General features: G+C 32.1%; 4 protein-coding genes across 6 annotated transcripts; 1 reads left to right on the top strand and 3 right to left on the bottom strand.

Moving 5' to 3' along the window:
• Positions 1-11,773: 11,773 nt before the first annotated feature.
• Positions 11,774-68,037, bottom strand: LOC141525893 (uncharacterized). Of its 3 annotated transcripts, XM_074240585.1 has the most exons (4): positions 68,001-68,037; positions 67,408-67,818; positions 64,150-64,238; positions 11,774-14,074 (listed from the first exon to the last, which is right to left on the bottom strand). In XM_074240585.1, the coding sequence occupies exon 4, from the start codon at positions 14,026-14,028 to the stop codon at positions 12,559-12,561; it is 1,470 nt and encodes a 489-aa protein (XP_074096686.1). In that variant the 5' UTR covers positions 14,029-14,074; positions 64,150-64,238; positions 67,408-67,818; positions 68,001-68,037; the 3' UTR covers positions 11,774-12,558. The 3 variants fall into 3 exon arrangements, with proteins under 3 accessions (XP_074096686.1, XP_074096684.1, XP_074096685.1); XM_074240583.1 differs by lacking the exons at positions 64,150-64,238; positions 67,408-67,818; positions 68,001-68,037 and adding an exon at positions 18,539-18,660; XM_074240584.1 differs by lacking the exons at positions 64,150-64,238; positions 67,408-67,818; positions 68,001-68,037 and adding an exon at positions 18,428-18,651.
• Positions 18,902-56,595, top strand: LOC141525929 (uncharacterized). Its single transcript, XM_074240632.1, has 2 exons — positions 18,902-19,044; positions 52,159-56,595. The coding sequence occupies exons 1-2, from the start codon at positions 19,039-19,041 to the stop codon at positions 55,558-55,560; spliced, it is 3,408 nt and encodes a 1,135-aa protein (XP_074096733.1). The 5' UTR covers positions 18,902-19,038; the 3' UTR covers positions 55,561-56,595.
• On the bottom strand, positions 28,688-30,068 carry LOC141525936 (uncharacterized). Its single transcript, XM_074240640.1, has 2 exons — positions 30,053-30,068; positions 28,688-29,425 (listed from the first exon to the last, which is right to left on the bottom strand). Exon 2 carries the CDS (start codon positions 29,413-29,415, stop codon positions 28,756-28,758), a length of 660 nt encoding a protein of 219 aa, XP_074096741.1. The 5' UTR covers positions 29,416-29,425; positions 30,053-30,068; the 3' UTR covers positions 28,688-28,755.
• A 1,020-nt stretch (positions 68,038-69,057) lies between the features above and the next one.
• LOC141525946 (uncharacterized) lies at positions 69,058-71,113 on the bottom strand. The gene is made up of 2 exons (XM_074240651.1): positions 70,865-71,113; positions 69,058-70,684 (listed from the first exon to the last, which is right to left on the bottom strand). Exon 2 carries the CDS (start codon positions 70,443-70,445, stop codon positions 69,738-69,740), a length of 708 nt encoding a protein of 235 aa, XP_074096752.1. The 5' UTR covers positions 70,446-70,684; positions 70,865-71,113; the 3' UTR covers positions 69,058-69,737.
• Between the last annotated feature and the right edge of the window lie 976 nt (positions 71,114-72,089).

The raw sequence follows: 72,089 nt of genomic DNA, 5'->3' as shown, positions 1-72,089 counted from the left end.
TGACTGTATATTTTTTTGTAGATCCAAATATTATAATAGCATTTTTTTTCCTCACCTCAGAATTATGGCGCCACCAATCCATAGCAGAGTTTTTGTTTCTTATTATTTTGCTTTTTACATTTTATTATAATCAATTTCATTGTGAAAAATGAGATTATGAGGAATGCACTTTTGGGTTTTCCAAACTTTTTTGGTTTTTTACAAAACGTAAAAAAGTGAAAAACTGTTGCTTAACTAAAACAGAAAAATATTCATTAGAAATTAGTGCTCTCAGTACTCTCTGTACACTTTCACTTATTACAAGGGTCAAGAGATAGTGGAGAAGAAGATGTCAAATATACGAGAATACAGGTTCAATTACCGTTGACGTCATAACAAAATCATTTTCTCACACGTCTAAATATTATTTTTACAGTATCTGTGACATTTCTGAAGTTCGGCAAGACGGAAAGAATTCCTAATTAGTATGAATAACGAAAACCAGAGGTTCGCAGAAGTTTGGTTAACCAAAATTAAGAGTAACTAGGGAAATCTGTGGCATGTCAGAAGTTTAGGAAACCTTCAGAATGCCTGACTCGTATGGGTAACGTGAACCAGAGGTTTACCGAAATTCTACATACAATTGGAAAGCCTGAGTGATATGAAGTAACGGAATAGTTTTCCGAATCCGTGTGTAACTGGGTAAATCTACAGCATTGCCGAATTTTGGCAAGCTTTGGAATGCCTGATTGGTATGAGTAACGGAAACCATTTGATAGCCGAATTTCTACTCATATAATTGAAAAGTATAAGTATGTAGATAGCGGCGACCAAAGGTTTGCTGAAGTTCGATTTGCCAAATTTAGATCTATCTAAGAGATTCTCTAACATTACCAAAGTCTGGCCTACCCGCTCGTATAAAGTAACTTCAATGGAAGACATTGAATGAGAATCCAGGTTCAGTTCTGATTACACTACTAAAGAAATTTATTAACTGTTAATAAATTAATTTATTATAAAATTCACTTTAGTTTATTAAATTCTAACAAATATTTTTTAACACTTACTAAACATTCATTTAGAAGAAAACAACATTTATCGACAATTGATGTATTGTGCTCAACAAATTTCTTTACTGTTAAATTAATATACTTACATTTTTGCAGTGACGTTGCCGCCGCCACCTCCACCACCATTACCGACACCGTACCCATTCCCATCAACACCGCCTCCTCCTCCACTGCCTCCTCCTCCACCGCCTCCTCCGACGTATCTGCCACCGCCACTTCCCCCGCCGCCACCGCCTCCCCCGCCGCCACCACCTCCCCCGCCGCCACCACCTCCCCGCCCCCACCACCTCCCCCGTCGCCACCACCTCCCCCGTCGCCACCCCCTCCCCCCCCCCCCCACCCCCCCGCCGCCGCCACCTCCCCCGCCGCCCCCTCCCCCGTCGCCACCACCCCCTCCTCCTCCCCCTACTTATCTTCCTCCTCCTACATCTCCACCACCACCTCCGCCGCCTCCTCCACCACCCCCACCGCCTCCTCCTCCCCGGCCACCACCACCGCGTCCTAGATCACCATCGCCTCCACCGTCGACAAAAAGACCTATAATATCCACTCCAGCTCCAAAATACTTACCGCCATATACACCCAGAGTTTCAATGCCAGTTCCTCTGCCTCGTCCCGTGTCAATACAGCCTATTCAACCACGTACAACTTCTCCACCTCGTATTCCACAACCAACGTATCAACCAACTCGACCTCCAGCTGTGCAATTACCCGTAGACCGAAGCTACTTACCTCCATCAGGCTGACTTATTTACCGGTTTTCTCAAGCTTAAATAGTAGATAATTAAATTGTACACTAAAATGTATTGTGTGATAGTCAACATTTTTGTCAAAGTGTTTTTGTAAAAGATAGATTTTCGGCAGGAATCCAAGAATCTTGAGATAATATAAATGTTTCAACATAAATTAAATAGTCTTTAGATGATTGATTTTAAATAATTAGATAATTGTTTAAAAACAGCATCATTTCCGTTATGCATTGATTAAGTTATAATAAATCGTTAATGCAAGAAACAAATCAGTGGAGACATCATATTGTCAATTATAGTCATTTAAGGTAGTACCCTCGTAATAGTCGTAGTCATAAGTTTATGCTAGAGTGTACAGTACGTATACCTGAGAGTTGTGTTTGGCATGCCTAAAACTTTTTGTTGTTTATGTACTTATTTTAGCCTATCACCAACGAAAAACTGTTCGTTTAAAAGGTCTAACAACACTGCATGAGCGTTTACTATAAAAGATATTTTATAGTAAATGTTTAGTGGTAATACTATAATGTTTTGGACTAGCTGTAGACTAATCTCTGTTTGGATACATGCTTTTATTTGTTTACTTACATTAAGGTTAATTTAAAAACATCGAATATTTTGCACGACTCACGATGCAAAGCATCAGAGAGTGCTTTACGATCGAAAAATTTTTTTCGCCTCATTTCGGCAACTATTTTTAACTTCCCGCTAAAAAATCTCAGATTTTCAAAAATCGGGAAGTTATTGTTTTCACCCCGTTTTGCAAAAATCGAGTTTTCATCAGATCTCGACGTTTAAAGGTCACAGGAAGCTTCCCTGACTACCCCCGCGATGTTGTCACTGTGTGTGTGTGTGTGTGTGTGTGTGTGTGTGTGTGTGTGTGTGTGTGTGTGTGTGTGTGTGTGTGTGTGTGTGTGTGTGTGTGTGTGTGTGTGTGTGTGTGTGTGTGTGTGTGTGTGTGTGTGTGTGTGTGTGTGTGTGTGTGTGTGTGTGTGTGTGTGTGTGTGAGAGACTATGTAACTCGTTTATAACTTTTGAACGACTGAACCGATCAAAACGAACTAAACAGTGTTCTAAAGAGTTCCCTTGAACTTAGATTTCCTGAGAATTTGAACCGATTCGGACCGATAGATTTTAAGAATTCTTGAAAAATCTAAAAAAAATAAGAAAAAAATCATTTTTGAAAGTGGTTTTTTTGGAATATCATTTAAACGATTCTGTCGATCAATTTTAAAAACTAATCCGCCCTTAAGCGTGAGAAACCACGCCGATCGTCGCCAATCCGGTCAAAATCGGTTCATTCGTTCGAGAGATATCGTGAACGAAAGAAAATCGAAAAAAGTGTTTTTTTGGCATAACTTCGTCATTTCTTCTCGGATCGTTTTTGATGATGTAGAGTAATTTTAGAGCTTAAAAAATTGCGTCAATCGCTGCCAAAAACGGGGAAATCGGTTGATTGGTTCGAGAGATATACTCGATAAAATATTTGGAAACAAGTGTTTTTTTAACATAACTCCGACATTTTTTGGAATAACTTTTAAGAGACTGCACTGATCGATCTTAAAAACTACTCAGCTATTAGCATGAAAAAATTACATCGATCGCCGTCAAGCCGGTCAAAATTGGTCAATTCGTTCAAGAAATATCATGAACAAAACCAAAAAAGGTGTTTTTTTGGAATTACTCCAAATTTCCTAGTTTTATCAATTTAAACTTGAAGATTCACCATGAAACTAAAAAAATTGCGTCAAATTCTGCCAACCGCATGAAAATCGGGTCATTTATTGAAAAGTTACGTATGAAACTTCAGAAACACTGTAACTTGAAAAAAAATGCATTAATTTAGTTAAATGTTTTTAATTCTTTGAAAGAACTGAAGGTCACCAAATGCGAATGGCTAGATAATTCAGTGTCGTTGATTTACAATTAATAAAATAAAACAAAAATCAGAAGGCTGTATATATATATATATATATATATATATATATATATATATATATATATATATATATATATATATATATATATATACACTACTGGAAAAAATTAAGGGATCAAAAAAAAAATTCCAAATTTTTCGGTAGTTTTCAACAGGCCGTAACTTTGAGAGAAATGGTCGTACAGGAAATAAAAAAAACGAAATTGTAGCTCCAAGTGTCTAGTTTTTGGATTAGAACTTCAAAATTTTGTAGCCTCCGCGGTTTCTGAGTAATCGTAGAAAAACCAGCAACAAAAAAATTCTCAAAATTTTTTTAGTTTTTTTTTTTGGTCTACGGGCGTGGAAAAAATTTTTTTAGCTTAACCACCATAAGGATCGGATACTTTGTTCATTTAGCTTTAATTTCTATTTTTAAACACCCTGATACGTCCACTCCTCGCTGAGATATCGGTCTTCAAATGGAAAAGGATCTTTTTGTCTTTGATTATCGATATCTCAGCAACCAATGATCGCACAGAAAGTTAAAGATGGGTTTCAAGAACTTGAATGAATTCCCCTTAACGACTGTCTATTGTTTTTTGGAAAAAAAATTTTTTCTTTCCGTCACATGAATTTGAAAATGCAACAAAAAAAGGGCTTTTAGTGGTTTTTTCGAAAATCAAGCGCTGGATCGAAAATATTGAGGAAACCACTAATGTTAAGTGTGCCTTTTACAGTTCAATATGTCCACAAAAACCCTACAAAGAATCAAATTAATCCAGCCAGCCGTTTTTTTGTTTGACTTGATCGAATTTTTGAAAAAATTAAAGGATCACGTTTTTTACTCTGAAAAGCTCATAATTTTTAAAAATGAGAAAAAAAATGGTTTTTTCGAGCTTTTTCCACATTTTTGTTCCACAAAGTGCTTAAATTGAAAAAAAAAAAAAAATTAAAAAAAAAATTTTTTTTGAAATTTTTTCTCTTGAAAAGTTTAAGAAAACAATTACCGCCGGCATTAGCGTTATCCAAAGCGTACCACGTGGAGGTCGCGCGGTCGGATTTACGACTAAGGGTGGCTCGTCAGTTCCACCGTATTTAATGACTCCAAACTCATTCTCTGAAGGTTTTTGTTGGTTCAATACCGGGTATTACCACCCCTGTTTTCAATAACGGCTCTCAAACGTTCAGCCATGTTTATGCAGACGGTAATTTGAGGCTGCGGAATGGTATTCCAAATGTGCTGAAGCGCGCGCTCCAAAGCAGCTAAGTTCTGCAAATTTGGATACTCTCTGCGCAACCGACGGCCCATTACGTCCCAAACGTGCTCTATGGGGTTGAGATCTGGACTCATTGCTGGGTGTCGCAACAATGTGATGTCATGCCGCTCAAAGAAGCGCCGGGTAATGTTGGCTGTGTGTGGACGTGCATTATCTTGCATCAATATGAACGACCTCAGATGTTGTCGTCTGCGCAGAACAATGGGCCTTAAAATTTGGTCGATGTAACGTCTAGCTGTCAAATTTTCGCGTACAATTACCAAAGGTGTTCTCCAATTTCGTGAAACGCCGCCCCACACCATAACTGATCCACCGCCGTAGGCAACGACTGGACGGACAAAGTTCTGGCGAAAACGTTCTCCACGACGGCGCCAAACGATAGGACGTCAATCGTTGCCATACAGATTAAAACGAGACTCATCAGTGAATAAAACATTTGTCCATTCCCTCAAGTTCCAATTTCGATGATCGTAAGCATACGCTAAACGAGCTCGACGATGTCTTGCTGTCAACAGGGGTACACGATTAGGATGTCGTGCGTGTAACCCAGTTTCACGAAGACGGTTGATGATTGTTCGAGAGCAAATGTTTCGCACTTGATGCCGTCGTCGCTGTTGCTGTTGTTGTTGCTGTTGTCTGCGATTGGGGAAGTTTCGAGCGACAATATTCGCATTGACGAAAGGTTGTCGTCGAACTTCTCTAACAATTGTTCGATCATCGCGGGCATTAGTGACTCGATGGCGACCTTGTCCGGGGCGACGATGATATTGATTCGTCTCTTGGTATCTGGTATAAGCTCGAGATACGACAGATTGACTTACACCCATCCGGATAGCAACTGCATGTTGAGTGTAACCTTCGTCGATAAGAGTCACTAACCGAGCGACTTCCACCTCCGATAAATGTCGTCTAACCATGATTAAGAATCAAAAGTCAGAAATTTTCAATTTTGACCAAAAAATTAAAAAAATTTTTTTAGCGCAGAGGGATTAGTTTTGAAAAAACTGTTGAATGAAGCGATTTGCTAAGGATTCACAAAAAGAAAAGAAAAAAACTCCGAAAAGCGTATGAAAAAATCGAAATTCGATTGGGGGTATTAACTTTTTTATTAATTTAAAAGGAGATCAGTAGAATCAAGGAATGCAGCGGTGGAAAGGTGATAAAAATCATTGGGCCATGGTTTTTGAGTTTCCTTAACTTGTTAAAAAAAAAATTTTTCCAAAAAAAATTTTTTTTTTTAATTTTTTTCGAAAAAAATTTTTTTTTTTGAAAATTGTTTTTTTTGAATTTTTTTTTTTTTTTTGAAAATTTAAGCACTTTTTGGAACAAAAATGTGGAAAAAGCTCGAAAAAACCATTTTTTTTCTCATTTTTAAAAATTATGAGCTTTTCAGAGCAAAAAACGTGATCCTTTAATTTTTTCAAAAATTCGATCAAGTGAAACAAAAAAACGGCTGGCTGGATTAATTTGATTATTTGTAGGGTTTTTGTGGACATATTGAACTGTAAAAGGCACACTTAACATTAGTGGTTTTCTCAATATTTTCGATCCAGCGTTTGATTTTCCAAAAAATCACTAAAAGCCCTTTTTTTGTTGCATTTTCAAATTCATGTGACGGAAAGAAAAAATTTTTTTTCGAAAAAACAATGGACATTCGTTAAGGGGAATTCATTCAAGTTCTTTAAACCCACCTTTTACTTTCTGTGCGATCATTGGTTGCTGAGATATCGATAATCAAAGACAAAAAGATCCTTTTCCATTTGAAGACCGATATCTCAGCGAGGAGTGGACGTATCAGGGTGTTTAAAAAAAGAAATTAAAGCCAAATGAACAAAGTATCCGATCCTTATGGTAGTTAAGCTAAAAAAATTTTTCCACGCCCGTAGACCAAAAAAAAAAACTAAAAAAATTTTGAGAATTTTTTTGTTGCTGGTTTTTCTACGATTACTCAGAAACCGCGGAGGCTACAAAATTTTGAAGTTCTAATCCAAAAACTAGACACTTGGAGCTACAATTTACTTTTTTTTTATTTCCTGTCCGACCATTTCTCTCAAAGTTACGGCCTGTTGAAAACTACCGAAAAATTTGGAATTTTTTTTTGATCCCTTAATTTTTTCCAGTAGTGTAGTTGGTGATAACTTGGGCTTTCACTCGATATTGGGCTTTGTGGAAAGCTTCAATGCCAATTACGCGTGTCGTTTTTGTAAAATGGACAAGGATCTACGATCTATGGCATCTCTTGAAGACCCAGTTTATATAAGGACCAAATCTATGTACGCTAAAGATTTACTTTTGAGTGACTTCTCTGCAACCGGTATCAAACACGAAAGCATTTTTCACCGCTTAAACGATTTTCACGTTACGAAAAATTTCGCAGCAGATATTATGCACGATGTTTTTGAGGGAGTTTGTATGTTCGACATGGCCGCTTTATTAAAACATTATGTTACAGTGGAAAAATTTTTTTCTCTAGAACAATTAAGTCACCGGATACATATTCATAGCTGGAGTGCAATTGAATCGAATATTCCTTTACCAATAGCTGACAATGACTTCAGAAATGAACATTTACGTGTGTCAGCTGCAGAGATGCTGACATTTGTCAGGTATGTTGGCCTGTTGGTAGGAGATTTAGTACCGGAAGATGATCCAGCTTGGCAAATTTATTCTATTCTGCGGCAAATTATAAGCATAATTTTATCGCCATCTGTACAAAGAGGATGTCACTTGATACTAAGAGTTCTGATTCACGAACACCACACATTAGTTCGCAGTGTATTGAAGAGACAACTTAAGCCAAAAGACCATATTGTTTATAAAAATGAAATTTTAATTCAAATTTTCTGTTTTGACTCTGTAAATTATTTCATGAAAATATATTACTTGTTTTTATCAGAAATTTGTAGTTTTTTATTATTAATACATTCTTATCTTATAATAAATTGTCATAATAGTAATTTCGTTAGTAAAAATATTGACATTAATAAGAATTTGTAAGTTTTTAATGGGTATTCAATATTTAAATTTACTGTAATAAAATAAATATAGAAATCAAGCCGTTTAATAATAGTAGATGTTTAATAATTTTTAGAATTTTTTTAACATATAAATTATGGCAAAAAATGAGAAAAAAAAATGGAATTGTAGAAATTAAAAAAAATTGGTCGTACAATTTTTTAAAATAATTTTTCCGAAAAAATTCATTTATTAAATATAATTAAAAAATTATCAAGTGGCTACTAACTTTATATTATTCAAGGTAATTATAATTACATCCTAATCACTACATTTTATAGAAATTAAATTTTTCAGTAATTTTATTACTGCTAAAATACCAGGTTCTTTACGGGAGGGAAAAATATTCTAGGTGGAAAAAAACTTTTTTTTCAGTGCAAGAACATCGTGGTAACAAATTCTTTTGTCCATTTTGATTTTTCTAGAACCTTGTCTCTCAGTAGTTTTTTTACCTCCTGAGTCATTTGCGTAGATTCTTTTCTTGCAAACCACCTTTAATTTTCTTTTGAGAACGGTATTGTTATTGGTTTCTTTACAAATAGAATGCTTTTGTCTTTCAACATATCCAAGACATACTTCGAAGCTTCTAACTGAAGCCACCGACTGACAAACCCCTTTAATTGGCCTCTCTCGAACGGACAGTCATAATCTTCTGGAACGATCTTTCTTGCTGTAGCTAATTCTCTTTGTTGACTTTCTTGTGTCTTTCAAATTGGAACTGGATTTTCGAAAGGAAGACGACAAAGTCGATGACTGTTTGCCTGATGGTTAACCAACTCTTATGGCCACGAGAGTATCCTGAGCTTGATGGCAGGCAACTAGATTTAGGCTTCGATTAATGATACTCCCCTCCTTGGAGTTTCGCTGACCAAAGAAAGAAATTTTCTCAAATTCACCTCGCTGGCACGTTATTCCTTGGGCTTTAATTTCCGGAGTCGGTGAAGGTATTGACGGCGTGTTTCTTTGACCACCAGAACTAATACTAATTCATCTAGGTTCTGAGGTGGTTTCTCAACAATATGTAAAAGACTCGATGCCCTCCATGCCGAAGTATTATTTACCGTGACTTCTTCCGGTTCTTCCAGGTCCTCTGATCCTTCTGATTCTGATTCACTAGAATCCTCCGGCATTCTCCTGTCCTCAATTTTATTCAGCAAGACCTGGAACATATTCTCCATTCGTTCCTCTAAAATTGAGTAATTCGATCTTTTTGATGCTTGTCCATCTGACGCTGATGCCTTCCTCTTTCCTTCTCGGACTCTACCTCCGTCTTCCGCTAACTCTTTTTCCTCACTTCTCAGTAACTCTGCTGCCTGCTTACGGGAAATGAAATGTTCTTTCAAAGGCTTTAAAGCGTGGAGAAATAGTTCTGCCTGGACAGCCGACCGCTTGATTTTATTAACCACTGCTGGTGGGCTCATGATTAAGGCTCGACAAAAGGCCATATTCGACATCACAACTTTATAATCACGGTAGACTTTTTCTGGCAAATCTCGTATAGCTGGATTGAATTCTTTTGCTATTGCTATTGTAGGTAACGCAAACCGGACTTTATTGAGGACCTGTCTCGGTCCCAAAAACCTCTTCTGACAAATTCACAACCTTCCAGTTTCTCCATCCATCTGGTGGCTACTCTTCCACCACCAACTTGCAGCTGCTTCATCAAAACAATCTTTTATATCTGCGATTGCTTTACTTGGAGACAGTAGGGACAGTTCTTGAGCCATTGCGGTTGCTTTCTTATAACACTGTCTCCTTTCCGCGGCTGCATCGAGCCATGACGGCCTTCTGAGCCTATGGCTCAACTCGTTGTGCCAGCGGTTGCATCTCCTCCACTCTAATAATAGTTCCTTTTATGTAAACGGCTGCTCCTCACGAGCCTTTACGCCTGCAACTGATGACCTGCTGACATGTCTGTAACAAAACATTACTCATAACCAAACTTACCTCTTATAATTCACCTTTTCGTTTGCAAGTATAGGTTAGATTATACACTTTTCGCAAACGTTACAACATTTGAACTTGTATACACTACTCGAAAAGTAATAGCGTACTGAGGACTCACGAGCCTTGGAGGCGCGTGCTACCCAGCACCAGCTGATTGGGAAAAGAAGGGGTTAAAACCCCTACCTTCCAATCATTAAGGGAGCTAATATTAAGCAACTTTGGACAAGTATGTACGAAAGATAAAGTCGGTAATCTCCAACAGATCAAGCCAAAGGCACAGAGCTGCAATATTTACATACTAGCAAGACATACATAACTGGACAATAACTCTTTGCTCAATGTTCGTTAGTAGAAAAAACTATTAAAAAATATTTTCAAAAAATTCTGCTGACTCCTGATCATAGAGGTTTTTGCAAATGTAAGACGGATTTACCCTACAATCAACAGAACAGCTGGAAAATGTCAACTTTACTCGTAGCAACGAATTGGATTTTATCGCTAATTTTCAAGATGAAACTCTAATATGAATCCAACAAGGTTATTTTATCTTGATTATTTGTCAGCTCACGATGGTATCATTGCTTTTAATACTATAGTTAAAAAATTTTGGAAGGATACTCAATAATTTCAAGGAAACAGAGGAAATTTGGATATAAACTATCGAATGATTAAATACTTTCATAATCCAAAAAAAATACCTTTTACATTGTAATGACTGATAATTCATTTCATAAACTCGATAAAATCGTGCGAAGTTATTTTTAAATAATCCAAAAATTACATTATGTCTAAGAATATTCATGAGAAATAAAACGGGTATTGACAAGGGACTTAAACAAAAATAAGAAATTCATTCACTTTTATTATTTTTGCCTGGATAAATTAATTATATTGTACATCTATCTATTTATGAATTGTTAATTACTGATTTCTTAAATTCCCTTGTGGAAATAATTCGCTGAAAAAACTCTTGAAAAGTTTTTATAACTCTGAATAAGACTTTTCGAAAGTCTTCACATCCCTAACTAAGTAAAGGAAAGACTTAATAAGTCTTCAAAACTCTGCAATACTCTTCAAAAGTCAAATTTTCCCTGCAATTTCGGAATTTCTCAAAGAGTTATTAAGACTTGATAAGACTTGTTCAGTTTTACAGGAAAAGAAGAAAATATTTCTTTTCAAAAAAATTACTTATCAGAATTAAATAAAACTATAAAAAAGAATTAATGCATGTTTTAAAAAAATTTTTTTTAAATAATATTTTCATCACGAAAATACTTTGATGGGCATCGAATCACTCATAGTTGAGCAAGTCAAAACATCAACAGCAAATGAAGTGCACTTGATGTTGGAAACAGATACTACTCAAAGAGTAAATCCAATCGGTATTTAATTTGGACTATCAAATATTAAAGTCAACTTTCTAGGTAGGAAAGAATTTTCTATCCACACGCTATCTGCTGGAATTAATTGATACCTAACATATTTTAGTTTACGAATTTACAGTTAGAATCTTTGAGTGTTCTTAGTTTCTAATAGGTGGCATGTGGTTAGAAAATTCTTTCCTACCTAGAAAGTTGACTTTAATATTTGATAGTCCAAATTAAATACCGATTGGATTTACTCATTGAGTAATATCTGTTTCCAACAGCAAGTGCACTTCATTTGCTGTTGATGTTTTGACTTGCTCAACTATGAGTGATTTGATGCCCATCAAAGTATTTTCGTGATGAAAATATTATTTAAAAAAAATTTTTTTAAAACATGCATTAATTTTTTTTTATAGTTTTATTTAATTCTGATAAGTAATTTTTTTGAAAAGAAATATTTTCTTCTTTTCCTGTAAAACTGAACTAGTCTTATCAAGTCTTAATAACTCTTTGAGAAATTCTGAAAATGCAGGGAAAATTTGACTTTTGAAGAGTATTGCAGAGTTTTGAAGACTTATTAAGTCTTTCCTTCACTTAGTTAGGGATGTGAAGAATTTCGAAAAGTCTTATTCAGAGTTATAAAGACTTGTCAAGAGTTTTTTCAGAGAATTATTTCCACAAGGGTTTACAGGGCTATACAAATTTAAGTCAAAAAAAGCGTTTGTTATTAATTAAATTAAATAATTTTCATATAAGTTATTGTTATATTTTATTCGAACAATTAATATTATTTTTAAGGATTATTCTTTAAATTACTTCCATTCACTCAACATTAAAGTTATTGTTAGAACCCTAGATAGTCTAGAGACTGTCAGTAATAATAGTTCTAGTTTTGAGTAACCACTTTTATAATTAAATTTTGTTACACTTGTTGTGTAAAAGGAAGAAAGAATAACTTCTTCTTAACCAAAATTTTTGGAAAAATTCAAGTTATTATTTTCGAGATTCGATTAATTTTACCACACATTTGTTGTTCTTCAAAATTGAAAACTCTCCATTAATTATTTTAATAAGTTAACGTTATTAACAGTTGAAAATTTCAATCATAGCATAGTTTTATAAAAAAAAGAATTTTTCGCAATTTAAAAAAAAAATTTTTTTTTAAATTTACATTTATATAGTAAATTTTTTTTTTATTTTGTTTATAACTCGGAGTATTGACCATTGTCTTAATTTTCATAACTGATCAATAATTGCAAATTTGTTTTTTTTTAAATGTGCTGTTGGTTTTGCTGATAGGTTTTGATGCGTAATAGATGGGTTATAGCGCGGAATCTCAGTAATCGTCGATGATCTTCGCCCTTTCCGTTCATATTTGTGAAAAGTGCAGAAAAAAGTGCCGAGTCCCAATCCACATGTTTTTAAGTAAATAAAGGTTGGTCGCTTTATAAGAGAATCAAGTTCCGATTCATGGATTTCAGTTACAGTTATTATATTTTCACATCGTTCTTTAAGGTAAGGTTGATATAGCATTAAGCGTTCAGCCCAACTTTTATCTTCTACATCTTCTCCATTGCATTCTAAAACATCAAATATGAACACACACATACCTCGTACAAATACTATTAACGAAGATTTTTCTCCTTTTTTTGACATAAGCTGAACAGCTTCTTCAGATTCATAATAGTGAATACTTTTCGTATTTCTCTTATACATATGATATTTAAGTATATGTAACGCCTTTAAATTATTATTAAGATTAAATGGGAGAGGATATTTTCTATAAATTACTCGTTCAATATCAACTTTTAAAATTTCGAATAGTTGCATATAATCTTTGTCAGTGATCATTTGTCGCAATCGCATTTCGTAAACGAGTTGCTCATGTCGCAAGCGACTAAATTTAGTGATGTAAGGAATTAAGTAATCTCGTAGAATTGAACAACATGACTTTGCATAATCATCATTTTGTATATACATAAATAGAACAGACACCAATGCACATGGAGAAATTTCGAAAATTAGTTTAAATAAAAAATTCATTGCAACAGTAGAATGACTCATAACTGTACGCATGTCTTTAGACACTTTCTTTCTACGGTTTATGAAAAAAAACTTATTACCAAATTCATGGTATGAATTAAACAGTTGATTGATCAAAGGGACAGCTATTTTTTTTAGCAACAAATAATCAATATTTCCATTTTTCATAATAGAGTCAGAATTTTCATAAGCTACATTTGGTGATCGATAAACATAACTAATAAGTCGAAGAGTTCCAATAATAAGCTGTTTATAGCTGATTGAATTAGCCATAAGAAGTGAAGAATCATCAGTATTTTCTTCCGCCAAATTATCTTCTTCATGAAACACATGTGATTCACTTAAGTTTGACGCAGTTTGGTTATTGAGATTGTCTTTTTTATCTGTTGCGTCTAAGAGAATTTTTTTACCTAAATTTATTGATGTCTCGCCTTGAATATGACTATCATTTTCGATATTCGATATTTTAGAAGTGATTTTCTTCAATTCATCTAAATCATCATAATTATCTGATTCTTTAGTTAAATCATTTTTTCGTTTTCTCTTTCCCTTTTTTAATCTCTGAGCAACAGTTTTAAGTTTCATGGATAAAATATCGATTGATTTATGAATAGTAGGTAATATGTGAGAATTAAATCGTTCTTGATCAAAAAATGATTCCATGTTGATAACATATATTGCGCAGCTATTAGATGTCTTGAATCACAACCTATAAAAATATCGAGAAATTTATCGTTATTAAAGTGAGAGAACATGAAAAAAAATTGGAAAACGTTTGACCCTGCAGGCAATCTTTGGAACTTCCCACTATGTACACGACACTCGAAAAATTGTTTATTCTGAAGTTTTAAGCTTTTCGAGCTCAAAATTCTAGTGGTTGTTGAGAACATACTTTTTTGAAAATTTTTCATTGCCATATCTACCGAACAAATTAATCGTTTTGAATAGAACTTGCAACATTTACCTCAGTTTTTCAAGGACAAAAAGAATAATTATTATCTGCCAAAAGATTCAACGTAAAGTTTTGAAGTTGTATTAAAAAAAAAAAATTAGGAAAACGGTTGACCCTACAGGTCATCCCTGCAACTTCCCGCTGGTTCCATATTTAAGCGCTCAAAATTGCACTCATTACGTTTTTGAGCTCAGGGAAGCTTCCTAGGACCTCAAAACGTTGAAAATCATTGATTTTCCTAGCGGGAAGTTGAAAAACATTTTTTGTAAGTTTTATTTTTGAGAGTTCTCAAAGTCTACTGGTCCAAATTGATTCAAATAGCATTGAAAATCAAAGTTTGTTGAAACCCTTTCAAACGGTGTCAAGTAAGACATAATGACATTCTTGTAGAAGTAATTATAATTGCTTCTTAGTATCTCAAAACATGAAGTTTTGAGAAAAACTCAATTTTTGACAACCGGGATAAAACCAATAACTTTCCGATTTTCTGAAAGTAACCAAGTATCTTAGTGGAAAGTTAAAAAATAAAAACAAGTTTTGTAAAAAAATGTTTGTGTTCAATGAATGAATGGACTACTTAAAATGCGATTTGTTGTAACTGAAAGAGCTTGGCTAATCCTAATTTCTTAGAAATTGGATTGGATATCAAAAATCTGGAAAATAAAATTTAATTGAAAATTTTTTTTTACATAATCTGCATTGAAACTCCGAGTTTAAATGACTGTTGAGCCACCCGAAACTAATCAATTTCAGACGAATGTAACTGTTGCCGGACAGAAGCCGATCGCCTTTGGCTCGGAAGATAATTTTACTGGTGAGTGGAAATTTTCTAGTTTTTTTCTCTCGGTGTGTGATATACTAGTAAGCTTTCTGCTGAAAAAATGAACAATTTTCGGAAAATCGAGAAGTGATTCGGTTACGATACGGTTTTCATAAATCGAGTTCTCATGAGAATTCCATAATTTGAGGTCTTTAGACTATACCTATAAGGATATCTTTCCGTTGGAGTGTGTCGTTGTGGGTGTGTGTGTTTTTGTGTGTATGTCTGTGTATTAAGCTCTTATAACGTTCGACCGGCTTGGACGATTTAAACTCGGCTTGTGGCATTCCGAAGGGTTTTATCAAACTCAGTTCTCTTAAGAACCCAAAACAAGTCAGCCCGAAAAATTTTGAAAAATCTTAAAAGTAAAATTTTCATAATTTTTTTTTTTTTAATAACTTTTAAGCCACCCAGAGAAGAAAAATAAGACTGATTACTATTAGAACAGTACTAAGTAGTGTTTTAGAAAAAAATAAGGTTAAAATGTTCGAGAAAGTACAAGTTATGTTGAAACTACAGGCTACGGCCTGAACATTACTAAGTCATGCGTTGACACTAACCAATCGTGTGTCACATAACCCATTCTACTGTCTGTGAACATTTCTTCAAAATACTAATGAGTACTGTACGAAACAGTTACCATTAATATTTATCTTTCTTCACTAGAAAATTATATATGCGCGCGTCTGAATATATTATTGAATTGCATACATTTTCATGCTTAAGATGTATTCAGCCAATCACGTTACGAATAATTTGATGTTACTAACATTTCATTTCAATTTTATTATGGAATACGCTTTAAAAATCGTTTCAATAATTAAGTCAAGTGTTAACCATAAAAAGTAACGTCGATTGCTGCTTGAATCATTTTATAAGTAAGTAATAATCTGTTTTTGCTTAAAAATTATGCTAAATGTTACATATTGCATAACCAGTAAATAGTTGTTGAAAAAACAGCTCAAAAAGATAAAAAAATTTTTTAAATTATAAATTTAAGCTCGAACAGACTAAATTTAGTATCAGGAAACTTTTTGAGCGTTTTAAACTTGGCTGTGACAAGAAGCTTCGGTGAAGGTCTGCACACTGATAAAAGAATGTTTTCATTCCAGAAAAATATTCTTGCTTCAAGAAAATTGATCGGAAAAAACTAGTTGTCTTATTGTGAGAAATTCTTGATTTCATGTATCCATGAGTTTTCATGAGATCTCGAGGTTTTAAGGCCACAGAAAACCTGACTACTCCCGCGATGGTGTCCATGTGACTTGTGTGTGTATATGTGTGTGTGTGTGTGTAAACCTCTCGTAACTTTTGAACGACTTGACCGATTTCATCGCGGTTGGTGGCATTCAAAAGGACTTCGCTAAACTTAGATTACCTGTGAGTTGAAACCAATTCGGACCGGTAGATGTCGAGAAAATGCAAAAAAAGGAAAAGAAAAAGTTTTTTTTTTTAATTTTTTTAAAATATCTCCTAATTGGCTGAACCGATCAGCCAATCAACCGATCAACTCAAAAATCATATTTTTGAGTTCTTCGAGTTCAAAAACGTAATAAGCGAAATTTTGAGCGCTTAATTACGAAAGTAGCGGGAAGTTGCAGGGATGGCCTTCGGGGTCAACCGTTCCCGTAATTGTTTTTTTTTTGTTTACCAGTGCCATAAATTTACCGTAAAAGTGAAATAATCCACAAATTTGCAATAAGCTTAACTTCAATCTTGAATAACTTTCGGAGGATTGAATTTTTCAAAAAATGATAAGAAACTTGTTTTATTCAGCGTTAAATTTCCTCCAAGATCATTGATTGTTCATTGGATGGAGTTGGTTCAATTAAGAGAAATGAAAATCCAAACTTTCTAGAAATTTTTTTTCCGTGTTAATTAAATAAAAATTCAAAAAATTCAGTTCGCGACCTCTAAATATTGATATGAAGGGCTCAAATTTTGACTGAATTTTTATTTTGGTATCTTCTAACGAAATTTCAAGAACTTTTGGAAAAAAAAAATTAGTTAATTTTTTTGGCACACCCTAATATATATATATATATATATATATATATATATATATATATATATATATATATATATATATATATATATATATATAATTGGAATTTTGAGTTCTGCTTTTAACAGGACTTGTGCTTGGGCATTTCCTAACATATTTTAAGCGTAAGAGATTTATTTGATTTTCAGAGAATTTTTTAACAGGAGTTTTGTTTGGGCATTTCCCCTGAAATTTCAAAATTTAGCCAGAAGTGCCCAATTAAATCTGCTATTAAAAATTCTATGAAAATCAAATAAATTCTCTCCCCCCAAAATATCTCAGGAAATGCCCAAACACAGCGCCTATTAAAAGCGGAACTAAAAATTCCAATTTCAATAGGTCCATCACGGAAGTTACATTTTGGCATACCTTAATATATATGTAATATAACGCACGCCTTGTAGACACGATAACTCCCACAATTCTCAATAAATCTTCATGAAACTTGGTAGACTTATTCTACAGGTAATTATCTTGAAATAGTTCAAAAAAGAACTAAATTAATCAAATAGTTTAGAAACGTCAACTATTTGGAATTTTCGAAAATGTAAAAAATCACGTGTTTGATGACTTTACTAGGAAACAACTTTTTCTTAAAAAGTAATAGTTCGTTTTTCTCCATTTCATTTTAAAATTCATAAAATTTTGTTTTATTAAACCTATAGTAAATTTTGTTTTCGACAATTACAACAATAACTTAAAAAGCTGTATTTCATCTAAATCAGTTTCGGACAAGCATACAATACAACGGGACTTGTGAACACGATAACTCCCATAGTTCCTAATGAATCTTCATGAAACTTGGTAGACTTATTCTGTAGACGATTAGCTTGAATTATCTCAAGTGGGTTTTCGTTGTCGAAGGAAAACCAAAAAAAGTGTTGTTTTAGAATTACTTTGAAATTCCTTGTTTGATCAATTTAAACTCAAAGATCCTCTATGAAGCTTCAAAAATTGCGTCGTATCCTTTCGACTGAGTGAAAATCTGTTCATTCATTCAAAAGTTATTGTGGTTGGAAGATTCAAAAAATTGTGTTTTATTAAGCCTCTGTTAGACTTTTGAGCCCGGAGAGCTCAAAATGACACAAAGATTATATTTTTGAGCGCGATAAGCTCAAAAACGTAATTAGTGCAATTTTGAGCGCTTAACTATGGAATTAGCGGGAATTTGCGAGGGTGGCCTTTAGGGTCAACCGTATTCCTATTTTTTTTAAGTACATTAAATATTAAAAATATTAGCCTAAACCTTGTTGATTTAAATGAAGTGCATTCTTTTTGCAATATTATTCTTTCAATTGTACCTAGTGGAAACCAGTAAAGATTCTGTGTTTTTGAGTAACAAAAAATCGAACTATACCTTAAAGATTTCTTGTTCTTACACTGATGAAAATGCAATTCAATTTATGATGAAAGATTTAAAAATTTTTAGATTGCTTTCAAGATAACTGTGTGTATCTATAAAGCTTTAACTTTTTTTTTGCGCAAAGACACTGATAAAAAATACACTTTAGAGTAATTAGACATTTGTCAAACTCTATATACTCAGCACGATGAACAAAAGTTGTATTAACCGTAGATAGTATGAGTCCTTTTCTTTATTGTCACTATCATGTCAAACTGATAACATGACAAAACAGTATTAGATCTATCGAATGGAATGTATAGGCTGATAAAAAATAAGGACACGTATCCTATAATAAGTCAAGTTCACTATTAAAACAGCACGGTGAATCAACTAAAAATAATTGTAATACGATCTAACGTGTAAATTAATTCATGTAGGGTTATACTAGAAGTGAAGATCATAATTATTAGCAGTATTAGTAACGAAATTCAATCAGCGGAAGTTACTACTTGATGGATGTAAGTTTAAAATTTAAACGATAAATAATGAATACTTAGAATTCATGTCTATGATACGTTTTAAAGAAAAAATTTGAGCGTTTAAGTATAGTATGAGCGGAAAGTTGCAGGGATAGCTTTTAGGATCAACCGTTTTCCTAATTTTTAGCAGATTTCATACAAATCTAACTATTGTAGCCATATTCACTTTTAAAAAATTTAACCATTTTTTTACTCAATTTGTCGAGCTGAGTCAGAAAATGTAGTTCGTTCAGAAGTTTACATTGGTTTTACCCCGTTTTGCGAAAATCGAGTTTTCATCAGATCTTAACATTTTGAGGTATTAGGAAGCTGTCCTGACTATTCTCGCGATGGTGTCCGTGTGTGTGTATGTGTGTCTGTGTGTCTGCGCACGCGCGCGCGCGCACGCGTGTGTGTGTGTGTGTGTGTGTGTGTAAACCTCTTATAACTTTTGAACGGTTGAACCGATTTCATCGCGGACCGATAGATTTTGAGAAATTTGGAGAAATCTCAAAAAAAATTTTTTCAGAAGTGGTTTTTTTGGAATAACTTTTGAACGGCTCAACCGATCGATTTCAAAAACTAATCAGCTCTCAACTTTGAAAAACCACGTAGATCGCCGCCAATCCAGTCAAAATCGGTTAATTCGTTCGAGAGACATCGTGAACGAAAGAAAACCGGAAAAAGGTTTTTTTTCGGAATTACTTCGAAATTTATAGTTTGATCGATCATAACTTAGAAATTCTTTATGAGGCTTAAAAAACTGCGTAGAATGCCGCCAACCGCGTAAAAATCGGTTCATTCATTCAAAAGTTATTGCGGTTTAAAAATCCGAAAAATAGTGTTCTATGAAACTTCTATCAGACTTTTAAACTCAAAGAGCGTAAAAGCATAGAAAAGGTATCTTTTTGAGCTTGAAGAGCTCAAAAAAACGGCCATGTATTAACGGAATTAGCGGGAAGTGGCAGAGATGGCCTTTAGGGTCAACCGTTTTCCTAATTTTGTTCACAGTTTTCATATTGTTATTGGTATACTCTAAATATGTATCAATTAAAATTATATACGAAATAATCAGCAAAAGTTTGAATTTCCCCGGGAAAAAATGAATTTGCCTAATCATATATATTTATATATAATTAGACCTGAAAATTGGCCAGATCTAATCATATATAATTATATACCATTAGTTCTATAAAAATAAAAAGAATTAAGTGTGCGTGGGGATCGAACCGAGGACCTGACGCTTATGAGATTAACATGCTACTTTTTTTTTTTTTTTTTAAAGAAGTTTATTTTCATTCAAATCTTACATCTAGTTACATTAATAGAAAATTAACTTAAAAAAATATTATAAGTATTGGGTGTGGTTGAAGGTTGTCCCGGTGTTGGCCCTCTCTTCATGCGGATTCTTTATGCTCTAGGCATTTTTGTGTTAACGAAAGCAGTACAGAGTTTGTTATTATAGTATTTATCTACTATGTAGTATCAGTTAATAAAAATTTAAGCAGTGGAAAATTACAATTTTTCGATAATAAAAACCACGCAAATATCTCTAATAAAGTTTTGTCCTTACCTACTAATTGATAAGCTATATACAATATTTACAAACAAGAATGAGTCTGATTATCAGACCAAGGCTTCGTGGTTGGCTTTCCGGCGATGCTGGAGTATGTCTATGTAAGGTGAGTTAGCGTTTAGCCACCAGTATTTCTCAAAGTTGAAACGGTGAAAGTCCATTGAGTCCCGTGAGGGAATGGCTGTCGAGTGAGTGAAGTTGGGCTTCATTTTGCTGGGAGTATCCAGCTGTATACTGATACGCTTGTCAGCTTTATTTCTGGTCCAGTGATAGATTATGGGGATGTTGTTACCATCTTGGATCATACCTTTGGCGTCGAAGTATATGAATGCTTGAGGAGGAATACATCCTGATTTATTACCACGTTCAATGGCATTATTGTCTACTACAGCAAGGTTCTGGATCAGGTTGTTGTTGATCTTCTTAAGATTGGAGAATTAATCACGGACGAGCTTGATGATGAAGTTATCAATCCGGAGAATGTTGGCCACTTCGTATAGAACTTCATTACTGATATATTTATGGTATCTTGATTCGCTTGATCTATAGAGTCCAGTGCAAGCTCTTAGACAGCGTCTCTAAAAGGCTCGGAGTTTTTTTGTCGTGGTCGGATTGGAGTTCCACCAGATGGGGGCAGCGTAAGTAAGTATGGGTCTCACAAGAAGTTGGTAGCAGATTATTTTGGCTTTCCTGGTGAGATGTTTGCAATGAAAGATTCTGCTGTTGGCTCTGAAAGCTCTTAAAGCTTTCTCGAGTTGAATGTCGAGGTGTGATTTATATTTGAGGGTGTAGTCAAGATGGACACCGAGATACCTTACGCAGTCTTTTCTGGGTACTAAAACTGGGGTATTGGTGTCTGGTTGAGTCATTGTGATTTGCAAATCTTTCAGGCCTTTTTTTATTGATGAGGCAAGATGTAACCGAATGCGGCGAAACAGAATGACTTCGCATTTGGCTGGATTTACCCGGAGGTTCCATAGGGCATAATGACGAGTTAGATCATCGGCCGCAGTTTGGAGCTCATTTTGGAGTGTGGACACTGAAGGGCCAGACAGATAGATAATTGAGTCATCAGCGAAGGCTATTGATCTCAGAGTGTAAGGGATCATCTCAGTTGTTTGGTTCATCGGAGATGAGTTGACGATTGATGCTGTTCAGATGTTGAATAGTATTGGTGAGTTGACCGTTCCTTGCTGGAGCCATTCTAGCATCTGAAAGACTGGAGATGATATGTTTATACCGTCCCAGGTTACAAATGATTTGTCACTAATCATCGCTAGGATCATGCAAATCAGCCATTTATCAAATTTGTAGTTTATGCATTTATATAATAGTCCGTTTGTCCAGCCAGAGTAGAAGGCTTTCTCAAGATCAATTAGCAGAGCTGCTGTATGCTGGATGAGTTTTAGGGGATGAGAGACATCTGACATAAGTTTATTGATGGCGTGTGTCGTCGAGTGTTGATGTCGGAAACCGAACTGATTATCGGGGATCACCTCGTTGTCAGTGCAAGCTTTTACGATGCGTTTATTTAGTATTATTTCAAATACTTGGCTGATACTGAGCGTTAGGCTAATCGGACGGTAACTAGCTGGGTCTTAAGGGTTTTTTCCTTTTTTATAGATCGGTAACACTTTTGCTCGCTTCCAGCTGATGGGGAAGTAATATCTATTTAGAGCATTATTGAAAAGAATTGTGTAGCTATTGATGATTGATGCTGGTAGGTGTTTGAGCACTATAGGTGGTATGTCGTCGAGACCGCTGGAAACTTTGTTGGGAAGTTTTTTTAGGACATTTGTTACTTCCGCTGGTACGCAGAAAAGGTTATCGCCAGATGCTTGCGGGTTATCAGGATTTGTAGAAGGATTTTCGTCGTCAAAGATGGTATTAGAGCAGTTGTTTGCTTTAAATTCATGAACTTCTTGTCTGATGGTTTCCGCTGTGGCGTCTACCGTTTCTGTAGTCTCTGTTCCGATGTTCAAGCACCTGGGAAAGTTAATGCATTCAAAGTGGGCCCCAATTATGTTTAATTTGTCATGAGGAGTTGAAAAAGATAAAAGATCGCCATTTGAAGTGGCGTTTTTTATATCACAATTGCTCTGATCAATTAATGGGTCGTCTTTTTTTAACTTGATGTCTGGGATATTTGTTGTTTTAGCTGGTCTCAGCATTCTATTGATTTTGGGAAAGAAAGAATGAGCTTTACGGTGGTCGATTTGCTTAAGTAGATTTGCCCAATAGCTGGTAGCCGATTTAATGAATTCTTGATGTATTTGGTTTTTTAATTCTTCGATTGCTTTCTTAGTTTCAGCAGTTTTCTGTGAGTTTGAGTTTATCACAGTAAGCTTGTGATAGGTCATGAGTAGTTTGTTTTTATCTTTTTGCAGCTTTTTTATTTTAGAATTGACGTAGTTGTCAATGTCCGTGAGATAGTTTTCGATTTCGTTGATCGTGAGTGTCTGGTTAGAAGGTACTGTTGATGTGTAGCGAGAGTTTAAGTCTTTGGTGAATTTTTGCCATTTTGTCGATTTGTATCTGTATCGGTGTTTCTCATTTTTGCCAAACAGCGAGTTAACCCGATTATTATCGATGGTGATTTGAAGCAAGATAGCATCATGATCACGGTCGTAATGCAGACATTTCAACTTCTTGTTGTTGATTGTGGATACGTTTATACGCGCGTCTACAATGCCGATATCTAAATAGGAGTTAGCTGGCTTGAAGGTGGGATACGCAGGTGGGTAAATTACGGCCTTATATTTTACTGCATTTTAATCGATCCAGCGTTTGAACAGCAGGCCACGTTGGTTGTTAGTTGAGTCACCCCAGTCTTTGTTGCAGATGTTGAGATCGCCAGCTATTACGTAATAGATATTCGGATCGGTAGCTCCAATTCCTTCTAATAACGCGTTCAGCTCATCTAGGAATAAGCTTTTGTTATCATTTGTAGCATAGGCACTGATGACAAATAGATGAGAACAATTCTTGAGTTGAAGTTTTATGATGGTGAATTCCAGGATAGCGTTTGAGGAGGAGCTTGGGAAGAAGATTTTTTCATAATCAAGGTTTCGTTTCACTATAATAGCAGTTCCTCGGCCTTGGATTGCTCCAGGTCTGTCGGTTCTGAAGATGTTGTAGTTTTTAAACTCGAGAGAGTGCTTAGGATTTAACTTGGTTTCGCTCAGTAGGACGATGTCGTGTTCATGTGAGTCTAATAGAGTTTGTAGCTCAAATCTCTTCCTGTTGTAAATTATAGAGTTAACATTAATAGCTATAATTTTGAGAGAGTTAAGGTGCGTACTTGATGTACTACTTATCTTGTTTGTTGGGCTGGAGGGAGCCATTACTCCCAGCATGCGTAGATTTCGGCGATGTGAGCAGAATTCTCTGCTACCTGCTTGAAGAGTTGGCTGAGGTGGGTCTGGACCATGTTCAAAATATCATTTTTGAATGATTCTAGCCAATTTTGGAGTTGAAAAGTGTCCGGAGGCTGCTGATCCATTTGGGCGTGTTCACTTGGTTGATGATTGCGTCGTGGGAGCTGAGGGAAGCTCAGGTGGTAATTAGCGGCGATGTCAGCGAATGAATTTTGCGTGTTGACTAATCTTGCTGAGTAGTTTCTTTGATTGTTTTTATTAGTATTAGAGTGACTGTTGTGGATTAAAGTAGCATTCTTGTAGTATAAACAGCCTTTGTAGTTGGCTGGGTGACCTTTTTGTTTGCAATTAGTGCACGTCATATTTTCATTGGGCATTACTTTGGTAATCGTGCAGGCATTGGGGAGATGGTTCTCTCCGCATTTGACACAACGAGGCGTACAGTTGCAGTTTTTACTAGAGTAGCCGAATCTTTGGCATTTATAACATTGGTAGAAACCTCTTTTGCGGGATATTTGTCATTTGATATTTTACGCTAGTAGGCGTTTCGTATTAGTCAGTTCGATGGTTCGACTGTCGCTAAAAACTTGTACAATAAAGAAGTAATTATTTTCATCCTTCTTATCGTAGACAATTTTTGTTACTTTTGTTATTTTTGCATGCTGGAGATTAAGTGCTAGAAGTTCATCTTTAACATACTTTTCGTAGTAACCGCCCGATATGCCTTTCAGCACCAGGTTTTTTGGTCTGAGGTGTTTGGGGGTGTACGAGTACGATTGGCAGTCTGGGATGGTTGCTATTGCAACTTTCATTTGTTCAAACACTTCTATTGTTTGCGTTGATATTGTTATGTTGTCTTTTTCAGTTTGTTTGAGTACGAAGTCATTTTTATTTATTCCATTAGCTGTTGCTGTTTCGACTATTTTTTTGATAGTTGTGCCTCCTACGAAGATAGGAGGTGGCCTGATGTTTTTAGGTGTTGTGCGTTCACTGGCTGCAGTTGCAGGGAGCTGATTCGAAGGTGGTTGTGTTGATTTTGGTGAGGTCGCCGTAGGACTGCGTCTGCCTGACTTCTGAGACATGTTGTCATCAAGAACTTTCATTTCATGGACATCATTTGGCAGTTCAGAAAACTGGTTGCTTGTGCTGGCGTCTGGGGCGATGAGGGAGCCTGGTAAATTTTTTGTTTTGATTGTTTTACTGGGTGTAATCCAGTCCGAAGCGTCTCGCGTGCCTACCAATGCATTGCTGTGAGCCGACTGAGGTCTTGACTTTGACAGGTTAGGTGACACGTCTCGTATAGGTTTAGGTTTAAGTATGTTTCGAACCATCTTATCAAGAGTAGAGGAATTTACCTGCTTGGAGGAACTCTTCGTTACTGCGTTGGGTTTTTTAGCGAGAGACGCTAGCTCGTCTGTGCTCTGCTCATTTTTTCTTTTGCCCATGCTAGGGGCCATTTTGAGGTTAGCCGCTCCGGGCACCTAGTTTATTTTGATTCGGCGTCGAATAAAACAGTTATTGGGATTTTCTTATGTGCTAGATTATGTGAGAGAAATAATCCTCGTCTTTATAGTAGTAATATTATATGAAGTATTGTGATAATAAAATGAATGACACTAATGTTGACAGGATGCATATGCACTCTGCCGCAGCTTTAGTGAGACTAGACTAGCACGCTACCTGTTTACCTACGAGACTTACTTGAAGAGCAAAGTTTGTAATAACTACAAGTAATATAAATCGTATACGTAATCGATTTTTGTAAGTTAAGTTAATTAATACAGTTCCATTATTTCATCCACAAAATACTACAGTTTAAAAGATTATTAATCAGTGGAGTAGCAGACTCTGAGATAAAAACAGAGAATGTTTTATAGTAATCACAAAATATTCACTGGAATAAAAAAAGTTATATACAATTGTGTATGATTTATAACTAGTTATATATGATTTCTGTATAGTTACACTGATAGAAGGATTTGTTTATATTTAATGAGCTTTATTAACTGTTAATAAGTGATTTTTTAACATCATGGTATTTAAGAAATATTTATAACCAGTTAATAAATTGTTTATTAAATACGATTTATTAAATGTCAATAAGTATTTGTTAACAATTTATGCATACAAATTACAAATTACAAATAGAAACCATGTATGCACCTATAGAGGTGTGACAATAACACCTGTACATAGGCCTGGTAAAATTAGTTTATTATAATTACATACTTATCTATAATTAATAATTAATAATATCATTTAATATGAAAATCGTATAAAGAAAATATTTTAAATATAAGTGTCAGCAATCCACTCAGTTATTTTCTTTTTGTTTGATTTATTTTCAATATTTAATAATTTTAGACTCAGTGGTAACATGTTGTAGTACATAGTTGCTATATATTTCGAATCTTTATAAGATATATTTTTATTAATCTTTGGTAACTGTAACATTTTATTTCTAGTCCTATCTTTGTATTCTTTAAATAGCTCTCTACATTCATGATAATGATAACATAATGACTCAGAGATAAATTTCTTTTTAATATACAGTACGGGTGCTCTCTCTTTTTTATCACATAAATAATTAATTAATTTATCTTGTATTTTTATTAAGGATTTTGTAACATTCTTATAACTACCTCCCCAAGCAATAATTCCATAGTTGACTATACTATTGAATAATGCATAATAAATTGTTTTTAGAGCTTTCTTGTTCATTATATTTTTAAACTTTGAGAATATAAATAAAAAATATCTAGTTTTTTTTATAACTTCTTTGATATGTGTAACCTATCTCATGTGGCTATCAAAATATATACCTAAGTATTTACAATTATCAGTTCTGTTAATAGTTTTGTCATAGATTTTTAATTCAAAACTTTCTGGGATACTATTTTTATAAGAGCCATAAGTTATATAATTTGTTTTTTCAACATTTAGGGTTAAAAAATTTTTACACAACCAGTTCCCTATCATAGTTAATTGTACATTCATTTGTGATTGAGCTTCTGCCCAAGATTTACCTACACCCTTGACTATTGTATCATCTGCATAAGCTGCTAAACAGTTTTCTGGTATTTCCTTAAAAATATCATTTACATATAAAAGAAAAAGCAGTGGTCCCAAGATTGTACCTTGAGGCACCCCTATTCTGACTTTACAAGATTTACTTTTTACCCCGTTAACTAACTACTTGATATCTGTTACTAAGGTAGTCACGAATTAGGTCAACAGCGACTCCTCTGATTCCATATCTATATAATTTATCCAGTAATAAAACATGATCTACTGTATCAAAAGCTTTCGCTAAGTCGAGAAAAGCTATCACTGTTGGATTATTTTTATCAATATTAGAGTATATAAAACTAGAAATTGCTACAATTGCATCCTTAGTGCCTTTTTTTAAGAAACGATACTGGTTTCTCGAAATAATTTTTGAGTCTGTTATAAAGTTATAAATTCGTTGATGAATAATTTTTTCAAAAATTTTTGCTATATTAGGTATTAATGAAATTGGTCGATAGTTATTAATTTTATGTTTATCTTCTGATTTATGAACTGGTATTATTTCCGCACATTTTAGTCCATTTAGCCATTTTCCAGTCGTAATACTGTTGTTAAAAATAAATTCTAATGGTTTACTAATAGATTTACTAACAATTTTTAAGATTTTAGTGTTAATTCCATCAACTCCCCCAGCTTTATCTTTTAGATTTTTGATTACTTTTTCAATTTCTTGTTTATCAGTTGGTTTAACAAACATTGACTTGACATTATTTTCTATATTATTTACTAAATTGTTATCTGTTTTTTTTATTTTAGCCACTAAATCTATACCCACATTACTAAAGTAATTAACAAAAACATCAGCGATTTCCTCAGAGTTTGTGTTCTTTACATCACGTTCGATTAAGTAGTCTATATCTTTAGGTGCCTTTACATTTTTACCTAATTTATGATTTACATAATTCCATAAGTCCTTACTACAATTAGATTTACTATTTATTGAATTACTCTCATAATTACACTTAGCAATTTTTATGACTTTGTCCAATTTTTTGCAGTAAGTATTGTATTTTTTTTTTTTTAGATCTTTGTTGTCTATATTTTTTTTCAATTTATTATATTGCTTCTCTTTGGTACGACATGACTTCATAATGCCAATCGTTATCCAATTTTTACGCTGTTTTAATTTACGCTTGTTGGGTTTTGCTTTTACGTGAGCGTTTTTTATTAAGTTTTGTAGTTTAGTTATGAGACTGTCAGTAGCAATGCTTGGATCCTGTATATTTAATATTTCGTCCCAAACTACATTTTTACTATTATTTTCCAATAATTTATAACTTAGATAGCTCTTAGGTTCTTTGTTATTTACTAGTTTATACGTATTTAATGACAAAAACAAAATATAATGATCACCCTTGTGGAAATAATTCTCTGAAAAAACTCTTGAAAAGTCTTTATAACTCTGAATAAGACTTTTCGAAAGTCTTCACATCCCTAACTAAGTAAAGGAAAGACTTAATAAGTCTTCAAAACTCTGCAATACTCTTCAAAAGTCAAATTTTCCCTGCAATTTCGGAATTTCTCAAAGAGTTATTAAGACTTGATAAGACTTGTTCAGTTTTACAGGAAAAGAAGAAAATATTTCTTTTCAAAAAAATTACTTATCAGAATTAAATAAAACTATAAAAAAGAATTAATGCATGTTTTAAAAAAATTTTTTTTAAATAATATTTTCATCTTTTATGATTGTTATTTCAAATAATTGTCATTTTTTATTTGGGCACTTGTATTTGCAGCAATATTTTTTTTAACCAGTTGAGCATAATTTTTATCTGTTTCTTTATTCTTGGATTTAACTACAATCGCTGGAACTTTTTCAAACACTATTTCTTTCTTGTCTTCTTTTAAAATTTCCGTGTACGATTTACACTTGTTTACTTCTGCTTTATTTATTTCCAGTAATTCGGCCAATAGATTATTTTTAGATTTTAGTTCTTGATTTAATTCACGCAGCAGTTCAATTTCAACCTTGGCATTCAGAAGCTGTTTATCCTCATTGTTTCTCACTGTTTTATTAAGTATATCTTGAGAGTTTGGTGAATCAAGCATTACACTGCTGCTCAAGCATATTTTAAGATCTTCTTTTTCGTGTTGCTTTATATATGCTATTATTTTTCTTGAGTTTTCATCCAATGTAGCGTGGTCAATTGGGGTTATGTTTACATCACCATGATCCGGACACACAATTAATCGCTTACCCACGCAGAAACCTTTTTTAAATCTATTGAAGTCACTTTCATGGTACACACATTCACATATAATGCAAATTACAATTTTAGGAATTTTCATATTAGAATGACACTTAAAAGTTTCATCACTCTTATTACCAAGCTGCGCACTCGTCGCCATCTTGACATGACTGTAATATTAATAAATGTTTATTTATTAATAAATAACTGTAATTAATAAATATTTATTTAAAATCAAAAGCAAAAATAGCAATTTTCTTTCGACATTTTTTATGACCCGATAGCTAAAATAAATGATAATAATTCAAATCACTAAATAAATTAACGTTTTTAATATTTAAAAATATAAAAGATAATTATCAGCTGTAATAGAATTCGGTATGTTACAATCAACGTTATTATAATGTAATATAATTAATGCAAATTATTCATAAAGATCATTTTTGTTTATAAGCAATCTTCATATCATATGACATTACAAGTAAGACAAATTCACTCAACAAAATATTTGTTAACTATTATTAAATACTTATTAACTATTAATAAATAAACTTTCCCCTCAAATAAATATCTATTGAATGTTAAAAAATGTTTATTATAATTTAATAGATCAAACAATTGTCATCAAAAACCGGTGATGTTAGCCGAGTGGTCTAAGGCGCAAAACCTATAGAACACTCGGATTGTCTCAGCAGCCAGGCGTGGGTTCGAATCCCAAGCTGGTCTTAGAAACCATTTTGGTTGACCCTTGCCGTGTAGATTTAAGATTTTCATAACCCAAAAAGTCCCCAACGTACCATTCCCAACAGTTAAAGTCGGCAAAGGACCACCGCAGTTAAAACCGACTCTAAATAAAAAAAAAAAAAAAAAAAAAATTGTCATCAAACAAATTAAATTTCTAATAGTTAATAAATCGTTCTACCAGTTTACATGTCATTATATATAATTATTAAAAAATGCTGCATCTAATTATATATTATTATATCTTAATGAATGTAAGTTTAAAATTTACATTTGATGAGACATAATGATGTACATAGATTTACGTTTAATTATATATATGGTCCTATATCAATTAAATCTGATCAGATGTAATAATAATAATATGTAGATTTATACATAATCATATATAGCCCTAGATAACTCAGGTCTAATCAGATCTAATCGTGTATAGACTTATATAAAATATACATATAATATATTAGTCTATATATGATTATATAAAAATTTATGTATCAACATATGGTCATGTATAAATATTAGGGTGGGTCAAAAAAATCGAATAATTTATTTTTGATTTTATACTCTGAAAAATAGGTTCGTAGACACCTAAAAAGGATTCTCTCCAAGTATAAGCTCTTAATTATAACGGGAAGGTCCTCCGCTTTGCGGGTTTCTATTTTTTTCGAATAATCAGATAAAAAAATTTATATCTCGCTTCCAACTGCTTGGAAAAATATTCCGTGGCATAGATTTTGTGAGAAATTGAATGCTTTACAAAAAAGGTCTCTTATGACTTTTTCAAAAACTCAACCGATTAAAAGATATTCATAGTTGAAGTTTGGCTATTTTAAGGAAAATATTCGTTTTTATTATGAATTTTATAAGTCGATGAAAAAAATTATTTCGGATTGCGGAACTCATGATTTTGTAGGAAATTTACTGCTCTACAAAAATGGTCTCTTATGATTTTTTGATTAAGTGAAGCCGTTACGAGATATTCATCGTCAAACATTAACGAATATCAATATTTCCAGTTTTTGATCAATAATTCGATAAATTTTAATTTAAACTATGAGTTTCAGGAAAATTTACATAAATTTGAGTTTCGATCGATAAAGAAATGTTATAATAAGTTAGATAAAGAATTATTGGAATTATCATTGATTTTCCTTGGAGAAATGCCTCAAGAAAAGATTTCTTTCAAACGTCCTGGTGCTGTTCATCATGCTAGATGGATGGCTAAGGCCATTTATAGTTTGAAAATGTATCTATTCAGAGATGAATTCAAACTCTCTCAGAAAGAATTGCATGGTCTTCGTCATTTCTGTATTTTTATAGTCACATTGTATTTAAAAGCTTGGTTTTCATCAACTTCTGCAACAACTGCTGCTTATCATGACTTGCAGTTTATGAAAAATTTATTGGAGTACAAACATATGAATCCTTTGATTTCTTCAGCTACGTGTGAAAAAATGATTTCGCACTTATGGTATTTGAGCGATGAACTTGCCATTTTATCACTGTTTGACGATGGCGTTCCATTAGAAGTAAAAAAAGTATTGTTGAAGCTGTTAATACTCGTGAAGGTACAGATTCTAAAGCTAAAAGATTTGTAATTGCTAAAAAGATTTGAATTCATTGGCGCAGAGAACTCTGAGTGACTTTGTGTCTAAAAAGTCATTAAATCTTTTCAAAATCTTCGATCTACCGTATGACTTTCTTGATGTCGATGTTGAATTATGGCCTACTAATGAGAGTTATCTCGAAAATAAAGAATACTTTCAACAACTAAAAGTTGTCAATGATTCAGCAGAGCGAGCTGTTGCATTAGTCAGTGAATATAATCAATGCTTGACAAAAAATGAAGAACAATTCCAGTACTTATTGCAAGTTGTCAAAGAACATCAAAAAACATTCCCAAATTGTAATAAAAGAAATTATTTATAGTAATAGCGTACTATTATGTTAAAAATATGGACAATTATATTGCAATTGATAATTCAATAAAAAATTTATCTATAAAAAAGTTAAATACTGGTTGTTTCTCACTTGATTCAATACTTTTCATATTAAATTTGACAAATAAATATGTCATTCACTTCAAATTAAACTAATCATTGGCTATATGTCGAAAAAAATGCTCTAATTTCTTGTTTTAATGCAATCAAACAAGCTCAAGACTGAAAACAATATTAAAAAAATTGTTTATAACATTTCTTTATCGATCGAAACTCAAATTTATGTAAATTTTCCTGAAACTCATAGTTTAAATTAAAATTTATCGAATTATTGATCAAAAACTGGAAATATTGATATTCGTTAATGTTTGACGATGAATATCTCGTAACGGCTTCACTTAATCAAAAATCATAAGAGACCATTTTTGTAGAGCAGTAAATTTCCTACAAAATCATGAGTTCCGCAATCCGAAATAATTTTTTTCATCGACTTATAAAATTCATAATAAAAACGAATATTTTCCTTAAAATAGCCAAACTTCAACTATGAATATCTTTTAATCGGTTGAGTTTTTGAAAAAGTCATAAGAGACCTTTTTTGTAAAGCATTCAATTTCTCACAAAATCTATGCCACGGAATATTTTTCCAAGCAGTTGGAAGCGAGATATAAATTTTTTTATCTGATTATTCGAAAAAAATAGAAACCCGCAAAGCGGAGGACCTTCCCGTTATAATTAAGAGCTTATACTTGGAGAGAATTCTTTTTAGGTGTCTACGAACCTATTTTTCAGAGTATAAAGTCAAAAATAAATTATTCGATTTTTTTGACCCACCCTAATAAATATATATGATTAGGCAAATTCATTTTTTCCCGGGTTCATTATTTTCACCACTATATAATGCTATAACTCATGAATTAAAGATACTATCATCCGGACAACCCGCGTTATATCGTACACACACACACACACACACACACACACACACACACACACACACACACACACACACACACACACACACACACACACACACACACACACACACACATATATATATATATATATATATATATATATATATAGGGCATTCCATGCCAACTCAACTTACCGATGAACTTTGCACCACCGATTTCGCTGAAACTTGGGCATTTATTTCTACCCTTGAAAATAGGTTTCTGTGATTTATTACAAATTTTTTATTTAGGCGGTCACAAGATATAAATTTTTGGAAATTTCGGAGGCTTTTTCTTTCATAACTTGACAAGGAATTGTCCGATTTAGGTCTCTTTTTTCAAAATTTTTGTTTTTTCACGAACTTTATGAAAAATCTATGAAAAAAAAATTAGGAATACGGTAGACCCTGAAGGCCATCCGTGCAACTTCCCGCTAATTCCATGCCTAGGTGCATGAAACTGCGTGAATGATGTTTTTGAGCTCTTCGAGCTCAAAAATACAATTTATGTGTTATTTTGAGCTCTTCGAGCTTAAATGTCTGATAGAAGTATCATAGAACAATATTCTTTAAATTTTCAAACCGCACTAACTTTTCAATAAATCAACCGATTTTCACGCGGTTGGCAGAATTTGACGCAATTTTTTTAGTTTCATGATGAATCTTCAAGTTTGAATTGATAAAACTAGGAAATTTGGAGTAATTCCAAAAAAACACTGTTTTCGGTTTTCTTTTGTTCATGATATTTCTTGAACAAATTGACCAATTTTGACCGGCTTGACGGCGATCGACGTAATTTTTTCATGCTAATAGCTGATTAGTTTTTGAAATCGATCAGTGCAGCCGTTTAAAAGTTATTCCAAAAAATGTCGGAGTTATGTTAAAGAAACACTTGTTTCCAAATATTTCATCAAGAATATCTCTCGAACCAATCAACCGATTTCCCCGTTTTTGGCGGTGATCGACGCAATTTTTAAAGCTCTAAAATTATTCTACATCATCAAAAACGATCCGAAAAGAAATGAAGAAGTTATGTCAAAAAAACACTTTTTGCGATTTTCTTTCGTTGACGATATCTCTCGAACGAATGAACTGATTTTGGCCGGATTAGCGACAATCGGCGTGGTTTTTCAAGCTTAAGGGCGGATTAGTTTTTGAAGTTGATCGATAGAGCCGTTTAAAGGATATTCCAAAAAAACCACTTTCAAAAAAAATTTTTTTCTTATTTTTTTTGAGATTTTTCAAGATTTCTTAAAATCCATCGGTCCGAATCGGTCCAAATTTTCAGAAAATCTAAGTTTGAGGGAACTCTTTAGAACGCCGTTTAAATCGGTTCAGTCGTTCAAAAGTTATAAGCGAGTCACACACACACACACACACACACACACACACACACACATATATATATATATATATATATATATATATATATATATATATATATATATATATATATATATATATATATATATATATATATATATATATATATATATATATATATATATATATATATATATATATATATCTATATATATAGACATAGTGACAACATCGCGGGGGTAGCCAGGGAAGCTTACTGTGACCTTCAAACGTCGAGATCTGATGAAAACTCGATTTCTGCAAAACGGGGTAAAAACAATAACTTCCCGATTTTTGAAAATCTGAGATTTTTAGCGGGAAGTTAAAAATATTCATGATAGATTAGGTTGCTTTTTTTTTAATTTTCAAGTTAAAACCCGAATTTTAAGACTGTTTGTATCCTTCGATTTTTTTTTTAAATTCTCATAAATATCACTTCTTAAGAGACAAATTTTAAGTCTAGTCTCGTAATGGGATAATGATGCTTTAGTATTTTTTTAGAATTTTAAAGATTAATAATTTTGTTATTATTGATTTTTTTTTTTTAGTTGTATATTATTGAGGTCTTTACTTGATAAAATTTGAACAAAAATCATATACTAAGACAATAAACGATACAAATTTTATTTTCCAACGTAAATTTTATCAATACGTCTGAAAAGATTTATTTACTTCTTTTGGCGTTTGAATATTTTACAAGAATACGTTTGAATTAAGGAAGAAAACTGCACTGGAAATATTGTCGACTGATCATCATTCCAGTGAAAACCTGGCACTGCATTTTGAACAACGAATTTGTACCCGACTAGAAATTTTAATGTAAGACCTATTGGGTCCTCATTGGGCTGCCTAATAGGGACCCCAAATAGGGATGTCACGCAAAGTCCTATGTGGCCCTCATTGGACAATCCCTCTCAGGTCCCAATGGGGGAAACCCCATCAGAACCCAATCTAAATTTTTAAAGAAAAAATATTATGATCTTTGAAAAAATTAAAAATAATATCGGACTAGATACTCATGTTATGTTAATCATTAGACTATTTAATTTGAATTGAAACGAAATCACTGGTCGGAAAAATCCTTGTCGAGAGTTGGGCTCGAAGTTACGTCCTTAGGGTCCTTAGTCGTTCACGTTACCGCTGGTCCAAGCAGGAATGCTGATTAATTCAATCGGTTAACTGACACATTATTCATGCTATGTTCAAGCTTTTACAAATTGTTTTTTTTATTTATTCACTTTTCTGGCGTGAAAATACAATTTTTGTATAAATTAAATAGAAAATTTTAAAATAAAAAAAAAACTTGACTGAAAAATCCAAAAAAATTGAAAGAATCAAAAATAAAATTCCTTAAAACTGTCCGATTTGATTTGGGATCCTCTTTATGCTAATATAAAGAACTTTTATTTTCAAGATTAAAATTTTGTTGAAATGCATATTATTTAAAAAATTTTTTTATATGGATAAAAATTTAATTATGAAAAATACCGATAATGAAAATTTGTTTTCAATTAAAATTTCTTTTCATACTGAGAAAAAAAATTTGGAGTATGAATTTTGTTTCAGTAACATTAAAATGTATTTCAGTCTAAAAACTCAGTATTTGGATTTAATCAGCACAGAAAGAAAAATTTCTTGACTAGAGAACAAAATTCTTGGCTCAAGAAAATTTTTGGGTACCGGAAAGAAGACCGAAGCTTGTTGCTCGAAGTAAAATTTTTCTCGAAATTCTATTCTTGGTGGAAGTAATTTTTATTAATTCAAATCATCATAAATACTTGATACAAAAATTTTTATCGTTGATCAAGATTTTTAGATACCTTAGGGGAACAGCGCCACCTAATTTAGCTGAGAAAAAATCTTCCCATTTGACATGTTAATCAATAAAAATATTAATGAAAATTTACTTCTATCAAGAACTAAATTTTTTTGTAGCAAGAGGCAGAATTTTCTTAAAACAAGATTTTCTTGACTTAAATAAATTCTTTGGATCTAGATATGTATTTCTTGAAGCAAGGGAATTAATTTTGTTGGAATAAGTGAAAATTCTTGTGTCAAAAAAAAATTTTTTTTTCAATGTTGGATGAATTTTTCTCTAATTCTTTTCTATTCTCAACAAATAATTTTTATTTTTATTTCTAATTAATTTATGACAAATATATTCTAATAATATAAACTCACACATCTTTGGGCGATTAATTTTTTATATAAATAAACGACTGCCTAAATTTAAAGATTATTTCTTCATGTATCTATTCACAGTTTGGGTTAACCTAATTGGGTTCTACTACGAGCCCAGTTAGGAAAGCCCATTGATGCAATATTTACATTACGTTGAGAAAATCATCTTCGGTCCCATACAGGTCTCACTTGGGAGAACTTAGCAATTTTATTTTTATTTTTCGTTAGGTTATCCCTCTTAAGTTCCACTCAGGACCTTATTGGGAAAAACTTAATAAAAATTCTTGATTTTACGTTGGGATTTCCCAACTGAGGGCTAATTAGGCCCTTATAGGGATTTCCCCATTGGGCATGCCTCTTCGGGACCCAATCAGATCCAGATGTATACCCTGGGTAATCCCAAAGTAATTTCTAGTCGGGAGACTGAGCTTCGTAATACTAACTTTTACCGGCACATGCGCAGAAGTACTGAATTCTTCATTTTAATTAAAATACTAGAATACATTTTTTTTTTTAATTACAACTTTCAAAACATAAAATTAATAAATCATTTGATCTAAAATAATTTTATTAGTCACTTACCGATCACAAATACCATGGAAAAAATAATTTTTCCTCTTTTATTTTCACTCGAAGCATTTAATTTTCACGTTAGGATTGCCCACTGAGGCCCCACACAGATCCCAATCAGGAAAAAACTAACCAAAACAATTCTTTTTATCTTGGGCTTTCCCATTGAGGTCCAATGCAGAGCCCAATTGGGAATAACTGACCAAAACTTTTACTTTTTATCTTCGGTTTATCCATTGAGGCCCAATGCAGATCCCAATTGGGAAAAACTGGTTAAAATTTTTTACTGTTGTTTTGGGAATTCCCAATTACGTCCCACACAGAGCCTGAATGGGAAAAACTAATTACAAATTAATGAATTATTTCTGAGGATTTCCCAATTGGGAACTGATTGGGCCCTCATAGAAATTTCCCTATTGGGAATGCCTCCTTGGAACCCAATAGGGTCCAGATATATATTCTGGGTATTCCCGAAGTAATTTCTAATCGGGTAGTTTTCAGTAAAATTATAAACTACAAGAAATTCATCAGTTCTAAGAGACTAACAGATTTCATGAATCTTGCTTACGATTTCGCAATGAAAGCATGAAGCCAAAGTTCCGTAATTCTTCCGCAAAAATTATTGATAAATTCTGATGTTATCACTGTTAAAGTTTCAAGAGTTGTCCGTGGTTTTAAAATCCAACAATGATGCGTCAGTTCATTAATATTATTATCTTCAAAAACATCGTACAGATCAATTTTTGGACAATTTTTACATTTCCGGGAAAAAATGATCAGACCTGACCATGCCTGTTCATATATGATTAGGCCTAAAATTAGACATGATCATGCCTGTTCATATCTGAATACGCTCAGGCTTGGTCATACCTGTCCATGTTTGATCATGTCTGATTTCGCCTAGAAAAAGATTAAAACTTAAATGTTTTTTCCAGTCTGGAAAAAAAATTTTATAGAACTAAAAAATGTAGTTCTATTTTTAAAATTAATTTGTTTCGTATGAAGTATCAATTTCTATCCCTTTTTTAATTTCAGATGTACAATTTTCATTGAAAATATCGTCTTAAGCATAAAGTTTTTGATTTTTCATGCCAAAACGATGATTTTTAACTATGATTTTTGACACAATGACACAAAATTTTTCACTGTGTTCTAGAAAATACGCGAAAAACAAGATTTTTAGTAGAAGTTTGAGTTTGATTGCGTGCAAATACCAAAATATATCAGTTGATATCGATAGGTGATAAGTCCTTTCAAGGTGTCTGTTATTATTTTAAGGAAAATTTCACATAATTGATCACGAGCTTTGGATATTTATAAAATAAAAATCTTATGAGTCTGTTACTAAGTCGAATTTTTCGTTCGGTAAAACATCGCCAAATAAAAGGTTCTGGGCAGGCAGTCAGCAAAGAATGAGCTTGCTTTTCCCCATACATTAAAGACATCAGATCACTGTAAAAGTTTCCAGCAATAACTTTCTTCAAATTACAAGCTAACGTTTGAATAATTTTAGCACGACTTTGCAAAGAAACAAACGGCCAACCACCATAAAATAATTTAACTAAATTCTCATCGCCTTTGGAGAACCATTTAGCTCTTATGTATTTATTTATTTCAAGAGCGAATTCACGCCAATTGGCTTTATACATTTGAGGTTTTATTAGAAAATTATAAGAATTAATTGATAAGATAGCTTTATATTTATGCATGTACTTAATAACTATAAAGAAATTATTGCACAGACTAGTAGAGTAGTAGTTAGTTTTTTACATTTGATGTAAAGGAGGATAGTGAACCACCAAAGTAATCTTGTGACAGGGAAAACTGAACTTCCCATGGTCGTTATCGACCACCTTATTGACGCCACGATAAATAAGGGCTTTCCCTTACCGTTCGATTTTTGACAAGTAGTTCAGACTTGTCACCGGGCGTGCAAATCGAAAGTCCCCACTGCTGTCTCCGAAAACAAAGCGGGGTTGACAATAGGAAAGTTCGAGAACTTGGAGTTGAGGGATATAAAAAAGCCGGCAAAAGAAACATAGAGGCTTTTTGAGCCAGTGAGGCTTTTGACAAAACAAATAAGTCAGTATAGTGCTGTGTTGTGAATTCTGTCATCGAGATTTAGAACCATCAAGAAGAAAGTCAATGTATAACTCGGAATTTGGAAACCCTTTACTTGGAGTCAGATAGTTCATTGGAGACGAGAGAGAGATACCAACCAGCCGCTGATTTCGCCAGTTTCCACCAAGACATCAGTCGACGTTTGGAGAATTGAAAAAGTTAAGTCAGATAATATTATTACAATTATTTCAGACCAAGCTTGAATTTGTAAATTGAGAGGCCGAATTAACTATTATAAAATGTTGTCAATTAATGATCGTTATTGTCTCAGATGTCATTTTTAAATTAGTAGATTCTTTTGTACGTAAATTATTCATCAATGTCATTTATTTCGTTTGTTACAAGTCTTTTAGTTATGAGAAATTATTTACTTAAAATTATGTCGATAAAATTTGAAATACAAAGCAATTGTGTAAATTAGGATAGTCAAGATCATTCTAGAATATATGTTGTTTGAATATTTAATGAGGCTTGTTGAATTTGTAGAATTTGAAATTTGGAACTTTGTAAAATTAATTCTAGGCCATTGGGCTGAATTTACTCAATTTAGTAAATTTAGTGAATTAATTTATTGGAAAAATTGTTTAATGAATTTAATATAATATCCCTTGCGACTTTCAAATCATTCTGAAATCAGTCTGAAAAAATTCTGGAAACGTTATGGAATCATGATGGTTCCAGAGTGGTTTTGTGCCTATTTTCCAGCATGAAACCAGAGTGAACCCAGACTAAAGCCAGAGTGGAATCAAAGTAAACTCAGAATTAAATTAAAGTGGAACCAGAGTGAACCCAGACTAAAGCCAGAGTGGAATCAAATAAAAAACAACTGTTACGCTCGGGAATCGAATCTGGGACCTGACGCTTGAAAGACTAATTCTTTACCAGTTTACCGATGAGAATTACTTGAATATCAGGGTTTTTAACAACTACAAGTAATGCAAATCGTATACACGATCAATGCGTAATGAACAAAATTTTTTATTTCGTTTGTAAATTATTAATTATCAATATACACTGATAAAAAGATTTATTAACTATTAATAAATTAATTTATTCGAAGACAATTATTTAATTGGTTAAATTTTAATAATTTAAAATTAAAATAATTTAAAATTTAGCTCGATCAAATATTAAAAACAAATACATGTAAAGACATATAGTTATATATAAATTATATGAAATCATATATAGATTATATATGGTTCTATAGAATTATATATAATTTTTTTTTCCCGGGATCAAACTGATCCCTATGTGAATTTCTAGTATTTTCAAAATAAAATCTTTTTAAGTCATACAAAAATTCATAACATTTAAAAATTTTTAAATAGGGAACCAATTAATAATGTATAATACTAAATTCACCTGTTGACTTCATAATTTAATATAATAAAGATAAAAATAGACCTTTAACTAATTGAAAGTATTTTCAAATTACAAAATTTGTTCCCTGATAAAACGAAATGATTAGAAATGATTAAAAATTTTGAATCATTTTAAATCATTTTTAATCATAAGAATATGATTTGTAATGATTAAAAATTTTGAATCATTTTAAATCATTTTTAATCATAAGAATATGATTTGAAATGATTAGAAATTTTTAATCATTTCAAATGATCTTTATTTATAAATATATGATTGAAAATGATTTAAAACTATTAGAAATATTTCATCATTTTTAATTATAAAAATATGATTGAAAATGATGTGAAATAAATTAAAATTTTCATTCATTGTTAGGTCTAAAAAAATAATTCGATTTAGTTAAAAATATATAATTATTTCAAATCACAAAAAGTATTAATGAAAATTATCAGTAATTATTAAGCATATTCATAATACTTTCAAATACTTTAACAAATAATTTTTATTTATTTTTCACTTTCCGTTAAAAAAAATTGAAAATTTTTTAAATTCAGGTAATTATTGGTTCCATTCTCTTTTTTTTTTTTTTTTCGAAAATCTAGTTTTCAACGGATGTTGACGTTTTGAGGTCCAAGGAAGCTTCTTCAAAAATTTTAGCTATAATATCTGTATGTCTGTATGAATGTGTGTGTGTGTGTGTGTGTGTGTGTGTGTGTGTGTGTGTGTGTGTGTGTGTGTGTGTGTGTGTGTGTGTGTGTGTGTGTGTGTGTGTGTGTGTGTGTGTGTGTGTGTGTGTGTGTGTGTGTGTGTGTGTGTGTGTGTGTGTGTGTGTGTGTGTGTGTGTGTGTGTGTGTGTGTGTGTGTGTGTGTGTGTGTGTGTGTGTGTGTGTGTGTGTGTGTAGATGTGTGTAACCCGCTTATAACATTTGAACGGCTTGAGCGATCCAATAATAGTTGGCAGCATTCGAAAAGTCTTTGCTGAACTTAGATTTCCTGAGAATTTGAACCGATTCGGACCGATAGTTTTTGAAAAATCTCAAAAAAACGAAGAAAAAAAATTTTTTGAAATGTGATTTTTTTGTAATTATTTTTAAACGGCTCAATTGATCAAGTTCAAAAACTAAAGTTCAAAAACTAAAAAATCAAGTTCAATAACTTTAAAGCTTACAAGACCACGTCGATTGGGACCAATCTGGTCAAAATCAATCGATTCGTTCGGAAGATATCGTGAACCCAAGAAAATAAAAAAAAGTGTTTTTTTAACGTAACTCCGACATTTCTGATAGGATCGTCTTTGATGCAATGGAAAGATTTTTAGAACTCAAAAAACCGCGTCAATTGCCGCCAGGAACGTGAAAATCGGTTCATCCATTCAAAAGTTATCGCAATTTGAAAATTTATCAAATAGTGTTTTATTAAATTGCACTGTGAAATCAATAATGTTAAACATACATTTGAAAAGATGTTAACTTTACATTTTTTTAAATGCAAATATTACAGCTGGCAAAATATAATATCTACATGAAAAAAAAGCAAACTTTTTTTTAAATACTTTTTTTTAATCAGGGCATCCCGATGTTACAGGCATCGATACCTTTCATTCGAGTATCCACATCAATCTTTTACATATTTTATATATTTGTAAAAATTTTAACAATTTAAAATGTTACAAATCTTTTATTGTTAATTTCTTTTACTTTGAAATATAAAAAAACTCAATTTTGAATTTCTTAGTAAAAAAAAAAAAATATTCGTGTAGATTTTTCAATTTTCTAAACGAGTATTTTTCAAAATCTATCGGTCTGAATTGGTTCAAGCTTACAGTAAATTTGAGTTTAGTAAAGCCCTTTCGAATAGTTACCAAAATTATATAGGATGGTTCCCATGACAGTATAAGAATCATTCCTATAATTATCGGAACCATTCCATTATCATTATGGGAACCATTCCTATAGGTATTGGAATTGTCCCATAATTATGGTAACAGTTCTTATAATTATGGAAACAGTTCCCATAGTTTTCTTTCCGTGTAGAACAATCTTTACTATCGATTGATTATTGTAAGAATAACATTTATTATTTTGTGGATATTAAGTAAGTAACTAGTATTATTTTAATCTACTTATTTAGTAAATTTGACAGCTTATTCTTGTTAAAGTTATAAATCGAATTTTTGTAATTTTTACACTTTTATTTTTAAAAATTTTAGAGTTTTTTCTTGTAAAATTAACATTTTACTAATAATGTAAATTTTGCAGCTATATTACTGTAATTTTAACATATCATTTTTTTCCGTGGGCTGTCGGATTTTTGAGTTTGAACAGCTAAAAAACGTAATAATATATATATATATATGGGATGAGCGAAAAGTTGCAGTTGCAGGGATGGCCTCTAGGGTCGACCGTTTTCCATTTTTTTTATAATCAGTAAAAATTTTTTCGTGATTATTACAGAAATATATATAATTTTTTTTACTTGCGTGAGCGAAATTTTTTTTTTCAATGACTGATAAACCTTGAAGGCAAAGATACATTGTAAAAATACAAGGCAGGAATAGAAAAATAATAATTTTTCGGCCATTAATTCTGTTTAGAGTAAAATTAACAGTGAAGAAAATTCTATGTAGATTATGAACAACGATTACAAGTCGAAATATTTTAAATTCAGTCTTCACTCAGATATATTTCTAGCCGAGGAAAGTAATTTCCTAAGATTTCAAATAAAAATAAATAAATTTTCATAGTATTGTACACAATTCTAAAGCAGTTAAAATAATTTTAATATTGACCATGGATGATTTTATCAATTTATTTAATTTAATCGGAATTTCTGCAATACAAACAATTTACCATCGAAATTCTTAATACGAATAATGAAATTTTCAATAATAACGATTAAAAAAATTCTAACAGTATTTAACAATTAAAAATAATTTAAAACGATTAAAAGTTTTAATACTAACCGAATTATTTTCAATCATAAGTGGTCTCACAAATTCAGAAAATATTTTATGGTTAATAATGATTTATCATGATTTCAAATTATTAATAACAACAGAATCCTTTCAAATCATAATAAATAACGAAAATTCGAACGTTATTTGACGATTAAAAATGATTTGAAATGATTAAAAGTTTTTAATACTAATGAAATCATTTTCAATAATAACGAGTAAAAAAATTCTAACATAATTTAACAATTAAGAAGAATTTGAAATGATTAAAAAGTTTTAATACTAACCGAATCAATTTTAATCATAACTTGCGACAAAAATTTGAGTATTTTTTGATGATTTGAAATGATTTATAAAGATTAAAAATCTCTAATCATTTTTAATCATTTTATATCATGCTCTTATTCTATTATTAAGAATGATTATAATGATGATTATTGGTGAAATTTAGAAAATGATTTAGATTATATAAAATGATTGTAAATGATTTATTTTTTAATCATTTTTAATCATATCAAATCATTCTGTTTCATCAGGCTTTATTTGGATCAAAAAAATTTTTTATACTACTAAAACCCCGAATTTAAGTCATTTTTCACGGTTTTTTAAGGTTTTCTCGAAAATTTGAAGGTATACGGGTCAAACGGACCTCGGATTCGGATTGAGCGGGTCAAAATACATGAGAATATATGTGTCGCGTCCAATGCACAGACAACTTTTATTTTTTTGTGTGCCGGTGTATTATTAATCATACCAGGGGACAGGAATTCACAGAGTATTTTATGATAAGAAATGATTTGTTATGGTTAAAAATTTCAAATCATACTTGAATCATTTTTAATCATACCAGGGGACAGAAATCCACAGAGTATTTTATGATTAGAAATGATTTGTTAAGATTAAAAATTTCAAATCATACTTGAATCATTTTTAATCATACCAGGGGACAGAAATTCACAGAGTATTTTATGATTAGAAATGATTTGGTATGATTAAAATTTTTAAATCATACTTGAATCATTTTTAATCATACCAAGAGATAGAAATTCACAGAGTATTTTATGATTAGAAATGATTTGTTAAGATTAAAAATTTTAAATCATACTTGAATCATTTTTAATCATACCAGGGGACAGAAATTCACAGAGTATATTATGATTAGAAATGATTTGGTATGATTAAAATTTTTAAATCATACTTGAATCATTTTTAATCATACCATGGGACAGAAATTCACAGAGTATTTTATGATTAGAAATGATTTGGTATGATTAAAAATTTTGAATCATACTTGAATCATTTTTAATCATACCATGGGACAGAAATTCACAGAGTATTTTATAATTAGAAATGATTTGGTATGATTAAAAATTTTGAATCATACTTGAATCATTTTTAATCATACCAGGGGACAGAAATTCACAGAGTATTTTATGATTAGAAATGATTTAATATTATTAAAAATTTTTAATCATACCAAATCATTTCTTATCCTGTCAATAGATTTGTATTTAAAATGATTCATAATGATTAACTGTGAAATATCAGGTATGATTTAAATGATTTGGTACGATTAAAAATGATTAAAAAATTAATCATTTTGAATCATTTCAAATCATTTCGTTTTATCAGGGTTATCTCTTATTTTGTAGAATGAAATGGTTGTTAATTATGTAGTCGAAAAATGCTATATGATTATCAATTTATTAACCATTTGTCGTCTAACTGTTAATATAATTAGGTAAATTATAAAAACTCAATACACTACACTCGTGTTAAAGTTATCATAAATATACTAAGGACAAAATTGAGAATTATTCGAATTTACTCTGAAAAGCGCTAAACCCACGTTGAAAACATTTTCAAGACATTCTGAAAACACTCTAGTTTCATTTTGAATTTACTCTGAGATTACTCTGAATTCACTCTGAGATTACTCTGAATTCACTCTGGGATTACTGAATTCACTCTGGGATCATTCTGGATTCACTGTGATTTGACTCTGGAAAAAATGCACAAAACCACTCTGGATCCACACTGGTTTCAATATGATTTCACTCTGACTCTGAATACAGAGTGATTCCAGAGTGAGGTGAAGGTTGCAAGGGTAGTGAGTTAATAGAATAAATAAAATTTAGTTGAGAAATTTTGGTTGATAAATTTTGATAATGAATTAAATTAGTGAATTTGATATTTTGTATTAAAGAATTGTTAAGCGTAAAATTCCAGGAATTTAGATAATTAGTAATTCGGAGAAATTTGAGTAATTAGAAAAAAGTGGGTATTAAGTTAGCGTCCGGTGGACGATCGGTTGTATGGAATTTAGTGAGTTATTAAGAAACGTTGTATAGACGCCCGAGTCGGGGGTACAACGGATTAAGTTAGGAAACCGCTGCGTAGACGCCTGAGTCGGGGGCGCAGTCGGGAATAGGTAAATTGGTATTCCGTCGAGTTGACGAGGTAATTTTGGTATTTTATGGTATTCCGTCAGGTTGACGAGAAAATTTTCATATTTTAAGGTATTCCGTCGGAGTGACGAGGGATAAAGAAAATTGATATTTAGATATGTAAGATAATAGTCTTAACATTAAATATTTATTTGCCGGGACTAGGTGTTAAAAGATGGAGAAGACACAATTCGTGGTTATAGTCATATATTACAAATAAATCACAGTCATTCTTAGATTACAAAGTTGAGCATTAAATAAACTATGATCACTATGAGCACTTGAACAATTATTATAGCATTGAATTGCTATGCTGAGTTATGAGTACGAGCGAGTTGAGTTAATTGAGTTGTATTGATTAATGCATATTAATTAGACTGAGCATGAGTTGTAGAAAGTTGATCTTCAATTGAACTGTTAATTAACTTACAATGTAATTAACACTAGCAATTATGAGCGAGAAATATGAGTAATGTTGTAGAATTAGGTCACCAGACGATTAATTAATTACACTTAATTAATAGTCATAGTATGAGCGTATAAATTGGATTGACTGAGTGTAATGATTAATAGAGTGAATGAATGCAAGTGTAGTGAGAGTTTGAGCTTGAGTCTGGAGAGTTCACAGTAATGATTAATTGGATGAGCTGTATAAGTTAGAGTCACTGGATTATTAATCAATTAACAATACGATTAACCTTCACAGTGTGAGCGAATGAGCCTTAAAACTATAGAGCTTGATTGATTGCGTGGGTCTCTAGATGCAAGACAGAACACAAATTGTTGACCACAGAATGTACTAAATATAATGGTTGTAATAAAGATGAGTTCATGAAAGGCGTCACAAAACAAGGAATGAAATTATGACGCGACAATTCAAAGAGCGTGGATGATTATGAGTTTTATCTTTACACATGTTGAGTTCTTGAATCTGTAGATTCGTATTAATAAATGCACTTCACAGTTATTAATTAATATTGATTGCACTGAGTTGAATCACTTGATGATTTCTAACGATCTCTGATGAGTTTGATGAGTGAACTGAGAGGCCACCTCAGTTTAATCTCGGATGAGTATGAGTATTTGGTGACAATCTTTGAAGATCTGAACAGTATCTGGCCCTTAGAGCCTGTGTAAGTGTATATATAACAGTCACGACTGACCCCACCAAGCAACACCCGCAATGCGGCATTTTCCACATAATGGGGCATAAGATGATGAGTAGTGGTCTAATAATAGACTTGAAGTCATGACAATATATTTTGGTGATGTGTTGCTAGGCGAGAGTCAAAGGTGGCTGTTTTGCAATGATGTTATAAGACGGTATGAGTGTGTATGTGTCAGCATGGGGACGCCATGTGGTAATGAGTAAGAGTGAGATAGTAACATGAGTATAGGTTGGATCTGGTGTGATCACAGAGTACATTGAATATTGAATAAATCAATACCTGAGTTTGCGATGTTGATATTGAGCTTGAGAAAGGTCTTCTTGATTGAGTTGGGTTGATTGATGATCCTGGTTGCACTTGATGTTGAATTTGATGCACCAATATATATCACCACGTGGTTACTTGCACGTGTTTTGGAGATTTACTGCGCAACCGGGTTCGAGTTTATGTTGAGCACCTGAGGGCGCGTTTGTAGCAGCACCTCGGTCACTCTCAGCAAATTGCGGTAATTACAAATGTGTAATTCCGCAACAAGATAGTTGTAAGAATAATTGGCAAGGACCAGCGTAGGTGAGAGGTTCTCACAATTAAGTTAGTTTATAAGTTAAGTTGTTAAGTTTTGTAATATAATTGAATAAACCATTTTAATTGTTATAAATAATTTTTCTCAGTATTATTTACAGTCCTCTCGGACTTCTCACGACCCTATCTTTCCCCTCTCATGCTACCCCGGTTTCTGGGACACCGTGTCTAAAATCCCAGTGGCGCCCTTTCTAAGAAAGAAAGGGGTGACCAACTGGACCTGGGCGAAACACCCTGGTTACAATCTAACTCGGTACAGTGATCATTAACTAGATTCGCAATCCTGTTTAATGGTCCATGACATACGTAGCTTTTTGTAGTTTGTTTTGTGTACAGCAATCTTCGAGACCTTCGATCTGGTCTTGAGCAGATAAAACTGAACTGTTCTAAGATTTCAGGGAAATCGATAAATCCATTGATTGTTTTGTAGAAATGGATTAAGTCAGCACACTGTCTCCGACTCTGTAGACTATTTATTCTAAGTTGACTGTAAATATCATCAGTATTCCTTGAATGTAGACGGTATGCGATATATTTGCAGAGCTTGCGTTGGATTTTTTCTATTTTAGCTGTCATTTCGTTCGTAGCAGGAGACTATACTATTGACCCGTATTCAAGGATCGGCCTGACCAAGGAGTTGAAAAGATGAATTAGTGTGAGGTTATTTTTAAAATCTTCCCCGGATCTGAGGATGTACCCGAGGATTTTGTGAGCTTTCGTTCCGTATTAAATTACGTTCCGTAATTTCTGTTATAATACTATCCGGTGAAACTGCTATATCGAGTCCAGATCTAATTTTATTTTCAACTTCACTGATTCTTTTTTCCAATTGTCTAGTAGCTGTCTTACTCTGATCTGAGAATTTATTTAATTCCGACCTGATACCTTCTACACTTGACTCAAGGGATTTCATTCTGTGGGCAAAAGGTTCCAGATATTTCTGGAATAATTTCTCGATATATTTGGTTACCGTTTCTGGGCGTTTCCCTCACTCTTAGTGAAACGCCTTCTTTTACGTCTGATTTACACGCTCCCTACTCCGGTGCCACGCGGGTCACTTAGGGCCATTTCAGCGTTAAAGAGTTAACCGCGACAGGATCTTCTAATTTTAGAGCCTCGAATATTTCGTCAAGTCTGTGTGTGTGTGTATGTGTGTGGATGTATGTAAACCTCTCATAACTTTTGAACGGCTCGACCGATCAATTTCAAAAACTAATCAGCTCTTAACATCGAAAAATCACGTCGATCGCCACCAAGCCGGTCAAAATCGGTTGATTCATTCGTGAGTTATGGTTGACGAAAAAAATCGACAAAAAGTGTTTTTTTTTTCGGATTACACCAAAATTTCTGGTCTAATCAATTTGTGTTTGAAAGTATATCATAGAACTTGAAAAACTGCGTCGAATGCCGCTAACCGCGTAAAAATCGGTTCATTCATTCAAAAGTTATTGCGGTTTGAAAATTAAAAAAATAGTGATTTATTAAACTCCTATCAAACTTTGGAGCTCGAAAAGCTCAAAACTACACGAAAATTAGATTGTTGAGTTCGAAGAGCTCAAATAATAATAAGTGCAATTTCGAGCGCTTAATTACGAAAGTAACGGGAAGTTGCAGGGATGGCCTTCAGGGTCAACCGTTTTCCTAAGTTTTTTTCACATGTCTTAAAGTTATTTTAAATAAATGTATAAACATTCAAAGTTTTTTCTGGTTTTGTTTTTTTAAATATTTTCAAAATGACTTGATGGATTAACTCTTAAATCTAATCAGATCTAAGTTCTGATAAGCCCTTTCGAATGATGTTTCGTAACATTCAATCGGTTGATTCGTTTTTAAGAAACCGTACGACATAAAATTTATTTACTCACACACACACACACACACACACACACACACACACACACACACACACACACACACACACACACATGGCCAGACACCTTGGAGGAAATAGTCAGAATGGCTCCTGAAATCTGAAAACGTGAAGATCCGATGAAAAACCGACTTTCGAAAGTCGGGCCGAAATCAATAACTTCTTTTTAGTGGAAAATTTTCAATTTTCTAAGCAGAAAGTTAAACATTTATACCTTTATAAACAGTCCGAATACTATCAATCGAAGATACAGATTTGAGGCTCATATTTCTGACATTTTCTTCTCTCGGGTAACTTTGCCGAGAAATCGAATCTTCATGACTGCTTCTAGATTTCTTAGAATTACTTTTGACACTTCTGAAGTCCGCGAAATCGTCAAAAGAATTTTTCCAAATGGTAACAGTACCATCAACGCTCGTAGTCACGACATGCATACTGTTAGAGCTGAACCTACATGCTGTTATGACGGCTGCGTGACCTGTTCCAATGTGAGTGATGTCACCCATACAGACACCATTGCGGGGATAGTCAGGGAAGCTTCCTGGGACCTCAAAACGTCAAGATCTGATGAAAATGACTGGTTCGTCGTAGAATACCTAAGGCGAGAGGACCCAATCTTGGGCCGAGACTAGGTAACCAAACCTTGGCCAGCCTAATGATTACACGAGCCTGAGCCAAGGCTGGGGAACCTAGCCATGGCTGTTGAATGGCAACCTATACTTGAGCCAAAATTGAGTAACCTAGCTTTGGTCAATCAATGAAAAATCCAAAGTATAAGAGGAAAATCTTTTCCAGGTTGGTGACCTTCTGGAGACGACTACCCTTTACCTAACACGTCAGCCTGGTGCCACCAATGGACAAGAATACCTAAACGAACTCAGACCCCTGGTCCTAAGTTCTTTTTACCACGACTAGCTCCTTCAGGGACGTGGGAGTTTTCACTCCTGGTCACTAGGATAAGATAGGCTGAGAGGGAGAGAGGTTGAGTTATTATTTTACAAAAAAAAAAAAAAAAAAAAAAAAAATTCATCAATTTATAAAATTAGAGAGATTTATTCACTCCCACAAATAACAAAACTCAACATTACTCTATACAATTAGACGCTCAGGAGAACGTAGCAAAGTAAAAATGGCATTATTTATTGTATACTGGACGAAAGTTATTTTAAGGGATTACCACGTACATCTCGCGAGTTTTTAGTGAGATTCTCCTGCGTCGGGATATCCATGGTCCTCCTTCGATGAAGTTGTAACTTGGTTCATTGTTCGTCTTACTTGACAGGTAATGGATATCCTGGAATGTCCTGGTATCCGCAATGAGATAATAGGAAAACTTCATCAAAGAAGTGGCTCTTAGCAACCGTTGTATTTATTGGCTCAGATGGTTGGAGCATATTAGATAATTTTAATGAATGTCACAAGTGCGACTGTTCACTGCAACGACTTGTTGCCAAAAAGAGTTGAACGGCTTGACCGATTTAATTGCGGTTAGTGTCCTTGAAAGGGCATAACTGGATTTAGATTTTGAATACAATTTGGACCGAGTCAGGCGGGTAGATTTTGAGAAATCTCAAAAAGCTACCAAAAAAAATCTTTTCTTAATGTGGTTTTTTTAAAAAAATTTTTGAACGGCTCTACCGATCAATTTAAAAAACATCAGATCTTAATATCAAAAAACCACGTCGACCGCTACTAGCCCAATCAAAATCGGTTGATTCGTTTGTGAGTTAGCGTTCATGAGAGTAAACCGAAAAGAGTGTTTTTTCGGAATCACTCCAAAGTTCCTAGCTCGATTAATTTATACTTAAAGATTCTTTGTGATTCTTAAAAAAGTGCGTTGAACGCTGCCAACCGGAGAGCTCAAAATACAGTGGAATCCCTTTATATTTGACCCCTCTATACTAGACCTGCCTCTATGTTTGACCGAATTCTCTCTCTATATTAGACGATCGTATCTCCCACGACAAGTTTTTTTCCGACTTATGAAAAAAAAAACCTTAGTGTCGGGCATATTTAAATGTTAGTGACGGGAATATTTAAATTTACAACGTGAAAACTTAGTGCAGTGAAGGCGGAGCGGATAATTTTTATTTGATTCAATTCTTTTCAGATTGAAACTCACTCTAGATCGATTTTATTAATATTGCCAGTACAGAAAAACTGCAAAAAAAATTACATATGTCTCTTATTAAATAAAAATGAAAACATACTTGTACTTGGATCCAAAATTTATATTCAAAATGTTAAAAATGAATAAAATCATTTTCTTTAATTTAATGTAACGAATAAATTGTAATTTATTTTATATAATCCAATATAGAAACGGTTAAAATTTAAATTTTTTCATACTCATACGTTATATTTAAACAAGACTTCTATGTGAATTTTAAGGTTAGGTTGAGATGGTTGTTTACATACTATTTTTGTACACTACGCAATTGATCGTGCAGAGCTGCGCATAAGAGACGTAAGTGTTGCAATAGTGGGGACGTCTGGATGAGTCAAATATAGATGGATTTTATTGTAACATATAAATTTTATTTTTGAGCTTAAAGAACTCAAAAACGTCATAAGTGCAATTTTAAGCGTCTAAGTACAGAATTAGCATTCTTAATAACCATGAAAAAAAAATTTTTTTTTGCAGAGACAACGATCGACTATAGATCCGTCTAATTATGATGGCATTCCTCTACAATTACCGACCAAGAAAAAGAAACTACTACAAATTGATGATTTCTGGTTGATATCTTCATTACACTTGTATAATTATCTTAATAATCGTTTCATAATTTTCAATTGTCAATGTTATCACAGACATTATGATCCAATCGATTTTTACGAAAATATTTTCATCAAAAAACAATCATATTTTGCATGTATTATTTCTAATGATGACAGTCGTATACGACATATGTGTTTTCCAATTATGCTTGGATCGATGATTGATTTACACTTACGACCTCAACATGAATTAGATCCTGATGTATTTGGATGTTTCATCATTAATGGTTCATTAAAAATTTTACCGAATTTTCAAACAAATAATTTAAATTCTATACACATTTATAGTTATAAAGATGAACGTTGTGTACGTTGGGTTGTAAAAACCAGTAGTAATACATGTCGTCTGTACTATTCTACATCAAAATCAGAACAAGTTTTATGTGAGTTCACTGACAGCACAAGCCTAAATAACACTTCAACTGATGATGATTGTTTCTTTTCATTTTTAGAGTTTGATAAAAATGATCGAAATGATAATTCCCGTAAAAAAAATCCTGATGATTCGAACAAAGACAACGAAAATTGGATTAACTTCATTAACCATGTTAATCCTTATAATTGTAATGATACCACAGTAGAAACATACATCGATGTATTTCAATTATTGTTGAAAGACTATCCACAAATAGATGATCTAGCGAATAAAACTATTATAACTGCTCCTATGATTCTTTATCGAGTTGTAACTATGACCAAACATACGAAATTGAAACAAATTTTCGAGAGTGGTAATCTTTTTTACGTTTTATCAAAGAAAAAACACATGACATTAATTAAAGATTTTGCGAACATGTATTTGAACATTGAAGGTCAAAAGCATGATAAAATTCGATATACTTTAGATTTGACAAAACGGTCAATTAACCGGCAGACAAGGAATAGCAAAGCGTTGCTGTACCCACGCGATGCTGATTACTTTATATGTTACTTAACATGCAAAGAAATGAAAGATGCAGGTGAGACAATCAGTTTTGCTCATTATGTCACTATCACACTTCCGATCAATGAAAAATTAATTCAACAAGAGATATTTCAATCTCATGAATATGATACTCCACGTGGTTTACGTATTATTATCAATGGCTTTCTAACTAATTGTTACGTTGAAAACTCTTTGAACTCTTTGATAATTTTTAAGCGACGACTCCCAATGATTACATTTTTTCGCTTAGGTCATCGGTATTTATTCACATATACCAAGGGGTATGTCTTAGTTAAGTACAGTAGTAAATATAATATATTTGTGTCACCATACGAAGCACAAAATTTGTTTCCTGACTGTTTCGATAATTACTCGCAGTTCAGCCGTTTTGGTTGTTTTGCTCGACAATTATCATCATCTATACTAAAAACACCACCTCCAAAATGTACTGTTACAATAAATAATATACGAGGTGCCTGTAATGTGCTAAATAGTAGATTTAAAGCCCAAGCTTTTCTTACATCAATTGGTTACAATAGTGCTATTATTTATCAACGTCATGGAGAAAATGAACTACTCTCCTTAAATAAAAAATATTCGAGAATATCACTGTGTAAAAATAACACTAATTCTGATGGCGGTGAAGGAAAATTATTACCTATCGCTAGAGAAAACCATATTGCGTTTGCATGGCTAAAATACGCTGAGAGTTGGGATATTAAGCCAAATAATCAATCAATACTTAACAATTATTTCAAAGAGTTAGATGCAACGATACTTAAGTCACCGCAATCAGCCATACCACGCGACGGAAGTGAATTTTTTGGTGTCATTACCAGTATGATTGATCCACATGCAGATGCCAGCAATGAGTTTTATTTACAATTCTTAAAATCCATTTTGCCTACTAAATATTTGTTTATTGATAATCGATTCTCTCTTATTATGAACAATGATGAAAATGAAGTTAATTTGCTTCATCGGGCGACAGTGAAAACGATAACCAATATACCCGAATACAAGCAACATCTTCGAGTCTTAATCAGCAATGACAGTATAGTGATACCGCTGTATAATTATACACCATTAACCATCAGCAGTAATAATAAAATTGACAACAGTAGTACAGATACAACGTGCAAATCACCAGAACGCCTACGAAAGAAACGGAAGTACAATCGTAACAGTTATACTATAACAGCACCTCAAAAATTGTGTAATAAGTCTTTCAAGTCACAGAGGATTCAAAATTCTTCGATGTTTAAATCCATGGAAATCATGACAGAATGTGAAGATTATTACAATTTGTATACTACCAAGTTGTTCGATTTGTTATGCAGCAACGATTACACTGATCGAAATACAAATCAACTAGTATTATATTGTGCTTTTGGAGATGTTGGTGGTGGCTGTATTGAAGATGGTATTATATTGGATAAGACTTTCGTGGCTAATGCGCCAAATAAATTGATTTCAGTAACATTAGCTGTAAAATTTATGACTCAAGATTCTGGTTATAATGCACATGATAAAAAACATACTCATTTTCAATCTGACAAAGGTAATGCATCAGTGAAAAATGAAAACGATATGAATATCGGTCGAAAGAGTAGAAGAAATAGTAAATCATTACAATCCCTTAATGTGAAGTATTCACCAATCAATCGTGAAATTGATAAGTGTCTCATTTTTGGAGTTATATCTAGTAATCAAAAACTGTTAACCTTCAAGAGCAAAAATGTTAATATTGTCGAAACTAATTTGAAAACTCATAATTTTTATGTTATCTATTGTGTTGAATTTACGCACTATGAAAAAACTATAGAATCTTATTACAATGAAAGTACTAATACGTTAATAATTCACTATCGATACATGAGACCTATTGGTATCGATATGAAATTTTGTAATAAACATGGTCAAAAAGCAATTGTTTCATGCGTTCGAGACCTAAGTTATTACCGTGCTTGGACAAGAAGTGGTAAATGTATACATCCACAAGTTTTATATAGTATGCAAAGTGTTATCGGGCGGATGGCCGCTGGTCAAGTTCATGAAATGCTGTCAAATGAAGAGTGTGGATTCAGTGAAAATGGTGAAGTAGTAGCACCTATGTCATTTGTAATTCATTCTGTAGAATCGTCAGTTAAAAGTAAAATAACAGCAGCATTGAGAATAGATTTGATGACTCAGCAAAATGGTTTTGATGCAAATATGTGTACTGGATTAGCTTTATTAGCTACTACACAACATGCTGGAAATTTTACCGATAGTTATGCACGACTACATTATTTGAAGGAATTGTTCAAATTAAATGGAATAAATTTTGAATTTTTATAGTATTAATGTTGATTATGATAAATTAAAGATGAAATATTTTTCTCTATCATTTGTCAACCTAATTAATTCCATTTTTTTTCTGGAAGTTCGCAGAACAAACATGCTTAAACAATTAGATTCAATTAGATTTAACATGAAAAATTTATTAAATCCTACTAAGTACTTTATGCATATTTTTGAGACTTAAATTATTTTTATCAATTTTTATATATAAAAACTGCTATAGCAGTTATTATCAAAGTTTTTAATTTTCGCAATAGTGGAAGAAAAAAATATAAACGCGATAGATAGAGAGAGCTAAAAATACTCAGAATTTTTAGTGACATCAGAATCTAGTAACTAAACTCTTCTCCTCTCGCTAAAATACAAAAAAAATATACTATTATGGAAATCCACAGACTTAGTAGAGTCTGACGCAAAGTCCTGTTCAAATCCGATGTAAACGGAGCGCAATACTACAGATATGTTTACTGTTATCAGAACGATATTTTGAGGTTGCAAAATTTTATTAATTTTACAGACCTTTTTTCCCTTTACTAATACTTTATCATAATACTTTACATCTTATATTTCCAATATCAATTAATTATGGTTAGTAATAATTATGAATTTTATTTGAAATTAATAAAATTCACTGGCACAAACTTTAGCGACCCAGATTTTTAGATCCTGACTTTTTTCTTATGCAAAAAGTGACGTGCCATAGATCATATAAAATGAGATTGTATGGTGATCATCCAATAGATAAGAAACTACAGTTAAAAGAGATATTTTGCAGTCTGCATTTTTACAGGCTAGCCCATACGAAGTCACCGATGCTCGGAAAAAACCGATGATCGGCCAAGACTAGGCTACTTATGCTAGGTCGAGCATCGGTACTCTATCATCGCCCTATGGCTGATACACCATTGGCCACCGATCGATGCTCTTATTAACGACATACGATCATCAGTCTATCCTTGGCTGATGATGTGATGAATTTACTTTTTGCAGAACTTATAACAAATATATGCAGCAGAACTTATGAAAAATAAATGCAAAAATTGTATGTAAATTACAAAAATTTTATTTTTATTAACAAATATATTGACTGAATTACTTTTCAAGTTAAAAACTCATACCCATACACAGTAAAAAATTTTGCGTCAAAATATTTTGTGTTAAAAATTTTTATGTTCAATATTTAACACTTTTTTGTGTTGATTTAACATAATAATTATTGAATTTACACATAAAAATGTTAAATTTACACATAAAGGTGTTAAATATTTAACACAAAAATTTTTAACATTAAATTTTTTGACGCAATGACGTAAATTTTTTACTGTGTACGGAGTATCGTTCGACGCTAGGCTATTAATGATTGGACAAGGATCAGCGCCTTATGATCAGCCTATGAATGGTTCACCATCAACTGCTCTACTAAGCTTATAGCATCGACAAACGATCATCAGACGTTGCTTGGCCGATATGATAAATTTTCTGCTATGAATCTCCTCTAAATATCACATCAGCTGTTTCTTAAATTTTATTTACTGGCATTATTAAATATTTATGGGAGATAACAAACATTCTCAAACGAATAAGTTAGGTGATAACTTTACCCTTTTTATTAGAGAAAGTTTTTCAATTAGTTATTCATTAATTACTCATAAAAATTGAGAAAATAAAGTACCTATAAAGCGAATTATTGGTATGCATTGGAATAAAATACTTGTTGATCATTTAAATAGCTAAACTAAATTCGTTCTGTTAACTACGGCATGCAGCGCAGTTGGTAATGTTCGAGATTTCCACACAGACAGACCAGGTTCGATTCCCATCGCATTTTAATCTTAAAATTTTTTTCAAGGAACTTCGATACAGTGCAGCCAGATCGTGCGATTTTTTTACCCCCTCTTTAGCGTCGCGCGCGCCAGGCACACAAGTAAGTGATGCCTGTCTGTGAGTCGGAAAACCGAGCGGAGCCGAGGGAGTCCGAGAAAGGTGAACGAATCGAGGGGAATAAGCCTCCTGCCACACGAAACAGAGGAATAACTCACACAACAGTAGCTCCCTGTTGGTGTGAAATTCTCAGAATCCGATTTCAGCCGAACATACAGCGGGAAAAATTATACTTTAATTTTTATTAAAATAAATAAATAATGCTTTTTTGTTAAAAATATGTAGGTTTAATTTTTTTTCTATATAAAAAATAAATTTTTTTTATCAATAAAAATTAAAATACAGAATTTTTTTTCATAAAAAAATCATTGTTACTTTTTTACGCTGTTATTAATAATAATTTATTATTAAGTAATAATAATAATAATAATAATAATAATAATAATAATAATAATAATAATAAACTGTTATTATTTTTATAAATAATAATAACAATGGTTATTTATAATAATTATTACTAATAATTTTGGTTATTATCAAAACTGCGTTTGAGAATTCCCAGTAACCAAAATTATTAGCAATAATTATTATAAATAACTATTGTTATTATTATTATTATTATTATTATTATTATTATTATTATTATTATTATTATTATTATTATTATTATTGTTTGTAGCAACATAAAAAAAAATATTAAAAAAAAAAAAATTTGGTTGGGCGAGGACTCGATCTCAAAAGTTCTGTTGACGTAAGCTTACACTTACGCCACGCAGCCACCGCAGGTCTTGCCGATGAAAAGTGAAAACTAAGATAAAAACTGCGTTTGGGAATTCCCAGTAACCAAAATTATTAGTAATAATTATTATAAATAACCATTGTTATTATTATTTATAAAAATAATAACAGTTATTATTATTATTATTATTATTATTATTATTATTATTATTATTATTATTATTATTATTATTATTATTATTATTATTATTATTATTATTATTATTATTATTATTATTATTATTATTATTATTACTTAATAATAAATTATTATTAATAACAGCGTAAAAAAGTAACAATGATTTTTTTATGAAAAAAAATTCTGTATTTTAATTTTTATTGATAAAAAAAATTTATTTTTTATATAGAAAAAAAATTAAACCTACATATTTTTAACAAAAAAGCATTATTTATTTATTTTAATAAAAATTAAAGTATAATTTTTCCCGCTGTATGTTCGGCTGAAATCGGATTCTGAGAATTTCACACCAACAGGGAGCTACTGTTGTGTGAGTTATTCCTCTGTTTCGTGTGGCAGGAGGCTTATTCCCCTCGATTCGTTCACCTTTCTCGGACTCCCTCGGCTCCGCTCGGTTTTCCGACTCACAGACAGGCATCACTTACTTGTGTGCCTGGCGCGCGCGACGCTAAAGAGGGGGTAAAAAAATCGCACGATCTGGCTGCACTGCTTCGATAGGCTCGCCGCTCTTGTGCAACCCGAGGACAAAATTAAAAATCTACATAACAATACGACTAAAAAAAATCAATAATTTCACGATACCAGCCTGATTTAAAATTTTTTTTTCCGTTTAAATATGCTCAGCTGATGATCAGCCGATGCTCGGTTACTATGCTCGGGCTATGCTTAGTCGCCAGTCTTGGGACGATGTTGACATCCGATACCCAGCCAGCCTTGGCCCAATGAAATATCCGATTCTCGGCCGATCATCAAGGATCAGATGCCTATCATCGTCCAATGATCAACCGATCCTTATTCTTTGTATGGGAGGGTGAATTGAAATTATTCTTATATTTTTTTTTCACATTTGAAAAAAATTTTTTTCTATAGTTTTTTTGAGATTTCTCAGAAGTTAAAAAAATTTTTTTCCTTCGCAAAAAGATATAAAATGAAAAAAATGAAAAATCCAAGTTACCGATATAGTTTTGTATGATTTTCAGAAATTAAAAAAAATTTTATTGTAACTTTAAAAATTAAAAGAAACAATTTTAGAACGTTCTCAGTGTGCATCATTGTCTACTTAAAAATTTTTATAATGCTAGTAGATAAATTTTATGAATTTTATAAAAAGTAAAATATTTTGAACGACTTGACCTACTGAAATGAACTAAACAGGGTTCCAAAGAGTTCCACCAAACTTAGATTTCCAATAAATTTGAACCGATTGAAACCAGTAGATTTGAGTGATCTCGAAAATAAAAATTTTAAAAACTGTCTTTTCGAGATAACTTTTAAACGGCTTTACCGATCGATTCCAAAAACTCAGCTCTTAAAATCAGTTCTTAGCCTTGAAAAACTATGTCAATCACCAATGGTCCAATCAAAAGCGGTCGATTGGTTCGTGAGTTATCGTTGTCAAAAAAAAAAAAAAAAACGAAAATAGTTATTTTCAATATATATGCGCAAAGCTAGGCATTTTAACGGCTTGAAGCGACGTCACAAGTTTGAGGCTATAGGCAAATTCTTATCAAGATCGAGTTATTTATCCGGACGAGTCTATAGAGTCCGGATATAGAGTCTACTAGAGAGTCCTGATATAATACGAGGTCTTGATGAGAATGTATCCGTAGCCTCAAACGTGTGCCTTTACTTCAAGTTTGTCAAGGTTTCTACCTTTGATCATTGAGTATCAAACAAAATTTTTTATCATATTAATTGCGAAAGTTGGATTTGAGAGAATAGTCAAAAGTGATTAACTACTGTTCATTTTTTTTAAGACACAATAATTATGTCACACATGATTAATTAACGATAGATTAAATGTATGTGTATATTGAAGTCATTTACAAGATTCGACTGTCGCAAAGATGTTATTTTGCGATTTTTACTCCACCCAGCGAACGTTTGTCGAATTGAAAGATAATAGGACTAATCTATAGCGTGTTTTAGCAGTTTTGCAGGAACTTAGAGACAGATAGAGAAAGAGAAACAGAAGTTACTTTTCGATACTAGTGCGAGGTAAATTAACTAGACTGTAGATTGTCAGAAATTATTTTCATTGCATCCTCTGTATGTTGCTCGAAAATTCAACTTTCGCGGTTAATATGACAGAAAAGTATGTTCTGGGAATTATTTTGAAATTACTAGTTTGACCAATTTCAACTCAAAATTTCTCCATAAGGCTTAAAATACTGCGTCGAATGCTTAACCGCATAAAAATTGGTGCATTCCTTCAACAGTTATCGCGGTTTGAAAATTCGAAAAATAGTGTTTTATTAAACTTTTATCAGATTTTTGAGGTTGAAGAGCTCAAAATGACCCGAAAAATATATCTTTGAGCTTGAAGAGTTCAAAAACGTGATAAGTGCAATTTTGAGCATTTAGAATAAATTTTAAAAGTCGTAGTGATAGTTCTGTGGCGTCGATTGATGATCTGTCGTATGAAAAACATAATAACAATTAACAAACATCGTTAATCGATCTTTTTTTGATTCCTAATCCTGAAAGCTTCATAATTCTCTAAAGAAGAATTATGTGAAAAATAACAATCTGAATCAGTCACTTTTGATTATGATTGATAACACTCAGAATCGGTAGTCTGGCATCGAATAACACAAACGTAACAGGGTAAATATACCCTGAATCGACAAGTCGTTGGATATCGATACTGCGGTTTGAAAATTCGAAAAATAGTGTTTCATTAAACCTCTGTTAAACTTTTGAGCTCGGAGAGCTCTAAATGACACGAAGATTATATTTTTGAGCTCGAAGAGCTCTCCGAGCGCAGAAATACAATTTATATGTGATTTTAAGCTCCCTAAGCTTAAAGAGATAACTTTTCTATGCTTTTGAGCTCTTCGAGCTCAAAAGTCTGATGAAACTTCGATAAAACACAATTTTTCAAATTTTCAAACTGCAGTAACTTTTGAATAAATGACTTGATTTTTACGCGGTTGGCAGCATTCGGCGCAATTTTTTAAGCTCTATAAAGAATTTGTGAGTTTAGTTTGATCGAACGAAGAATTTCGGAGTAATTCTGGAAAAACACTTTTTTCGGTTTTTTTTCGTCAACGATAACTCACGAATGAATGAATCGATTTTGACCGGACCGACGGCGATCGACGTGATTTTTTGATGTTAAGAGTTGATTGGTTTTTGGAATCGATTGGTTGAGCTGTTTGAAAGTTATTCCAAAAAATGTCGGAGTAATGTTGAAAAAATCTTTGTATTCAAATATTTCGTCGAGGATATCTCTCGAACCAATCAACTAATTCTCACGTTCTTGGTGGTGATCGACGCAATTTTTTGAGCTCTAAAAATTATTATATTTCACCAAAAACGATCCGGTAAGAAATATCGAAGTTATGTGAAAAAAACACTTTTTTCAGTTTTTTGTTTCGTTTACGATATCTCTTGAACGAATCAACCGATTTCGACGAGATTAGCGGCAATCGACGTGGTTTTTTAAGGTTGAGAACTGATTAGTTTTTGGAATCGATCGGTAAAGCCGTTTAAAAGTAATTCCAAAAAAACGACTTCTGAACAAATTTTTTTTCCTATTTTTTTGGGATTTCTCTAAATTTCTCAAAATCTATCGGTCCGAATCGGTTCAAATAATCAGGAAATCTAAGTTTAGTGAAGCCCTTTAGAATGGCATCAACCGCGATAAGATCGGTTCAACCGTTCAAAAGTTATGAGGTTTACATACTTGCGACACACACACACACACACACACACACACACACACACACAGACACACACACACACACACACACACACACACACACACACACACACACACACACACACACACACACACACACACACACACACACACACACACACACACACACACACACACACACACACACACACACACACACACACACACACACACACACACACACACACACACACACACACACACACACACACACACACACACGAGTACAGACATAGTGACAACATTCAGGGAAGTTTCCTAGGACTTCAAAACGTCGAGATCTGATGAGAACTCGATTTTCGAAAAGCGGGGTGAAACCAATAACTTCCCGATTTTTGAAAATCTTCGTTTTCCTTAGCGGGAAGTTAAAAAAGTGTTTTTTGTCAATTTCTCCAAACCTTTTTATCTGAAACATTATTTTTGTTGATTGTTTCATTGGCCTCAAAAAACTACATCGTGGCTGGAAGTTGACGGGAAGAATCGTCGATTTACAAGGTACCAGGTTATGTCTCGTGGACAAAAATTAGACTGCGGTTATTACCTAGTCTAATTTCCTCTTCTGGACAAGGCTTTATTTGTTTAAAATAAGTAAATAAATTAAAATAACTAATGGTTGAAATTATAAGCGTTAGAACTTTCTGTGGTCCGATTCCAGAAAATATTAGTTTGACCTTGAGACAATCTAATTTAGTTAATTGATTGAAATAATTATTTACAATTTTCGATAAAATGAAATTAATTAATTAATCGTGGTTTGGAATTTTACAAGAAAACGGTTGTGAATTTTTGTTACTGCGCAGTACATTTTAACTGCATGTCTGAAATCTAAGGTCACGTTTACGAACGTCGTTAAAATCTATTGTGGTGAAAATAGTCATTTGTTAATTTCTATTAGTTGGGTTTAATGATTTCATAAGTTCTATTTTAATAATTCGGGTTAGGTCATGAGTGAGAGAGAGTGAGATAATTGACAAGAGGCTTCCGATAAACGGTACGGTTTCCCCTCTACTTCAGAGTCCTTGATTTTTGGTAATTTGGTAATACAGAAAATATTGGTAAAGTAATTTCGGAGGTCACGTAGTCTACATACCCGTGAATCAAGGTTTCCCCTCTGTTTCACGGGTATTAATTAAAGGATTATTTTATAAGAAAAATCGGCAATTCAATTTATAGTATGAGTGCAAGAGTGATCAATGTACAATAAATAATTGGTAACCACGAATTATTAATTTTATTATCTTCAAATAATTTCCTATTTCTCTCTACCCTGTAGATTATCTCTCATGTTCTTTCCGGTTTCCAGAACACCGTTATAACAACCTAGTGGCGCCCTTAAGACTAAAATCTAATAATTTCATCGTATTTATAATTAACATCGATTTAATATATAAGGCAACTATTGAACGAAAAAATAAAATGTCCGTTACAACATATTACAGAAATGTCAATGTCCTTATTCAATCCGTTAACATATCTCAAATACTCACTTCTCTAATCAACAATCTATAAAATGCTACAGTATGTCATGTTATCAGTGCTAAGATTGTTTAATTTCATTCGGAATTATACTAGAAGACGATCAATTTAAAAAAGCTATGAGGAAAAATTCAATTTCATTATTCCATTACTATTTTAAACGGAAAATTATAGTAGACTTGCAACTGATTGTATTGATATACATTTGACATTATTTACCAAAATTCTGATACGCCTTTGGATGATTTACTTGTTATATTTATCGAATTAATTAACAATCTCTTTCAAACTGTTTGAAAAAATAACAAAATACTTGTAACCAATTAAATGTCTCAAAAATAGTTTCTAAAATGCCATATGAATTTGGATTTTGCTTAAAATATATTCCTGCTAGAATAATTCCAATTTCTATAGCAATAATGAATCCGTGCAAAACCAACCATTGGAGCTGTATTATAGGTAAATTCTAGTTAAAAAATATATATATTATACTTTCCTGAATATATAATCAAGATCTTAAAAACTTACATTTTATGAAAAAAATTCTTACCAGTATCGTTGCCAATATAAGTAGAATGTTGTGTTCTATCCCGACAAATGATGTCATCAATTTCAAATCTCGTGGAATTAATGAGGAGTCTAGAAATTGATAGGGACCAAATTATTTATTTTTATCTACTATCAAATAAACAACTTAAACGCAAACAAAGTGAGTGATTGTTTTATTAGAAATAACGGCAAATACCATTATGGAAACTGCACGACTCACAATGCGCAGCAACAGTCAGTGCTTTACAATCGAAGTACTTTTATTATTGTACTCTTGTTAGTTTACAAAATTTAGTTCTTACTATTACTCAGGTAGAAAGGAGTTGTTGTTGTTGTTGTTGTTGTTTTAATTAAACATATTGTAGCTTGAGTGCGAGTGAGAGAATAAGCAAGAGTGTATGAAGTATGTAAGTATGCTGTTTAGAGATGGGGGTGAGAAGGGACCAAGAGGCCCAAGTAATTTTAAAGGATAGTATTGTAAGTTAGTCTAATACCACCCAGGCTAGTGAGCAGTTGTATATAATTTTCCCTTATCAATAAATCTATTATTATACTTTTAAAAAATATTGCCTCGTGCTGTAATTTCTTTTGATTAATATAATCTAAAAATCTATATTCTACATATATGAAATGTATACAAATTTCTAAGCATCCTACTATAGTAAAGAACCTGAACCATTGTTATTGACGAAAGACTTTACATCAAAAGAACCACTGATTGTTCTCGATTGTTCCATGTTGAATGAATCATTAAAGTCAGGACCTGTAGACATTCGTCTAAAGTTTGAGTGTGCAGCAGCGATTCCAGACCAAACCACAACTTATTGCCTAATCATTCATGATCGCATTGTAAATTACAATCCAATTAGTGGAAATGTATGCCGACTTGTGTAATATAATTTTCTTATGTTCAATATAATAATATAGAAATAAAAAAAAATTGTTTCATTATTAACCTTTCCAATTTAATCTTAAGTATGGTCTTCATGGCTCGTTGAGTCAGGGTGTACGTTGCTTTGTACCTAAGTAAATATAAATTGTAGGGTCTAGGTTCGAATCCCCAAGCCAACAGAACCACGAAGACCATACTTTTTGTTTTAAAATTGAAAATGAGAAATTAATAATAATATATATTAGCCGAAATTAAATTCAAACTTGTTAGATGACATCATCCATTCCACAGAAAAATTTAAAATTCTAAGAAAGTGACGTCATCGTTTTGATGTAAAAAATATTTTTAAAATAATACAGAAGAAGAGGATTTTGGGAAAAAATTACCCGTGGAGGGACAAGAATTTCCGAAAAATTTCAGAGAAAAACTACAAGAAAACAAAATGGTCGACTTTCATATGAACAAAATGCCCAACTTTCATGAAATGGTCAACTTTTCTAAAAACAAAATGGCCGACTTCAACGAAACAGCTGACTTTTGTGAAAACAAAACCCGGCCCGGGGAAAAAGGTTTAGATCTGACCAGATATAATTATATCTGGTCAGGTCTATTTATATCTGATCGGATATGGGATTGGAGACATGAGCAGATCTAGTTATATCTGATCAAATCTAAACAGATATGACCATTATGGTACTGTTTAAGATCCTTGTTGATACAATATTGATGAAAAAGTCAGAGGACTAAGATCAGGATAAATTCATTAGAACTTCATGTTTACTCGCGACGTTTCGGCTTTTATTAAGCCTTCCTCAGGCGTTCTGAAAAATGTATCACAACAAGTTATATAAATCAAAATATCTAGACAACAACTACAATAAAAATAATCAAAAATTATTCCCTACCATACACAGTTGCTCTAATATTGTCAAACATAATCCTTGTCATGATTCATTTTATAAATACAATACACTTATAAAGAAAAAGTTTCCAGGATACATCAAAATTAACAAAAATTAGCAAAAAATAATATTGTCAATAAACCCAATCGTTCAACTAGGTTAACCTTTTGTAAAACAGTCGCTGAACCGCATGTGTGTATGAGTGTACGCGCATGCGCTCCCCGACTAGATTACAATGTATTCAACTGAAACTACTTAAGTCATAGAAATAAGCGAGTTCAAAATTAAAATAAAAAACTGAGCCCTAAATTCAATTGAAAAACCCAATAAGACAACAGTGTGACAAAGATCGTCTAGCCTAACGAACGGCTAACCAGGACCAACTTAACACTATTAACACTCTCTATCACACATGACCCACACCAATCTTCACACACATAACCCACACTTGTATGATTTTATTTTATAAATTTTATTTTAAACAAAATTTATTTAAAATTTTAATTTAATTATTCAATCATTAGTATTTGGTGAAACAATAATTTCAAATTTATAATTAAATTCCAAAATAGCTTGAGCTAACTATTACAATTATTCAAATTCCGATTACCAATTTTAATTCTGTATTAAAATATTAAATAGATTAAAATTATTGGATTAGATTAAAATTCCTGACTACTTTATTACCACGGTCTTAACATGACGACAATAATTTATTAAAACAAAAGGTCTTAATATCTAGAATTAATAAATTAAAATTATATAGACAGAGGTCTCAATATTCTGTAGAAACATAAATTATTCAATCTGAGACTTATTTTTGATGATTACCTTAATCTAAATAATTTTTAATAACCAAGTTGAAAATTGTTAACATATACTTAATGATGAAAATTAATTAGTTGTAATCGATTTTTCCTATGAAATTTTCAACACGAAACAACTAATTTCTTGGACTTAATGTCCACTCTATTAACTTTTTAATTTTCAACAAAATTCAATTTATTTAATTCACGGACTTAATACCAAAAATGAATTTTCACTTGATAAAATAATTTTACAATATGAAATATTTTCAATAATTAATTCTTAATGAAATATTCTTAACAATTTTCTAATAGTTTTATAAATTATAAAAATCGACAAAAGTCGAAACATTCAATTTCGTTAGCTAGAAATTAATCAATTTTTCTTAAGTTAATTATTATAAAAATTATAACAATAAATTAAACGAATTTTTCGGATGTTAATTAATTAATTGATAAATTTTTGGTTGTTGAATTTTTCCCGCAAGGTCGATTGAGTGATTCTCGGGTATAAGCCCCCATGAAAATCACTCAATCCAAACTAGCAAATGTTCAACTATTATTTATTAATAAATTTTATATAAAACAAGGAGAAGAGGTAAAGTAGACCGAGTGCAAACCGCGGTCCACTTCTTTTCCCACAGAGTAATAATTGATACCTTGACGAATAAAATGATGATCTAACTCTCTTATTGAGGATGAAGTCCTAGTTGTAGTTGACTTCCTTCGTCTCGTCACTACTCCGGGGATCGGTCCTTCTCGATTTCCGTGGCACTATGTCTGGCGGTCACACTACTTCTCCCTTTTCCACTGCACGGCTCACCTATTTTAACCCAAAACTACCCCCTCCCTTTAGGCCCGAAGATCGAAACGCGCCAGTGCTATGTCGAATAGTTATCGATATCCGGTGACATCGATTTAGGGTAATTTTACCCTGTTACAAGATTATCAATTTATCGAATATACCTGACGTAATTGTCGTTCTGGCAGTAATTCTCTCTGCTGCATATTAAATGACTCTTCAGCAATTTTAACAATTTTTTTAAAAGATTGCAAATTTTCCTCCGAAACTAAATAAAATAAATTAAATCAATTACTAATTATAGTTTAACTATAATTATTAAAAACTAAATGAATTTAAATACTATTTCAACGTTGAAAATTTTATAATTAAAAAATAGCTGTTTTCTAATTATATAAAGTTGTAGAAATAAATGAAACCACCATAATTATCGATTACGTAAAAACTCACATAAGTCAGCTTCCTCAGATTTACTCAAACAATTGGGTTTCATATTATCATTTGTCCTTTTATTGTAAGAAAACTTATTTATCGCTCGGTTAAACATTTTTGTTGTAATTATTTGAATAGGACCAACTTTCTCTCTAACCCAGCCTGTAAAACAAGTAATATTTATTGTATGCATTTTTAGTATTTATGATTTTTGGATAAAATTAAGAAACTAGGAAGTAGAAGAATAATGAAATGTTACAATTTTACCGAAAATTGCATTATACAATTGGTTATCTATTTGTAGACGTTTGTTCTCATTAGACCCTTTAGTATGTCCTTTAGCTGTATAATTTGCAATATTGTTATCGTAAACCTCTTTAAGTGCAAATCTAACCATCGACTTCCAATCACAACCACCGTTTTCTTTTTGACCCGTTTCTTCAATATGTGTTTTAACATGTGTAGGAAAATAAATTTTGGAGTCTTCACTTATTTTAGTCTTAAAAAAAAATAAAATTAATTACCATGATTTTATTTTTGAAATTAAAATAACCAATTCATATTAATCATGGAAAGATGCCAAAACTAAAACAGTAGAATAGACAAGAGAATAATTATTTAGAGCTGATTTACTAATTCTAAGTTTTTAAAATTTTTATCCTCCATGAAAATCATTATTAAGAAATATTCTTCGTTTTTGAACTTATGAATGTTTAGTTTGAGCTTTCTTTAATTAAAAATAGATAAAAGAAGTTAAATAAATTTTGAAGTGTACCATACGTTCTCCTGGTGAAGTATAGAATTCAGGTATTTGTAAAAAGTTGATAAATATAAATTTTCTTATTAAAAGTTTATAGCGAATGTGCAAATTTAAACATTGTATTATTTTACCTCTTATGTTTTGGAAGATTGGCGATCATATCTTTGATGTGATTCAAAGGCTCGGGCCATTGATTACTCTAGCATTTTAATAAAATCCAGATCCGTCTTTCTTACTAAAAATATAATTACCTTATGCCATCAAATTAATTCTCTTATAAATAATTGTCTTAGATTAAAGTAGCAAGAGCTCAGATACTATTTATTGAATTATTTTATTTTTATTAAAACATAATATTTAAATAGTTGGTGGTTACTCCATCTTTCATTTCTCGGTGACGATAATTAGTAATGATAATAACCAACAAATAAACAAAGTGGAATTAAATAAAATTGAAAATATTAAAATGTTTTATATATTCAATTTAGAATAACTGCTCTTGAAATAAAAATGAGGACTTATTATTTTTGTTGATTTAATTGTAAAGAATTATAAATAAAATTTTTTTAAAATACTAAGCTGGAAACATTAAACAGCCAAGAGACCAATGAATACATCATTTTTAGTTTCTTATTATCATTCATCTCACTAATTTATTCAATTTACTTAAATTCGTTTTTGGTTAAAAATTTTGTAGTAAAATTATTTTTTATTGTTTGAAATTAGATGAAATATATTTGTTTAATTATTTATTTGATTTCTTCAAAAGAATATCCAAATACTAAAACTATAAGTTTGTTTGATGTCGAATGTATGATAATAAATTAAATTAAAATAATTTATCTCAACTTATTAATTGAGTGTTATGATGTTTCCTATTCATTATTAATTAATCAATTCACCATTAATTACTAAGCGTGACGTAATAAGAAATTCGAGATTTAGAAACATAGTGTTGAATAATTTAATTTGAAGTCAATAAATAGTTATATATTTTACTGAAAAAAAAAACTGGAACTAAATAATTTATTTAAACCTTCATTTTTTAAAAATGTAGCTAGTGCTCCAATACTTAGTGCCTTGTCTGTGACTCCGAAATCATTTATTTGGTCAACAGATTCATCGACTCTAGCAGAAGCTGTTGATTCTACAGCCAATTCTTTTTCAGCGACTTCTACAATTGTAGTAGTTGCAGTTGCAGCATAGCTGGTTAATGGTAATTCCCAAAGTCGAACAATGACGCTTGCTTTCTTTTTTGATTTTGGTTTAGAAGAAACTTGCAAGATCGGAGTGTTGCAATCTTTTTCCAACCTACTTCCTATTTTCAAAATATCATTGGAAAGAACTTCATTGGATACATCACATGTTTGCCTAGTTATTTGAGAGTTTGTCTCACTTATCCAGTTTAAATTTGATGGATTAGTCTCGTAAGAAGGATTCCAAATTGGAGCTAAATCTAACTCATCAATCAATGGATCGCTATCACTGGGCTCAACCAACGAGTGAGAAAAACTCAATGCATTAGTTGAATCAATATTATTCATGTAGTTAACTCCATTAAAATTTATGTTATACTGTCTAGCAGGATAAACATTTGATGAAGAGTTCCCTTGAATGAATAATCTTTGCTTAGCATTCTCAACACATTTTTCACTCTGCTTGTTCAACTTATCTGTCACAGGTTTATGTTTAAATTGATTCATTTTACATTTGTTTTTGTTTAATAATGGTGGTTGTTCGATAAGGAAAATTGCTTTTTGTTGACAAATTATTTTTTCTAATTCACAACTATTTTTTTTTTTCGAACTGTTTAGTTATTTGCTGTGACATATCCATCGTCTTTTTTTTTGGTCCATTACGTTTATTGAGTACATGTTGTAGGATTCATCACAAACATTACCCATAGTGTCTAATCTAATATTATCAAGTTCTTCTAATGTCTCTACAAAATAAAAAAAATATTTTCATATTTAATATTTTATATTTTTATATTTTATATTTTTATATTTCATATTTTTATATTTTATATTTTTAGATTTTTATATTTTACATTTTTATCTTTTATATTTTCATTTAAAAATTTTTTTTATTAATATATTAACTAATATCTGAAAAAACTTACCACCAAATTCTATTATTTTACCGAAGTAAAACTTTTTTTTTCCATCACTTCCTTCCCATAATAACTTTACTGTTTCACCTTTTAGACGTTTTGCTTTCGGAATTTTGGAGAGTTCAGCAATTGTTTTTTGCCCATCAATAACCCACCAAATCAACGCATATTTATTTTCATGGGCTTTTTTAGTATTGTTGCGTTTTTTTAAAGGCATTTTATTATTAAATAAACATAATTTATAATATAGATAATGACTTAACGCAGATGTAGATAGAAAACAGAAAACAATACGACTTAAGATGGCTGCTAATAAAAAAAAAATTCTGTCTACATGGACTCGCGCAACGCTGCCTATGGCCGTAATTTCGACATAGCTTAGTCGGTAACTTAACTATTTATTTTATCAGATTCTGAACCGCATGCGCAGTTTGACTAAGTACATATAATTGCTTATATATTTAATAAAAGAACATTTGTTGAAGTGTATTAGTTATCGGAGTTTAAAAAAATAATTAATATTAAAAATATGGAAAATAAAAGCTTGAGAAAAAGTTATAATGACTATTCTTAAAAACAAAAATTAGAATATTTGAAAAGTATTGTCGATAAGAAGAATGATTGTATTGATGAAGATAGATTTGATGGGCAAGTGCATGATCAAGCTAATGTAAACAACGCATTTCGGGCTGAAAATGTTGATTTAAACGAACAGTTGGATGCTTATGTTTATGAAATTAATGAAGTTCGGAACGAGGATAATAATTTTATGCATGAACAATTGGATCCCAGTCAGCATCCAAATCAGAAAGACTTCTGGAAGAAGTCTTTTCAAAGACGTCCATAAGAAGTCTAAATATGATGTCTTAACGAATTCATCAATCAGAACTCTTAATCAAGAAGTCGACAGGAAATCTTTTGACAAACTTTGTAAGACTTCTAAAATATGAGCTCTTCAAGTAGTTTACTTACTGAACTCATAAGACATCAATAATCTGAGCTTTTTAAGAGGTCTTTTTTCTGACTTCGTAAGATGTCATGAATATGAACTCTTTCAGAGGTCTTTTTGCTGAGGTAGGATTGAATTGTATTGGCGCATGCGCACAACGATAGAAATTTTATTTTTATTTTTATCTCTGTTTTAATATAACCTATAAGTGTATGGTACGTTTTCTGTTTACATTCAGCGTCGAATTGCAAAACTTTAATTTAGTGAAATCAATTAATTATTTAT

Source organism: Cotesia typhae, unplaced genomic scaffold, assembly GCF_013202065.1.
Source record: "Cotesia typhae breed Kobodo isofemale line unplaced genomic scaffold, CoteBio_Ctyphae contig_28, whole genome shotgun sequence".
Taxonomy (NCBI): Eukaryota; Metazoa; Arthropoda; class Insecta; order Hymenoptera; family Braconidae; genus Cotesia; species Cotesia typhae.
Note: the sequence above shows the minus strand (reverse complement) of the source record. Positions and strands in the feature narration are given on the sequence as shown.

Bases quoted from the DNA above. Each gene is read 5' to 3' on its own strand.
- LOC141525893 (XM_074240585.1), bottom strand. From the start codon at position 14,028: ATGGAATCATTTTTTGATCAAGAACGATTTAATTCTCACATATTACCT.
- LOC141525936 (XM_074240640.1), bottom strand. From the start codon at position 29,415: ATGGCGACGAGTGCGCAGCTTGGTAATAAGAGTGATGAAACTTTTAAG.
- LOC141525946 (XM_074240651.1), bottom strand. From the start codon at position 70,445: ATGAATCAATTTAAACATAAACCTGTGACAGATAAGTTGAACAAGCAG.